The following is a 71,811-nucleotide window of genomic DNA, read 5'->3' as shown; positions in this document are numbered from 1 at the left end:
ACTACTGACCTAGAATTCACTTCAGAGAAGAAAGCAGATCACCCTACTGTGGCAGTTACAAACCTCTGGAAGACATTTCACTACAAGTAAGTTGATTTCAATATTTCTGTGAAACTGCTAAACTGTGCAATGATGACTACACAGAATTTTAATAACTTTATTTGTGAAAAAATTCAGAGGAAACTTATTCTGAAAAATCCTCATAAGCTTTCGGTTTTCTCTAAGTACTATCAAAATGGAAATAAACTAATTCCAGCGTCACACTCTAACAATTATTTTTATGATTATTATTATTATCATTGCAGTTGTTGTTATCACTTGCCCAAATATAATGATAGCACTACAGTTCAAAAAATTGCAATTAAGTACAAGGTGCAAGGTGCAAACATTACTCAAAGACTACCGAGTAACTTTCAAAAAAATCTTCTTCATCTATAAGGCTTAACTCCTTTACCCTTATCTACATCCCTTATCTGAAGTATGAATGCAGATCACACAATCTCTGCCTACTAAAAGTGAAAGTAGGAAAGTCAGTTGTTTGAAACGAAAGAGTAGCCTGAGTCAAATATCTCAGCATAGGACACTATCTTCATGTCTCCCATCCCTAAAAACACTGAGAAACCTTAACAGAACATGTGTTGAGGGGAGAAGTCAGTACTAACTGTCTTGGTGATACCATCTGGGAACGAAACTTGTATCATTCCACAAAACAAATTATATTTGTGAATGGGGCTTCCTGTTATGTTATTGCTTTATGATTTTACCTCCAAATAATTTTTCAACTATCCCAATAACAAAGATTTTAACCATAATCATGTCCACGCTTGGCCTCAAATGTAGATATTCAGCTAGCCATGATTCAAAACTGACATCTGTTAGTAGCACTGACCCTCCAGTCTTGTGCTGCAGGTTATAGGACTCAGTAATGACTGTATAGTCCATACTCTGCTTACATATAGTTGTCTGAGGAGTTCTTAATAAGAGATTATAAATGGAATAGCTGTTCTAGATTAGAACTAAAGATATCAGGTACAGTACTGAGATATGAATGTAAGTTAAAAACATTCTTTACTTATGTTATGTTTGAGATGCTTTTCTGCTAGCATTCTAAAGTAGTTATCTTTCAGTGTTCAAGTCTGGACCTCATCAAGTGAGCACAATTTCTATGCTATTCAGCATCAACAGATAAAGGAAGATCAACTGATGTCATTCATCTGAACTTGTGCAAAGCATTTAATGCTACCCCGCCAAGGCATCCTGATCACTAAATTGGAGAAAAATTGATTTGATGGGTGGACCACGTGCTGGATAAGGAATTGGCTGGATGGATTCACTCAGAGTTGTGATCAAGTGGAGTCTGGTGACAAGTGATGCTCCTCAGAGATCAGAGCCGGGACTGGTGTTATTTAAAATTTTGGTAGGCAGTGTGGACATTGGGACTGAGTGAACCCTCACCAGGTTTGCAGATGACAACAAGCTGAGTGATTCACTTCACATGCTGGAGGGAAGGGATGCTATCCGGCAAGACCTGGACAGACTTGACAGGGGGGCCCAAGACAATCTTATGAAGTTCAACAAGGTCAAAATCAAGATCCTGTGCCTGGGTTAAGGCAATCCCAAGCACAAATAAAGACTAGGCAGAGAATGGCTTGAGAGTGGTGCTGAGGAGAAGGATTTGGGAGTGTCCACTGATAAAAGAACCAGCTCAGCTGGCAATGTATGCTTGCAGCCCAGAAGGCCAACCATAGCCTGGGTTACATCAAGAGAAGCAGCAGCCAGCAGGTCAAAGGAAGTGATTCTGGCCCTCTACTCTGCTCTTGTGAGACCCCACCTAGAGTTCTGTGTCTGGTTTTGGGCCCCCCAACACAAGAAGGACATTAGCTGTTGGAGTGTGTCCAGAAGAGGGTCGTAAAAATGATCAGAGGGCTGGAGCACCTCTCCTACGAGGACAGGCTGAGAGTACTGGGGGGCTTCAATCTGGAGAAGATGCCATGGGGACCCTAAAGGGTGGGGAGGGATTTTTTATGAGGACATGTAACTACTCAATGAGAGGAAACGCCTTTGAACTGTAAGAGGGTAGATTCAGGTTAGATATTAGGAAGAAATTAGTTCCTGTGAGGGTGGTGAGACATTGGAATATGGTGCCCAGAGAGGTTGTGAATGCCTCCACCCTGCAGGTTTTCAAGGCCAGGCTGGATGGGGCTTTGAGCAACCTGGTGCAGAAGGAGTCCCCTGCCAGTGTCCTCTCCCTACCTGGGCGTTGGAACTATATGATCCTAAATTCCCTTCCAACACAAACCATTCAATGATTCTGTGATCAGTGATTCTTCTGGACCAGTATTTGCATCTCCTCTATTACTGTGCAAGGCTGAGAATCACAAATCCAAACAAATTCAAATTTTCTCCTGTTCTCATTTCAATACCTAAATAAACAAAAGCATATTTGTGATGAAAAATATTTTTTCCCTACATTTTTTTATGACGTTTACATTTTAAAATGGATGGAAGAGGAGCAAAGTAAGACAAATGCAATGATTACATATTTTCAACGTCAGCTTCATTACAGACTTTCTTAAAACTCTGATAGTTTTCACTGATGACTTTTACCAATTACAGCTCTCTGAAAAGCAAAAGGGAGCCCTCAAAGTGCGAGGAGCAATTGCCATATGACATGTAACATATACGTATATAGCATATATATATGTACATACTGTACATATATTTGAGAAAAAACATATCTGATACTTTTCATTCTTCAAACATGTTTTACTTTATGCCTACATCTGAGTGTTTTCCCCCCTCATATGTAATTGGCTACTGCACTGTGATTTCTCCACTCCATGTGCTGCCAGGCTGAATACAATCTCTAACTGCAAGGCAAGTTAACATAGCTCTGTTTAAGGAAGTTTTCAGCTTTTGCCTCTTTTTCCACCAATTTCCAGATGGGCTTTGTATTTCATGAACCAATGGGTCATGAGCAGTCCTCTAGCCCATAGAGCACTACTGCCTCGCAGTTCACACAGCAGTGGCTGTGGATCAAATCAACACTTTGAAAATCAGCACTCATTCCTTAAGTGCTAAGTAGAGCCTTTATGCAAACTGAATAACTCTAATGGTGAGGATATCCTCAATGACCTAACTCCTACTTGTGAATTGAAAATTAGGCCTGAGAAGACCAATTGCCAGATAATGTCTTTACACTGGAACTTGTGTACAAACTGAAAGGTTGAAGTGCACCCTTTCAGCACCAGGATTCAATCCCAGCACGGTCAGCCTCCTCTCACAGCTCAGGCCTGAGAAGGCCCTGGTGCTGCAGACTCTCAGCATTCTCAGCCTTCAACAGGCACATGTGGTGACTTGAGTGTCCCCTTCACCAACACATCCCAGGCAGTCAAGTCTGGCAAGGTCGGGTTCCCCACTGACAACAAGCAGCTCAATTCAAGCCAAGGAGATTTAAAGGGAAAAAAAAAAAAAAAAAAAAGAGTGAAAGAGTGACATGTCATCTCACACTGTGCTGTGGCCACTTTAGCTGAACTGTGAAGCACGGCTCTTTTGAACACAGAAAGTTTCCTTGATAACCCTGTTGGAGGATGATATGGGAGAACAAGTTATGTTGAAGAAATGCATCTTTTTTAAACCACTGGCACTTCATGTTTTGCTCCCATTTTAACCCTTGGTAACTGCTGCAGTTGAAATTGCCTTTGTGCAAATTATAAATTTATCTCAGATAAGATTTCGTGTATCTCCAGGGGAAAAGGGATCTAGGCTCATGCTTTCAGAGTGACTCATGGTCTGAGATGCCTTTGGTTTTTGTTACCACAAAAAGGCATGCGCTAAAAATCAGCACGTGCTGAGCACCCTTCTTCTGGAAACAGACACTAAGTATCTGACTTTGGGCTGCCATTTGGAAAAATCCTAACTTCAATAGTCATTTAAGCCAAAGTAACTGTAATTGATGTTGCTAAGGCAGCAAGACCACATCCATACTATCATTTTAGAAACTTGGTAATTTAGTGTAAACTACCAATTCTGCTTACAGGAGGTATTGAAGGATCACCCATCTTATGTACAGTTTTTCCTCTAGTCTGATGTGACTGTTTTGTGTGAGATAAGCCACTGCATATGCCACAGCAGCTCTGGCTTCCTGCACAGAACCCCTGAATGGGTTTGTAGCAGTTATTTTTACCCAGTGAGCTTTTGAATGTCTACATAGAGCAATCTGTTACTTTAAATCTGCTTACTAGAACTTCCCGATAGTCTCTAAACATTAACTATTCAATTTTTAGTAGCCATATTTTTTCATACATCTAATTAGCTGCAATTCAGATGCCAAGGGTCTGATCCATGACAGACATGCCAATGACAAAAGGAAGACACCAGAATGAAGAGTTCAGAGTATGAAAGGCAGCTTTTCTATGTCAGAACTGTAATAATGGTAGAAGAGCCAAGTACTGAATCATTATACAACTCAAATTCTCCTGGTATACTACCAGTAAATCTTCCATGTCAAGGGAAGTAAAACAGTAAAGTCAAATTGTCCTTCTACGTTCAGATTTTGGATTATCCTTCCTGCACTGAAAACTTCTTCGCATTGTTTGGTACTATAATGAAAAACAGTTATTTGAAGGAAAACAGTTGAATTCCAGATGCTGAAACTGAGATATTCATTTGCTGTTAACACTGCAAGGAAACTGTCTTGTCACTGCTCATCTGGAATCACAATATTTTCCTCAAATGAAAAAGAAAACCTAGAGATTTGGGCTGTATTTCAGTCAACATGTTCCAACTCCATTAGCAGCTAATTCACTGACTTTGGTCAAATCATTTAGTGTCACTGTTTTTCAGTTTCCTCTTTTTGTATGGAATAAAAGCAATGAGTTTAATAAAGTTTTTTACATTCTCTATGAACAAAATCAGTATTGCTTAACAGTTTTTATTCATCTCTCTTCTAACAGATTTACACTTTACTTTTCTAAGCTTAGTTGAAGTTCTCAATCTGTTAAAAAAGAGGGTAACAAAATTAGTTACAACTTAAACAGTCATTTTTGCTCTGAACACTTTTTAGGCCTGTTATCAGTGGAGGCACTTATATTGCCTTCATCGCGATTATATCTTAGCACTTAGCAGTCACTAATGGTTTTTATCCTCCCACTACCTCTCTGTGATAGGGGAGGATTGGTGTTATCTCCTTTACTCAGGTGGAGAAGTGAGGTCTAGGTTAAGAGAGAACAGAGAATCACATCACACATTTGTGCCTGAATCAAATGTGTCGCCGATGTGTGCCAAGACCATTTGTCTAGGAGGGCTCTTGAGCTTCTCAGAACAGCACAGATCACAAAGTCCAGGACAAAATATGTGACATCCAAGGACAAACTCCTTTTGGTCAAGGATAACATACTTCCAGATAAATTCAAGAACTGCTAGAAAATACTGGAAAACTTTCTAATCAAAACACCACTGCCACTAACGTAATGATAAAGACCTTCCTGACTTTTAGTCAGTAACACCAACTCTCGTGCTCTCTGCACCTGGGAATACAGCTACCATTCTCACTGAGTGTAGCTAAGGATGGCAGCTGGTGTCTCCATCCACAGTGCCACTGGCTAGCCAGTGCTGAGAGCGTTAACAACCACACCACTTCATTTAACATGTCCCAGTTTGTTCCCATGACTGCGTAGGCTGCTGAGAGTCCATGTCCCAGGCTAGCTGCAGTGAACAGTTCACACACACAGAATCACAGAATCACAGAATTACCCGGGTTGGAAGGGACCTCAAGGATCATGTAGTTCCAACCCCCCTGCCTAGCAGGGCCACCAAACATACACCTTTACTAGATCAGGTTGCCCAGGGCCCCGTCCAACCTGGCCTTGAACACCTCCAAGGACGGGGCATCCACAACCTCACTGGGCAGCCTGTTCCAGGACCTAACCACTCTTCTAGTAAAGAACTTCCCCCTAACATCCAACCTAAATCTTCCCTCCTTCAACTTAAAACCATTTCCCCTAGTCCTGCTATTATCAGCCCTTTCGAAGAGTTTACTCCCTTCCTGAAGGGAACTTACTCCCAGGAAGGGAGTAAACTCTTCGAAAGGGCTGATAATAGCAGGTGAGAGACAGTTACTTTAGAGAATTAGGCAAGGATGTTTGGATAGTTATTTTGTTTGTGCTCCACCTAGGTTGTGGAGCAAGAAATTGGTGGCACTTTGTAAACACTCTTTCCAGTTCTGCTAATCTCTGTCCATGCTGTTTGAAGCGCATAATTTAGCACTGCTGTTCTCCTTCTCTAATGGATCCAAACCCTACTGACACCATTCAGCTGGCTTCACTGGACTCTGCATCAAGTTGATCAGTTGTCTTCTAACAAACTTTATTATCCTTAAGGTTACCATTTAAATGTGTTTGACCTCTATATAAGATAACATGTTTTAATGGGCAAACATTAAAATATTTATTTATTTATTTATTTAAGTTATACTGAGACGTAAATCATGTCTGAATCTCAGTGTGTATGGATTTGCATAGCATTTAACTTTGGAATGCAGGTAGGACATAAGCAGATGTTACACTGACAGTTTCAGATTTTAAAGACGGAATTACTCGAGTATGTCTTCAAAGGACAAATAAGAAGTCAACTGGGAAGTCTGCATCTAGTCTTGTACCCATGTCTTAATTGCAGACTCACATGTCAGCTTTGCTGGCATAAATTTAATGAATGAAAGGTCATTCAGACTCAAGAAAACCTTTTTGTTTCAAAGTTAAAACTATTTGCTTACACACCACAACATTGCAGGACATATGTTTATTTTGAAACAACCAGCTATAAAAATATTTTCAACTAAAACTAGGAATGTCTAGAGATTATGTGTGCCCGGTTTAAAAGATTTTTTTTTCCTTTTTTAAAAGAAGCACAAAATGTCTGCCAAGCTTAAAAATGACATGGATCATGTTTCTATGTCTGTTAGGTGGTGCTTACTGGACAGTCTGGCTCTTGTCATTAATTCTTCAACTACTTTGCTGCAGTTGAATTACTTTACAGTTAGGAGTTGGGATCGGTGGGAGGGATTCTTTGTCCCAGTTGCATTTAAAATTACATCTAATCTTATCAAGGAGCTTGTCATTGTTTCTGGCTGCCATAGCAGGTACAGTACTGCCTTTGTTAAAGTCTGTTGCTTTACCAAATAAAGGCAAGAACTGCTTGCTTTTGTCATACAGGAATACTTGCATAAGTAAAGCAAACAGGATTTGGCAATAAAATTGATTAAAAGGAATCTGAATGAAATATTCTTTTAGAATACATATATGTTGACTGAAAAAAAAAATGTTTAAAGAGACAGCTAAAATGAGTAGATATAGTTAAAATGGAGCTACTAAATCTAAAGCAAGTGGAAGGATAAGGAGTACAAAATGAAATCCAAGCAGCAAAGAGATAATAAAAATTTTGTATATCATGTATCAAAAACCACAAACTGGATTTTTTTATGTAAAATTGTCTTTGAAACTTTTGTATAGACAATAAAATATCTAGTTAGAGGCTTAACAGGGGTTTTCTCCAAATTCTAAAAACTTCATGCATTCTCAGTAAAAATTATGAGTAGAGCTAAATTGGGAAAGTTGGTAACCCTTAATTGAATGAATATTTTCCTGCCTACCAAATATCCTCTGCACTTGAAATGAAATGTAAACAGACAAATATAATATATAGATGTTTCTTGCACTGCTTAACAAGGAGATGATATTGAATCTGTATTCACTGGATGTTCAATCTTCAATGGCTAGTTCTTCAGCTGCCATTATTTATTTTCCCCAGCTGGAACTGCAACATGCTTAATAAGAAAGTAAGCATTCAGAATAGTATTAATGCTAACATTTTAAAAACTTGCCCTGACCAGTACTAAGCAAATTATTAACATTGTAATACTTATACTGAAAGAAATGATATTAATAACATCCCACCAGTCAATAAAGATTCCAAGTCAAATCAGACATAAATAATTGCTATTAAGATTTAATACACTCTATTCGTGTCATTTTATAATTAAGACACAAAACATAACTTGTTCAAGCAGGCTCCATTTAAAGTCATGAAACAGACAGCGAATTAGCCAGAGTTGTTTACATACGTGCAGTTCTTCCCAGCAACAGTTCTCTTCCCAACAGTTATCAAGTACTTTAAAACAGCTCAGAATCCGATTCTAAATAAGTTTACAGAACTTAAGAGTTTAGTATGTTGAGTAGTTTTTCCCACAATTTTAATGTGTACAGTTCATCAGAATTTCATTATATGTTTCCTTAAAGGTCAAATTAAACACTGGAGTTCCTATTCAGGGTAGTTGATGTCTCTGCAAACAGTTTTATGACAGCTCTGCTCAATGTAACACTTACATTAATTTTATCAAACATTGCTGATAATTGATCAGTTATGAACAGATGGGTTTTCCTCACCCTTGAAGAACAAATCCGTACTTTTTTGTATTTATCTGAGTGAGGACTCTTGTTATCCTACACTCTCATTACAGATAGCGTGTACAACAATGTACCCAAAAAGGCATAAGCTTTCCTTGACCCTGAGGATATTAAAGTTGATCCTAAAACAAAGTTTTTCAATTAGAAGCATAAAATTCAGTGGAGTAATTCCAGGTCTCATTGACAAAGGGATTAGGATTAATGATGAATTAGGAGAGGAAACAGAGAAACTGTGTGTGATAGCAAACAAAATACCACAGGGAAAAATGGCAATGTATTTTTCTTATAAATAAATTATCAGTGAATGATACAGACAAGAAGCAATGAACACACTAAAATGTTTAAGTTAAATAATAATAAATTCAAAGAAAAAATTTCTATACAATATTACCAAAATAAATATCTGAGTAGAAGTTACAGAGTATTAGACTGTATATGGATAGTTAAAATTTCTGTAGCTACATGAAGCAGAAAAAGAAATAAAGAACAGAAAATATATGTAGTTGCTCTAATTTCATGTTATGAGCCAACCAATACCTTATGAATATGTGTTGAAGAGAAGTTGTCTCCAGTTATTCACAGGGGGTAATGTTTATATTTCTGTACAACTGAACTAGTTAATGTTGAGAAGCATATACAAGATGTATGGGTTCAATGTACTATGCCAACTGCAATAAAAACTGAAGTAAAGATATATAAGTCTATTTTGTTTTGTTTCATCTTTATCTCTGATTACTATACTTAGTTTTGCTACCAAGAAAAGTATATGAAAACAACTTTACTTTGCATATGTCTCAAGCAGAAAACAGAACAAAGCATGATGTTCTGTGAAAAATTTCCAGGACATTTTGAATCACTATCTAAAATTTTATCAGAGAAAAGTAATTTTCCAGCTGCAAATTATTCTTAAATATCACAGTGTATATATTTTCAAAAATAGAATTCTACAGGTAAATATAAATTGCATGTAATGTAGTAATTATATTCCATGTTAAATAGCAGGCTGTATACCACAACATTCTTAATACTTGTTGTTTTTCTTGTGTGTTTGTTCTCCAAAATAAACCTATAGTCGCTTGTACAATCCCATTTATTTTACTTTTGGAAACACTAAAATTAGCCAAGTTTAAAGTGTTCATATGGGGCAATCTATGAAAACTAACCTTTAAACTTCATGTCAAACAATGCTGGATCATTAAATCAACCTCACTGAACATCTGAAATCAGAGCACATTTATTTAGATAAATAGATGAGCATCTCTCTTGTGGCTTCCATTTTGAAATATTAACATGAGTTATTTTGCCTGAGTGTTTGTGTTATGTTCCAGTTCTGATTAGAATTCAGAAATCCTAAACTCTATCCTGTGGTATGACAGGCAATGCCTGGCGTGTACCAATGTATTCAATGAAAAAAAAAAAAAAATTTAACAGATTACTCTTGTTTCTGTTACTTCTGGCCAAAAGTTTTTCTGTGCCATATTGGTTTCTCACATCTTTGTTCAATTTAGAATGTTAGTAGTATTATATTGTAAGAAATGTGTTCGGAATACCATAAACTCAAAATTTCTACCATTTGTTTAGATGTTGAGCAGGTATCCTCAGATATCTGAGCACACCCAAATTATGGGCCCTGCGACACCTTGGACTTTCTGTACATCTCAGTTACTTCATTCTCATGTACCCGCTGTAGCTAACATGCACTACCAGGACTCACTGCCACTTACCAACTGGCAATTTATATCACCACATTTAAATTCAACTGTACTTTTAGCCCAAGGAGAAAATATTTGTCAGATAATTAATAGTAATCTATTAAGAACTGACCTTGCCTTAAACTTGTTTTATGTGAGAGGGAGGGAAGGGTAGTAGGGAAGGAAGCAGGAAGGCAGGTGGGAGGGAGGGAAGCAGAAAGGCAGGGGGGAGGGAGGGAAGGGGAAAGGCAGGGGGAAGGGAAGGGAAGGGAAGGGAAGGGAAGGGAAGGGAAGGGAAGGGAAGGGAAGGGAAGGGAAGGGAAGGGAAGGGAAGGGAAGGGAAGGGAAGGGAAGGGAAGGGAAGGGAAGGGAAGGGAAGGGAAGGGAAGGGAAGGGAAGGGAAGGGAAGGGAAGGGAAGGGAAGGGAAGGGAAGGGAAGGGAAGGGAAGGGAAGGGAAGGGGAAAGGAAAATATGGATTAACGTGTTGGTTTTGAGAAATAAATGTTTAAAGTATCTGTTGGTTATCTTTGACATATCCTTCTAATGTTTAATAATACTTTCCAAATACATATTCTTCCAAAAGATAAGAATTCCCTTAACATAAAATTGGTACTACAGTCTGTGGTTAACCAATGAAAAACCCTCAACAAAAGCTTACTGTGAAAAGAACATTAGCAATTACTTTTAATAATATCAACTGGATTAGTGCACTGAAAAGTCTTTTGGCTTACAGCCTTTTGCTTCCCTACCTGCAACCCACCATTATCATGAACAAATTCAAACAACATTAGTTTTTACTAAAGCGTAAGTGCTTTACATAAAATTAAAGCAATTTAGACTAAAACCCACTGTCATGAGCTTCAGTCCCACTTTTGTCTCCTTTTAACCAGCAAAGAAAGTGTCCGTGCTACCCAACATAACACAGAGACATCTGGTGGCTGATGGACAGGCTGCAAAGAGATGTTTCAGTTGGGCTGGAAGACTTTCTTCGAGACATTCTCCTATAACCCTCACTGCTATGTCCTGTTTATTTGCCTCTGCACTAGGACCTCCAGCCTTGTATCGTTTACCCAGGGTCAGTATTTTTCCTTTGGTCCCCATTTCACACAGTTATTGAAACACTGAATGGTTTGGGTTGGAAGAGATCTTAAAAACTGTACAATTCCTGTCATCCTACCATGGGAAGGTTCACCTTCCTCTAGACCAGGTTTTCTAATGACCAGCAGGAGAATTGTCTGTGGTTGTTCCCAGTTTCTGACAAATTTCATCGATTAGAAAATGAGACAACTAGCACCCAGCAGGCTCGGATTGAAGTCATCACAGTTTAGTACACAACCACTTATCTTTCACTCATAAAAGTCCTCTTAAAATATGTTTAGCAGATCTTTCATGATTAATTTCCATATGATCCCTCATCTCTGGAGTGGGTGCATATGTATTAAACCAATACCTTTGAGCATGGAATGTAAGTAAGTAGGAACGGGACAGAACAGGCCAGATATCAAGGAAAATAATTACAACCTATCTGTCCCTTTGAAAATACCCCAAAACTAACCTTTATTAATCACAATTTAATCCATGGATTCAGACAAAAAAAGTTATATTAGCCATAAAAATAGTCATGTTTAAAGAGGAAACAACAGAGACTTTGAGGTAGCAAAATTACTTTTCTATAACTTACAGAATGTAATTATCTTTTTTGTTATAATATAAAACAATACTATTGGTTCTTCTTGTGAATTCAAACTTGTGAATTAAATCTTGTGAATTAATACTGTCTCATGGTATCAGGCTGAGGATAGTAAATAGGAGATCAATTAATAAGGTTGAACTAAAATATGACTTTATTACCACTCCTAAATTCACCATACAAATGTTAGCAATGTCTTCCCTACCAAGAAGTTTTGTATGGGTTCTAGCCAAACTTCACCCAGAACTACGAAAAATGTAGTTTTTCATAGTACTGTTCTGCAGAAGACAGTGAAACTCTAGCATTTTCAGAAAGTGATTCCTGAATCCTAAGCAAACCCTGGGAAATGGAGAGGTAATTTCAGACAGCTGCCAGACCACAGCACTAATAAAGACAGGTGTTCACATACTGCACTGAACAGAAATGGAACCACTCTGCCCCTTCATTATTATTTTTCAAGTTTGAAACCTTGATTTGATGAACCAGGGTTTCATCAGAAGGTACTCATCAATTTGATGAGTGCTGAACGTCAGATCCTTCTGGCTCACTCAAGGAAACATGCCTAACAAAATCATTACTCCCATTCAGTCTTGCCTCAGAATAATCTTAATGAAAGCATAAAAATGCTGTAATAATGCTACTAATAATAATCTTGCTTTTCAAATAATTTATTATTTCTTCCTGGTTTTCCCAACACTGGTTTTGAAACCTTTAAGCCATTTCCTGTGCATTAGCCACTTCTCATTACTTGTGTTACTTGCATGGCCACTACAGGCTGTTCAGAGTGATGAAGCAGGGTCTGCCTCCTCCATTTCATCCATCTATTTCCCAGCCATTTCTAACCACTGTAGGCAGATGTCAGGAAGTGGCTGTAGGTGTGGAATGTATGCAACCTTTCACAATGACCCATCAGCAGTATGTTGTGTCTGTGTAGAAGTATAAGGCTGAAAACACAAACATTTCATGACAAAGAATTTAATTTTAAGAAACAAAGCCTGCAAGTCAGAAGCTGTCCCTATGTAATCCATATATTCATGCACAACAACTGTTCACTGCTTCCAGTGTTTCTTAATTTACCAATGACTGAATCACTGACAGTGATTCCTTTGTGCTGGGTACACTGTCACCTTACATAGAGCTCAAGCATTTGAGGCTCCCAAAAACGTGTAACAGAAAACACAGAGAATTTGTGCCAAATTTTTATTTCAGTCTTTATTCAATAAGCCGGTTTAACTTATCTTTATGGGACTGTCTAGATGAAATATATATATATATATGTATATTTTCAGATAGAAGTATTTTGAGGAAATGGAAAATGTAGTTCTTACTGTGTGATCATCTGTAACAACAGAGGATTATTCTTGAAGTCATTACAGTTCTGTCCCACTGATGGTTCTTTTTATGCAAGCAACTATTAGGAAACTGAAGCAGATTTCTTTTGCTTTTTTTCTTTCATTTTTCAATGATTAGATCTGATCACCTGGTTCTTCAGTCCTATAGATAGCTTTCTGTTACTATAATTGTATTTACTTAGGGAGGTCTCCTGAATCTCTCAAAATATCAATGTTTTTTGTTGTTGTTGTTGTTGTGTTTTGTTTTGTTTTGGTGGTGGTGGTGGTTTTCTGTGGCTTTCCTTTCAATTTTTATGCAGAAGATGGTGAGGCACTGACACATTCAGATCACAGTAACTGTAGATTCCTCATCCCTGAGGGCATTCAAGGTTAGGTTGAATGGGGCCCTAGACAACCTGATCCTGTGAATGGAAATAGTAATAGTAATAGCAATAGCAATAGCAATAGCAATAGTAATAGTAATAGTAATAGTAATAGTAATAGTAATAGTAATAGTAATAGTAATAGTAATAGACTCGTGCGGGTTGGAAGGGACCTTAGAGATCATCGAGTCCAACTCCCAGGATTCGAGCCTCTGTGCTGCAGAGCGGCACTTCTACCACTTGCACGACAGAGGGGATTCAAACCCCGGGCCCTGGTGTTGCAAGGCAGCACTTGCACCACCGGGGCACACTAGATTAGAACTAAATGATCTTTAAGGTCTCTACCAACATAAACTATTTTACAATTCTATGATTTTGAAATAGAGTAATTCATATCAATTCACAGTAAACAAGTAGTTTGATATCATAATCATTACACTTCCTTCAAATACAAAACTAAAAAAAAAATTAAAAAAAATAAGGTGGTATCGCATTTAATAAAATAAAAAATAAGGGTCTAGCCTCTGTCCACTCACAAGCCCAAGTGAAAAAGTTATCTTTCCTGAGTCTCTACATAGAATCATTAAATCACAGAATATTTTGAGGAAGAAGAGACCTTTAAAGGTCATCTAATCCAACCCCCTTGCAGTGAACAGAGACATCTACAGCTCAATCAGGTTGCTCAGAGCCTGATCCAGCCTCACCTTGAATGTCTTCAAGGACGGGGCATCCATCACCTCTATGGGCAACCAGCTCTGCTGCCTCGTCACCCTTATTGTGAAAAAAAAAAACTCTTTCCTTATGTTCAACCTAAATCTCCCCTCTTTTAGTCTGAAACCATTTCTCCTTCTCCCATTGCAACAATCCCTGCCAAAGAGTCTGACTCCTTCCTTTTCATAGTCCCCTTTAAATAATGAAAGCTCACTCTCGGGTCTCCTTCAAGCCTTCTCCAGGCTGAACAGCCCCAGCTCTCTCAGCCTGTCTTCATAAGACAGGTGTTCATGTGGCCCTCCTCAGGACACATTCCAACAGATGTACATTTTTCCTGTAATGAGGACTCCAAATTTGGACATAGTACTCCAGGAGAGGCCTCACCAGTGCAGAGTAGATGGACAGGATCACTTCCCCCGCTGTCATGGCCTTGCTTCTTTTGATGCAGCCCAGGACACTTATTGGGTTGCAAGGACACATTTTTGGTTCATATTTTAGGTTCCAACACTTTTTTAAATTAAAGACTGTAAGTTCCTGTTGCACTTTAAGCATAAAATTAATCATGAACTTTCATTCTATTAAAGCTTACATAGTTGCTTCCTACTCCCACTGCGAATCATGAAAGTAACATCACAAGAAGAAGAGGTGCTACTACAAGCTACAGTAGGCTTCAGCGTTAGTGAGAAACTCATCCAGGCAGCTCTCAGTGGTCTTTCAAATTACTATTGATATCACAGAACACAGCATAATATTCTAGGATTTTTCCGTTCATTTGTGAACCAAACACCTTTGTAGGCACTAGAGTAAGTGCTTAAGACACATGCTGCAGCTGAAAACATCGTATACAGAGGGTACTCCAAAAATAATATCTCCACTATACCTGCTAAGGGCTGCATCTTGAACATTTTCTTTGATGAGAAGTTCACGTGTCACCACTCCACAGAGTGCTGTCACCACTCCATGCCATTTGACTCCAGCTCATAGTGGCGTCACAGTGTCTCTTCTCTGGTAATAATGCAACCCAGGAAATTGTCACCTTCAGCCACTTAATGGTTCAGTAGGTCCCAGCAAACTTGCATATGGTGTTCTTTCTGTACCTGTGAGTATTCATGAGACCCACCTGGCACAAACTTTGTGATATTCCAGTGTTGTCACTATCATTTCCTACACAGCACCGTACACAATTCCCTGGCCATAATATTCCTATTTGCATGGATGAGCTTATCAAGACACACTTTGTTTTGTGGTGCAATGGCTGTGCTTGGCTGACAAGAGTGTGGTTTGTCTTTCACGTTACTACACCACCCACTTCTTCACTGTGCTCACATCCATCTTTGGTCTTCATGGACATTCATCAAGCACTGATGAATGTCAGAGGGTACCATTTTTTCTGCGCGGTGGAAGACAGTGCCACACCTTTGCTTCATAGGCAGTTCCATGTCAGATGTCATTGTGTCAGACTGCCCCTCTGCTGCCATTTGTCACATGGCAACAAAATGTGATGGAATACTGGTGGGAGGGTGCATTGTCAGGGCTACTGCCATACTACTAGCATCTGCCTCTGACAGTGTGGGCCAACATGCTTCTGTGAGTTGCCCAGTTTACATGCACAGATGCCATATGGTTTGAAGCCTTTTTTACTGTAGAAACAGATCATCCTTAGCTGAGCAATTATCACTCATATAAAGGTTCCTGAGTCTGAAATAATGGCTCAGAGCTTTACCTTTTACTAGAGAAATTCTTTTACTAAGAAGGGAAAGGAAGGGAAGGGAAGGGAAGGGAAGGGAAGGGAAGGGAAGGGAAGGGAAGGGAAGGGAAGGGAAGGGAAGGGAAGGGAAGGGAAGGGAAGGGAAGGGAAGGGAAGGGAAGGGAAGGGAAGGGAAGGGAAGGGAAGGGAAGGGAAGGGAAGGGAAGGGAAGGGAAGGGAAGGGAAGGGAAGGGAAAAGGAAAGGATTAAAATATCAGAAAAATGTAACTTTATGTCTGAATCCATCCAGTTCACTCAGTCTGTAGCTCTTTCCTTGAATCCCGCTTTCATGGCCTGTCCTGGAGACCCAGTATATTTTGCTATTGCTCCAAAAGGTTTATATGTCCTTCTCCTGTCAAACAACTGGAGTTGAATACATCACAAAATCAAGCACAGTTCAGTGTTATCACACAACGGACATGCCTCTAGCCACAGGCAAGAGCCAGTGTGTCCACAAAGAGAGCATAGTCCAGGCAAAATATTGCTCTTGTATTATAAGAAGCGGGTAGTTATTTCCCCATGTGGGTACTTAAGCATGGCAGCTGTAGAGTCTTGGATTTCTGCCATAATCAAGAAATAATCAATCACTGAATGAAGAATCTGATAGTTTCTTCAAAATGAAACCAACATTTCCCCATTTCAAAACTCAGACATCATGAGACAGTAATAGCCAGTTTATTTCACCTGCTGCACTGATAATTTATACATAATACAGCTGTTAATTTGCTGATCTGAAACATCAGGACTGCTGATACCATGCATGTTCCTCTTTGTTTCCTTTGGTTATTTTGTGTTTCATCATCTCTGAAGATTTTTTTTTCAATTCCATGTTTCATAATGGGAAGAAAGTGATCTGAAGAGCTACAATGATTTCCATTTAAACTATTCTCTTTTTATCTGCACTACAAAAACTAACTTCCCTTTGCTAACATTTGCTTAGACATTTTTGAAATCATAAGAAAGGAAATTATGGGAGTAAGAATACAAAAATGGAGCAAAATCCTCTTTTTACCATAAAGTGTGCATTGAAAATGAGTGAGTTTCCTACTGTTCAGAACATACATGTGAACAGTAGGAGACAATGAATGCTCTAAGCACTGTCTCCTGCCTGCCTACACAGTACAGCAATCAGAAGCAAGAAGCAAGAAGCAAGAAGGCTGTTTGCCTTTTCAAAAAAAAAAAAAAAAAAAAAGACTTTTGAGAGCCTGTAGCAGGGTCCTTTATTTTCATTCCTCCTATAATGCTTCATAAACTCATTGGACTTAAAAAAGTTAAATATTGCTACCTTTTCCTCTGTTCCTTCTGGTTTTTCCTGGAATATATAAGGTTTAATGATGCCATTAGTTGCACAAAATGTGCAAAGACTTTTGTAATTCTCATTGCATTTCTAAATATAAAGACTTAGTTTTTTCTCTTTTTTGGTGAGGGGGCAGATTTGTTTTTTTTTTTTTCTTAGCCACCTGGTATTTGCCAATGTGATTTTTGTGGAGAACAAGGGTCAAAGAGGAAGAGAACAAAGTATGTATGGTAGGTATACAGAAGATAATACTGATACAATTGGCTCACAACAAAACAAGTAGAGTTTCTGTGTGTGCTGGCATTACTCAAGAACTGAGATAGGCAAAATATCAAGTTCCAGAGTGCATTAATCTGAAGTGCAATCCACAATACAATTAATGTTTAACCTAATTCAAATGTTTTGCAGTATTGCCAGCTACAAACCTTCAGACTGAATGAGATTAAGCATCTCAGATCCTGAGCTTACTACAAAAAAATCACCAATTATATTTAGTGAATGCAGCTAATTTCTTCATGTTCATCTTCTGATTCCCAAACTATTAAGCAGCTTCCTTATCACAACTGTGTTTGTTTTTCTACATCCATAAGTGCTAGAAACTGAAGGCCTTTATGATTATTTGTTCAACTGATCAACTGATTGAAAAACAAATAAATGTTAATGCTCTAGAGAAATTATCTAATGCAATTAGAGTTTTAAGAAAATACTTGAATCTCTTGAAAGATGTGTTATGATTAAGAGATTTATGAAAGTCCACCTTCAAAGTTCCTAAAACTTCATTTAAGTGCCACATTTTATTGTCCAAAAGTGATAGCAGTTTAGACTGATAAAATATTAAAATATGGCAGGTTATCCTTTGAAAATCAAATGATGATAAACACAGTGATCTTCAAGACAAAGTGAGAATATTCTACAAAGATTCTGAAAAGAGCTTCAATGGCATAACATATTAGGATGAACCTAATATGATAAGCCCCTCAAGTTTAAGGGCTTGGATCATTTAGAAACCCTCTGTCTACGCCAACCATGAGGACCTGTTCTTCAAACTGACCCACTGAAGCCTTGAGTGAAATTCAGTCATAGGCAAACAGCACAAGACATATCTAGCCTTGGTTTTATACAGAGCTGAAATACAACTTGATAAGTAAATAAATAATTTAAATTTTTAAAAGGAGAAAAAGAAAGAGGAGGAGGAGAAGGAGGAGGAAGAGAAGGAAGAACAAAACCATACTTGAATTTAAAAAAAAAAAAAAACAAAAAAAAAACACCACCTTTTGCAATTCATAAATGAAACAAATAACCTTGGCATATCTTTTCTAAAACTCTTGGTAAATTAACTTTTCTCGCAAATATGTTTGTTTTTCTTTAATTCATCTTAAACTTGGGAAGAAAAATAATACAAGAAAAGTATAGCCAAAGTTCATTACTTCTCCACTCTCACCTGGTTCAGATATGAATTCAACAGGATTTAGCAAAGGAATAAAGGGTCAAAAGTTCTCCTCTGAGCATAACGGGCTTGGTGGGTCACAGCAGGTAAGGACAATTTTTGTAGCAAATGGAAGAAAAACAGGTAAAATAACTGGCATCATGTCCAACCACATCTGATACACCAGCAAACTGATTATTGTAAAAAGTATCAAGTGAGAAAACAAGTGAAAGGAAGGCAGGATAAGAACTGAGTTCCTGCCTCTGAATGTGTAAGTTCTGTTTTTTACCACACACTCACACCATTTTTTGCCTTCTTAAACATAATCATGATATCTATTCAGTGTTTCTCTCAACCCTAATTATGAGCTCACTGTCACAGTAAAAGAAGCAATTCCAGTTATCAGGTCATACATACTTTGTTCTTAATAATGAATTATCTGCTCTAAACTGTTTGCATGTAAAAATAGATATTTGAAACTACTGTTTTAGTAGTTTTAGTAAAGGGTGGTTTGTTTGACAGAAGTATATTTATATGTGTATAAACATACATATATATATTTTTAAAAAATTTTTTTAAAAAATCCCAGAAAATACATATTTTTTTTCTTGGCAGGGACTTTTTCAACTCATTAGCTTACATATATTTTCAAGACTTCAGAGCTGTCTTCTACCTTAAGAAATAATGCAAAAGTGAGGACAAGGGGGAATAATTTTAAACTGAGACAGGGAAGGTTTAGGTTAGATATTAGGAGGAAGTTTTTACACAGAGGGTGGTGACACACTGTAACAGGTTGCCAAAGGAGGCTGTGGATGCTCCATCCCTGGAGGCATTCAGGGCCAGGCTGGATATGGCTCTGGGAAGCCTGGTCTTGTGGCTGGCGACCCTGCACATAGCAGGGGGTTTGAAACTAGATGATCATTGTGGACCTTTTCAACCCAGACCATTCTATGATATTAATTGTTCGCTTAGTTTTCAGTTTTCTTCTTACACTTGCATTTTCACAGAAGATTATGATACATAATTTTGTGGGAGCTTTATTTTCAAAGATCATTACAGAACTGGAGAATATGACTTGAGGAAATGTTGATCTAACTGAATTTGCTAAACACAGAGAACAGAAGGTTCAAGGGGACCCAATGAAAATCCAATAAGAGTGGTTATAAAGATGGAGATACCATCTTCACAAAAATTCATGCTGACAGGACAAGATACAATGGGAATAAATCAAATTGAGATAAATTCTCCCTGGATATAAGAAAAATATTCCTCACTGGGGGAAAAATTAAACATTAGAGTAGGCTTCCCAAAGAAGTGGCACAAGTTCCATAGCTGGAGGTACTGAAGACTTAACTTAATGGGGCTATGGAAAAACAAATGTAAAGCTATGTTTTCAAACAAAATTTGGAGTAGTTGTTTTCATGATATCTCTTCCCACTTTTCAACGACTTCTGAATGATTCAGTTTTAGTTTTGCTTTGAATGTTGTTTATTACATAAAATTACTCTTACATTCTTAGAAAAAATAAAAATAAAAAGCATTTGAAGTACATGAGAAAGAATATGTGTGTGATGTATAGGTGTTCATTCCTTCTGTTAAATTTGCAAGAGCATGAAAGGGATATGTGAAAGAAAAATGAGAATGTGGTCTTTATCTGACTCAACTGTTCATGTAATTTCCACAGGAGTGACATATAATAAGGCTTTGAATTTAAGCTACACAGCCTTTGGGCTCCCCCCCTCCAGTTAATCAGGCTGCAACTCGCGTCACATTACACTTATAAAAGAGTGGGATTACATTCCTCTAATGGGACAGAATTAAGCCAAAGGAGGTGGAACAGCTTTCAAAGGAGTAACTTCAACACAGGGGGCCAAATTCTACTCTCAATTACACACATGTGACTGTCACAGTGATTTCAATGGGGATACTCAGGTGTAACGAAGGGCAGAGTGCCTTTGTCACATGCAGCAGATGTGAAAAATCCAAGCATAGACTAACAGTGAGCACCTCTTTTTTTAACAGCTATTTTGTGGACGGAAAGCAAAGGAGATTTAAACAGAAGCACAATCTGCTGCACTTTATTCAGAAGTAAACTTCCCTTTCTACTGCATTTGTTTTCACCTTCATGCAATTTTTACAAAATGCAGCAAATTTACAGCAAGAAACTTTTAAAAATGAAGGCGAGATTCTGGCAGGTGTGATTCTCTTCTCAAAGAACTTAGAATTCCTCTGCTATTTGAAACATTTGTCTCACTTTCATCACCACAGCATCAGCAGTGTTAGTCTTCATTGAGGGTGATTTTATGCCCTTCTATTTTAACTCCTGCAGTTTAAAGGTCATTTTTATTTGTCTTAGATGACTGTTTTCCTTCTTATCCCTATGTATCTGTTTTTTATAAAAGTTTGAATCATAATAAAACAGTAATGAAGATTTAAAATACAAGAAAGGCTCTGATTCTGTTTTACTTCAAGTAAAGGAGATTTTAATATGATTGCATTTTGGCTAGATCAGATAGATTTTGCAGCAAATTTTATCCATGTCTGTTAAAGTTTGTAAGTTCAAAAATATTAGTCCCCACCAGCAATTTTCCACAGTAAGATACATTAACATAGAAAGGAAGGGGAAAATATCAATAGAAAGACAAAGAGGTGACTTCAACATTTCTGTCCAATCTATTTACTGCCTAAGATCAGCTATCTGATCCGACACACCAGCACATACAGAGTCTCATGACACTATCCTTGTTATGTGACTAGATTAGCAATGGTGATGTGATGTGGACAGTACAGTACAGCTGCCTATCATCCTAAGTGCAGAGCTTTGTTTGTATACCCAGACTCAGAGAATGTTCTTCCACTTCACTCATAGGTACATATAGCCAGCCATGACATTGGAATAAACAGGGAAAGGGAAAGGGGAAAGCAAAGATAATGTACACTACAGAAATTATTCCCATTGTTTTGTGGGGTTTTTTTGTTTGTTTGGTTTGGTTTTTTTTCCCTTTTTCTTAGCTTCCTGTAGTTCTTCAGTCAACTGATTTCACAAGTGTTTCAAGAACTGACTGCCTCTACACCCTCACCATAGTGCTATAGCTTGGAAAAGTGAGAAAGGAATCCAAAGCCAGAATTAAAAATACGTCAGTCGCACATCTTTGGGATATTTGAGTAAGCTACACTCAAGCCATACTCGGAACATATTCTTTAAAAAGTTGAAACTGAGAAAAAAAATGTCTCAGATAATACTGTCTCAGTAATTTCTATGAGCCTCCAGAGACAAGTTCCATATCTCACTGTGCTTTACCCTGTGAAAATTGTATATTTTATCAAAACTGCCTAGGAGAGAAATCAGGGGAGGGCACTTAAAATTAGGACATTATGAGATGAGAAGTTTCTTTGTTGCCTAACAAATATTTAAAGTTAAAAATGCTACAGAATAGATTTATCTTGGAGTGAAGCATTGCCTTTTAAGGGGACAAGCTGGGATGTAGAAGATATGTAGTGCAGGCTGACTTACATCATTAAGTGTAAGATTTGTGATTTCTCCAAGAAGATATTGCTCTTTGCTGTATTTTGCCAAAAATAAGAGTGGCCATGCAAATATCTAGGAAAAACAGAAGATCTAAGTTGTCTCCCTGTGAAGCTGTGGAATATCTTACTAGTATTTGTTGAAGTCATCTGAATCTGCTTCTCAAGTAATATATGGAGAAAGTATTATACACATTCTATGTAGCATATGATGAATTCAGGTTCTGGGTTTTGGGCAAAAATAACAAATACAATCAGTAACAGCAGAAAATTAGTACTGAGTGATCTATTCACCTGATAAGAAAAATAGCATTGAAATATATAAGAGAAAAATTAACTGATCATCTCACTAGATGAACAAAGTGATATATTCACAATGATGTAGTCAACAAAAAACAGAGAAAAACCATTCAGAAAGTAATTTCATAAATAATGTTTGAACAGTACTCATCTTAACCCTGCTTCACATAGCTGTCACTAAAATTTACCATACCTGACTGACCTTTACCATTATGATTAACGGTAATAAAAAATTCTACTGATGTTTTATAACCTTGTCAAAATAAAAAAAATAAAAAAAAAAACAGGGCAAGTGAGTGAATAAAAATTTGCGATTCTGACTTAGAGTCATAAATATTACTGATTAATAAAGTGTGATCCCTGTGATATACCTTTAACTATTCTTTATACAGTTTTATTTGCTTGTGGCTTGTTTGTGCATGGATGGAATTATTTGTATTGTGCCATAGATAGGCACAGACACTCTCAGACTCTTTTGGGAAAATTCTGAATAGCCTCAAATCTCAGTAATGCTCATAATTAAAATCATCAATGCCTGTTTTTAGACTGAGCAAAAATAAAATTACAAATATTTTGCTTTTACTTTTCTTGAAATTTTTAATACTTTAATATATCCTGACATTTTCCACGATTTTTTTTTAAGAAGTGAGTAATTTCATCCAAAAATATCACTCAAGAAAACTGCTCAAGACTTTTTTTTGTTTGGATGGCACTGTACTATTCTTCTCAGCAGAGAATAAGAAAAAGCATAAACTGATGAAGGTATTCACTTCACTCAATAACTAAAATGTTGAGCAATGTAGAAGGGAAGAATTTAAGGAGAAAGCATTTCTGTCATTTGTTCATATTTTGAGACAAATTCATACTTTCCCTTGAGTGCTGACCTCCAGTAAGTACTTAGGTGGCTCCTGTTACTTACTGGAACTTCACAGTAAGGGGTAGATATTAGTCGGTAGATTAATTTTCATATTACAAGTGAATTCAAAGGTAGCAAGTGTGGAATAAGTTACCAGCACTATATTTCAGTCAGTTCAAGTAGAATGTTTTGCTGTCATGTTGGCTTAGAAGGTCTTATAAAACTAAGAATTCACAAAAGATCAGTAAAGGAAATGGTATCATAGATTAACCATTATATGACAAAAATCTAATGACAGTATTGAAATTGTTCATTTTGGAGACATTACATTTTCTTCAGATATCTATAAAACAAGTAACAGAGACTTAGAATCACAAACTCCTTTTTCAGGATAATAAGGAAAAGCTTGGGGGAATTGTATTAAAAAGTAACATACATTGGGAACAATCAAGGAAGTTGTCTGTTGAAGAGACATTTTATTAAGTAAAACATTGTACATGTAGCCTGCTGAATTTTTCATAATCCCTGTCCTCTACTGTTCAATCTTGCTAAAAACAAAAAAACAAAAAACAAACAAACAAACAAACAAAAACTTATTTAAGAAAGTTGACCAGTAGTTAAAAAGTCATAAAGAGTATAATGCAAATGGTGAGCCAGGTTACTTGGAGAAATATTGATGAAGAACTGGTATAGGAACAGGTGACAGGAGGAATTCTGTTCCTTACCCTAAGTTCACAACCTTCTCTCATTTTCTCAGTATCAGAAAGGAAGGCATTGCTCCTCTACACAGCCTCCCCAAATAGAGTGAGAATGCAACAACTTACATTATGAAACAATACTGAGATGAGGAAAAAAGTGCCACATGTCTGAAAAGAGTCTGGGATGGCTCATAGTTACAGTGGCCTGTTGTAAAACTTTTACTAGTTGCATTCTAAACATCGTAATTTAATATATTTTCTTTTTTCTCCAGTTGCTTCATTGAAATTTTCTCTTGTCCTAGCGTTGTACTGCTCCAGTGCATAAGAGCATGCTGTTGTAGTTGTTGTGGAAAAATTCCTGATGAAATGTAGCATTATGCATATCATGATAGAGAAGACACAGATCCTGGGATTCATTCTTCACTGAACTGCTTCTGATCTAGTCATTTACTTGTCTTAGAAGAATCAAGTTATTTTATTTTGGTGACAAAACACTTCTAGTTGCAGTCATATCAGCTTAAACCAATTCAGTTCATACCTAAGTTCATATATTTGGCAAAATCCTGAATGATAAGGAGGAGGCGTTGCCCTTATCAGGGTATTTGAAATATGGTTTCCTTAGGAATGACCTTCACTGAGGGTACATTCTGTGCATACAAAGAGCAGAGTCATTAATAAATTATATACAATGTAGGACTTGAAAAATACATAGAAGGTAGACAAAGCTTTGTAGTTTAAAAGAGCTGCATAGAACTGTTAATATATTATGTGACATGAATGAAAAGTTACCTACTATACAAGAAGTGTTTTTATAAAATCCATTATCATTTGATTGGAAATCAAAATCAGAGAGATAATTCAACAAAATAACATTGCCTCCTGTTTTTTATGAGCTGCTAGAAATAGAATAGATTTTTTGAGAGTTATTTATATTTTCGTGGAAGGGAAGGTTATAGCAATTTTTAGTGTTATTCTCTATTTGGAGAGTTCAGACTAAAAATCCAGAGAAATTCAAATAAATATTATACATTTTTAGTATGCATTTGAGGAAATATTTGAGTGAGGCTACTGTTGTTATAATTTTTTGGCATTATCATCCATTTGAAAGCACTTAGACGTTTTACCACACTGAAATATTAAAATTTAATTTCAAACTGAATCTTTAATCCCTAACTTTTGGGTGGCTTACTAATAACAAATAATGAGAAATTATGTGGGCTAAAAAGAAAATCTTTTAAGGGGAACATGCAAGAAAGGTCAAGAACCTCTACCTCCCCTGAGGAGTGTTATGTTAAGTTCCATCAATTCTGTACATGTGAATGAAAACTTTATTTTAATACAGATACAAGAGTCTATAAAAACCAGTCACTCATCCTGATAGTGAACTTGGTAAACTGAATTTCTGTTCAATGTGGTAAGAAAATAATGACTTTTGACCATGTTAATAATCCAGAGTAACACAGTTATAATTGATCCTTCTGGGGATGAAGATTTGTCTGCATGAACTGATTTTATTCCTTTTGGAATCTTTTCACATCTTGGCATCCATAGCACCATGTGACAGTGAATGCACACTGTTATTAATTTTATGTTGGCTGAAGAAATGCTTCCTTATATCTGCATTTTTGCCTGCCCGATATACTGATGTAGCTCAAGAGACAAACAGACTTGTTCTTTATCTTCCCTATGTGATAATGAGTACATCATTTTATGGTAGAAGAGATCTCATTGTCTCCTATAAAAATAATTTAGTAACTGTTGCCTTAATTGAGGTAAATGTAGTTTCCCTCTGTGAATATTCTGGATCTTTACAACAGATCTTTCAAGATGTACCATTTCTTTTATAAATAACACTGTAGAACAGGACTTTTCTTTCTGAATTAAAAATAAAAAAGTAAAAGTAAAATGATTTTGTTACTAAATCTTCAGCATACATAAATGTAGGCATAGAAAGGTACTCTGCTTTCACAGGTATTTCCAACAAGAAACAACATTAAGTCCTATTTTCATTTCTCAAATGGACTTCAAAGCAGCATACCTGCTTACATTTTTCCACCTCTTCCTAAGGAACATTCAAGGGTCCCATTTCCAGTGAAGTGTTGTTTAAGATCAGGTATATAACTGATTATCCATAGTGGAATAACAATGGTTGTGACTCAGTGCTCTATCACTTTTATTAATAAGTATAGCTTATGTTGGGTCTCATTGCCCACACAGAAGACGACAGAGTGCTGAAGATGTATGAAGTGTAAGGGTAACTGGTCATGTCAGTATGTGACTGCTCTTTTTCAGTGATTTTCTTGTTTCCCTACCTGTTATCAGACTCGGAAGATAAAGGATTTATTACACTATTGCTGCTGCATGGAGCTGAAGCGTGATTGATGCCTGCTCCAGACAGTGGTAGAAAAATGCTGCTTTTGAGGTAATCCAACTTCAAGTTTGCTTAATGAAATAAAAGTTTCCATGGATGTTTGTTTTACACTGCAGTCTTACAGATATGACCAAATCAGACTTAGACAGATAACAGATACATTCAGGTCAAATTTTGATTTATGCCAAACAAGCTGTATTCAAACCAATGGAACTGTTCAGTATAAAAATGCAAGAAGTACATAACAACCCACATCTGGTAGATGCCCAAACATAGAGAAAGTAGGATATATGTTTTTTATATTTGAAATATAAACTGTGTTCATACTTTATTTTATTATGTTTGTCCACATTGTCAGAGACAGATGCTAGTAGTATGGCAGTAGCCCTGGCAATGAACCCTCCCACCAGTATTCCATCACATTTTGTTGCCATGTGACAAATGGCAGCAGAGGGGCAGTCTGACACAATGACATCTGACATGGAACTGCCTATGAAGCAAAGGTGTGGCACTGTCTTCCACCGTGCAGAAAAAATGGTACCCTCTGACATTCATCAGTGCTTGATGAATGTCTGTGAAGACCAAAGATGGATGTGAGCACAGTGAAGAAGTGGGTGGTGTAGTAACATGAAAGACAAACCACACTCTTGTCAGCCAAGCACAGCCATCACACCACAAAACAAAGAGTGTCTTGATAAGCTCATCCATGCAAATAGGAATATTACGACCAGGGAACTGTGTACAGAGCTGAATATTGGCTTCACTGTGTAGGAAATGATAGTGACAACACTGGAATATCACAAAGTTTGTGCCAGGTGGGTCTCATGAATGCTCACAGGTACAGAAACACCATATGCAAGTTTTCTGGGACCTACTGAGCCATTAAGTGGCTGAAGGTGACAATTTCCTGGGTTGCATTATTACCAGAGAAGAGACACTGACAGTGCTATGAGCTGGAGCCAAATGGCATGGAGTGGTGGCAGCACTCCTTGGAGTGGTGACGTGAACTTCTCATCAAAGAAAATGTTCAAGATGCAGCCCTTAGCAGGTAAAGTGGTGTGTACTGTCTTTGGGGATAGGAAAACAGTGGTCCTTATGTATTTCCTGGAAGATGGTTAAACCACCAACTCTGACTGTTGCTTCATGATGCTGACTAAGCTGAAGGCTTGCAATTCCAGAACAGGACAGACAATAAGACATCCTATCTCTTGCAGTATGATAATGGCAAGACAGTTCAAAGACAGTGGTACACATTGCTAGTCTTGGCTGGACTGTCCTACCAGGTGTCGTACAGTCTAGATTTGTCACCTTGTAGCTAATAGTGTCTGAAATGAATGGTGTTGAGAAAGAGTGTTTTGCAGCTAAGAATTTGCTCTATCAGTGTCATGATGTTTGTAATTATTGTAGTTTCCATGGAAACAAATAGGAGATATTACTTTTGGAGCAAGTTACAGACGTCATTTTCATCTGCACATTAGAGCAAATCTTAGTCTAATACATCATGACAAAGAATTAGAAGTGTCAGAACACTGACAAAAGATAGAAATAAGAAATGTATATGATTTATATATAATTATATGTAAGCTTAAGTAAGAATCATGTTCAAATGAGAAGTTAGATGAAAGAAGATAAGGCTACACATTTACTGGATGTTTAAAACCGGGAAAAATATAGTCACAGTAGCTTTGCAGCTTTGAGAGGTAGAATGGGTGGGGTTGGGTTTTCAGTAATCCTTAAGAAATTACACAATACTTCACAGTCTAATATTTTGCTCTATGATTCTATAACATGTAGAATCTCCAAATCTCAGACAGACAGGCTTTCTGTGTGAAAATCAAAAAATCCCCAGTCTTTTCTTTACAAATTTGAATCTAGCTAGGGGCAAACAGAAAGAATGTTTTGGTGATTAAGTGTAGGATGAATTCTTTGTCTCTGGGGAAAGTTAGCTTGGTCTTTAGAAATATGGTATTTTTAAACATCTGGAGTGAGACCTTCAGTCCATGTCCTAGCCTTAGTGTTATGAGCGCAGTATGAAGGACAAAAAGCTGTTCATTTAGATCTATGTCACATCTACATGGACTCGCACTTTGTGCAGTTGCACCAGGACAGAGTAGTGTACCTAACAAAAGTAGAATGAGAACAGAAAGTGCACCATTCTTTATTTACTTTTTAAATTATTTTAGATGGCACTGAACTACTTGCAGATAAATATATGATCAGAATGAATTGAGCTTCTGATGGTCCTTAAAAACTCAGTATTCTAGGCAGAGGAGAGGAGGACAGGGGAGGGGAGGGGAGGGGAGGGGAGGGGAGGGGAGGGGAGGGGAGGGGAGGGGAGGGGAGGGGAGGGGAGGGGAGGGGAGGGGAGGGGAGGGGAGGGGAGGGGAGGGAAGGGAAGGGAAGGGAAGGGAAGGGAAGGGAAGGGAAGGGAAGGGAAGGGAAGGGAAGGGAAGGGAAGGGAAGGGAAGGGAAGGGAAGGGAAGGGAAGGGAAGGGAAGGGAAGGGAAGGGAAGGGAAGGGAAGGGAAGGGAAGGGAAGGGAAGGGAAGGGAAGGGAAGGGAAGGGAAGGGAAGGGAAGGGAAGGGAAGGGAAGGGAAGGGAAGGGAAGGGAAGGGAAGGGAAGGGAAGGGAAGGGAAGGGAAGGGAAGGGAAGGGAAGGGAAGGGAAGGGAAGGGAAGGGAAGGGAAGGGAAGGGAAGGGAAGGGAAGGGAAGGGAAGGGAAGGGAAGGGAAGGGAAGGGAAGGGAAGGGAAGGAAAGGAAAGGAAAGGAAAGGAAAGGAAAGGAAAGGAAAGGAAAGGAAAGGAAAGGAAAGGAAAGGAAAGGAAAGGAAAGGAAAGGAAAGGAAAGGAAAGGAAAGGAAAGGAAAGGAAAGGAAAGGAAAGGAAAGGAAAGGAAAGGAAAGGGGAAAAAAGAAGAGTTGCTTCTCTTTTGTCCCTCATTTTTGTTTCTTTAATTTTGAGTTAATATTGGTGAAAATAAAGCATTTATTTCCACGTGGAACTGAAACTTTGTATTGGCCAATCACTTCCCACTGTCACTTTCCATCAAACTTTAAAACATCCAAGAAACTGATTTTATCATAAATCTTAATAAGATTCATTTGCAGTCTGCCACAGCTTTCCATTGCCGAGAGATTTCTTCTGATATTCATGAAGACTGCTTCATTACAAATTGCAATTGTAACCACTATTACACCTACAGTGTGCTTTTTGACAAGGCTCCTTATAAATAAGCACTTCTGGTTTTTGACTCACTCAGTAAAACTGAATAAAGCAAGGATTAACAAACTTAATCTGAAGAGGCAAGAGTACCCTGGAGCTCTCGATTTGGCCAATTGCTTGCACAGGAACTATTCTGTTATTCACACATGACATGGAGCTGTTGCATAGCAACTTTAACAGTTTAATTAATTCTCAATAAAATAGTTGTATCTCTGACATAAACAAAATGGGGAGGAAGTAGGGGTGAAATCTAACTAGTTCCAGAAGAGGAGACCACATCTAGTACTCTAGGAAGAAATTTATTAGTTATCCTCAGTCAGAAGAGGAAAAAAAAAAAAAAAAAAAAAGAAAAGAAAAGAAAAGAAAAGAAAAGAAAAGAAAAGAAAAGAAAAGAAAAGAAAAGAAAAGAAAAGAAAAGAAAAGAAAAGAAAAGAAAAGAAAAGAAAAGAAAAGAAAAGAAATTATTACTGATACAAATATAATATATAACAAAACCATACTGAGAAAAAAATCTTCTCTAACTTATAAAATTACTCCCCAGAGGTGGGTTCAAAACCTTACCCATCCCCATCTTTCTCAAATTCATGTGTCTTCTCCTGCAACTTCCTCTTTCCAAGCTATCCAAAGAACTTAGTCACTTCCTCTAGGTCAACATATTCTGTCTATGTTGGTAATGGGAAAGGTCAGAGAAACCAAGAAACTTTCTGACAAAAGGTTCATTTCCTTTTATATATTATGGCTGTTCCTGTCTAGCATCAATTGGCACAGGTTGCAGCTACAGACTGCAGACAGATTCACACACAGGAGATATGCATGCTACACAAGTCTGGGAAGTCTGCTGCTGTGTTCTCAGTAAGATATATTACTTAACAACTATAAGCAGTAGTCTGATTGAGCTCAGACTAACCTGCCTCTTATACCAAAGCTACTTTTGAAAGCTGAGTGCTAGACATGTGTGTCCAAACTTTTGGGTTGCCTGGGCTGCACTGAGTGAAGAGAAATTGTCTCGGACCACATATGCATAGGCTGCTCTGAAACTAATGCCTCCTATTTATTTCCAAGGAAAGCACAACAAACACAAAGACACAATAACACTATTTGAATGAGCAAATTCTCAGCTACAAAACACTACTTTTCAGTATAGTCACCACCACCATTAGCTGTGCATTTTCACTAGAGATGAACAAGTCCCTTCATGCTACACTAGTAAAAATTTGTACCAATGGATATGACCCACTGTTACACTCACCACTGCTGAAACGCACCACCCACCCCTTCATTCTGCTCATGCCCACTGTTTGTCTCCATAAACATTCAGCAAGCGCTGATGAATGTTAGTGGGTGCCACTACTTCTTCACAGAGTAATTCAGTGCCTCACCTTCACTTCATATGCACTTCCATGTCAAGATGCCATTTTGTTAGACTGCCTCTGTGTTGCCACCTGTCACACAGCAACAGAATAAAAAAGAATATTTTAGTTTCCACTGCCATAACACCAGCCTCCACCTCTGATGCCAAGGGCTGACATCATAAAATAGAAGGCATTTCTTTCATAAAATACACATTATCATTAACATACAGGTAAGAATATACAGAATTGATGGGAACATGACCAGAGCCACTCTGCAGTGAAGAGCCTCTGCCTCCATAGCATTGGCAGAGGGCAAGCTGCACTGCCAGCCATGTGGGACTGCATGTGTCTTGAAGGCTGCAGATTGGACACTCCTGTACTAGAGCATGGGCCACTTGAGCAAGGTATTCAGATGAAACAATAATGCATCTAGAAAGAAAATCATAGGATCACAGTAACACAGAATCATAGAGTTGTAGAATGTCTAGTGTTAGAGAGGACCGTTATAGACCACCTAGTACCTCTCATCCTATCAAGAGTAGGGTTGCTACCCAGGTCATACCCAGCTGAAGGCACATCTTTTTAAAATACTTTATAATTCTCTAAATAGTGGAAGGCCACAATGAGGTATCCTCAGAGCCTACTCTTCTCCAAACCAAACAAGCTTAGCTACTTCAGCCTATCCTTGCTGTAAAGGTGCTCCAGACCTTTGGCCATCTTTGTGACCTCCTCTGGACCCACTCCAACAGCTCCACATCTTTCTCACTTAGCAGGACCCAGGTCTGGATGCAGTACTGCAGGTGGAGCCCCACGGAGGCAGGGAAGAGGGAGACAATCCTCTCCTTCTCTCTCCTAGACACCCTTTGTTTGTTGCAGGCCAGGACACTGTTGGCCTTCTGGGCTGGAGTGCTGTGGATAAACCTTTGTTTTGGCCAGCAGAGTTGGAATCATCTCATTGCAGTGAAAGCAAACGCTTCCAGCTAGACAGTGGGCAGATCCCCTAGGAAGGAGGGCAGGCACAGGCACTTGCCCTGTCTGGTGGCGGCAGTCTCCAGACCGTAGTATATGCCATATGAAGGCTACACTGTGACCAGCAAGCTCTCAGCTGTTTTTCAGTCTCACTCCCACACTGAACAAGGCATTTGACAGCAGTGAGCACATGAAATGAAGCAGAGATCAAGGATCCCCACTTTCCCTTATGTGACTTTCTCCTTGTTGCCCTGACACTGTCAGAAAGATGGAAACTGGCCAGATGAAAACTCCTAGCTTTTCTCCAGTAGATGTGCTGGGCCCCTTCAGGTGGGTATTGTCATAGAATCATAAAAGCATGGAATCACAGAATCACAGAAAAATAGTTTGCATTGGAATGGACCTTTAGGACCATCTTGTTCCAACCCCCTGCTATAGACAAAGACACCTCCCATTACACCAGGCTACTCAAAGGCCCGTCCAATTTGGCCCTGAATGCCTCCAGGCGGGGACATCCACAGCAACCTGTTCCACTGTCTGACCATCCTCACAGTAAAGAATTTCTCCCTGATGTCTAATCTAAATCTACCCTCTTCCAGTTTAAAAACACTTCCTCTCATCCTTTCACTACCTGCCCTTATAAACAGTCACTCTCCAGCTTTCCTGAAGGCTGCCTTCAGGTACTGGAGGGCCACTATAAGGTCTCCTTGGAGTCACGTCTTCTTCAGGCAGAGAAGTCCTAGATCTCTCAGCCAGTCCTCACAGGGGAGGTGCTCCAGCCCTCTGATCATCTCTGTCCCCTGTACCTGCTTCATCACACTGTAAACATAAGGGTAATCTTCCAAAAAAGAATGGAGGCCTTGCTGCATGAGGCCTGTGAACAATTAAAGTACCTAGGTCTGAAACTGGGATCCTGAAAACTTTGTCCAGTTCATGATCAGTCCCAGAAGCATGTGACCCTGCAGAGGTATCAGTTTTCACCTCTGGAATTCCTCAAACACCCGCATCTTTGCCTGGGCCTAGGTCCAGATCTGCCTGCTCCTAACAGGTCATACACTTCAGATAAAGACCTTCCTCCAAGTGATTTCAGATGTACTTTTCACGAGTTTGTGCCATTAGATTCTCATTTCCTTTCTCCAGCCTTTCCAGTGCTTCACTGGACAGGATGAAAACACCTCACTCCAGTCACCAGCCTCTTACATATAAGCTCATCTCTCAACAACCTACAGCTCAAATATTACAGACCTCCCTTGGTTGTGGCCGGGATACATGCTTGCCTCTCTTCAGACACTAAAGGAATTTAAAACCAGACCTCTCACACACAAAGTAAATGCTGTAGCCACTGACCACTCACAGAGCAGGGGAAACTACTTCCCCAGGTACCTTCCGAAAGATAAAAATAATACGCTCCATCTCTCAAAAACACAAACAAAGGAAAAAACATCCACTATAGAATATAATGCCTGCTATTAAGAATATGACTTCTGGTAGCACTGAGGTCTACGTCCTGAAGAAGGGTAGCATCTGCTATATGTCCCTGTGTTCAATAAGAAGCAGCTGTTTTTCAGTGAATACCACTCAGAAGCACTTAGCTCTCCCCATCAACTCTCTACAGCATGAGATGCTTCTCTGAAGCCTGCATTCCATTACAGAGCCAGATGTCCAAAATTAGCCATGATGGCTTGTACCCTGCCCCACCAAAACTCATCCCCTAAAGCAGGCATGCTTTCCTGTGTCCTAGGCCTCAGCTATGGTATGAGTATTTCTGCAGATCTAACACAGACGGTGCCATATACTGGGTCTCACCTCTCAGTATTTTGGACAGGGATCACAGAATGCTTGCACAAGCCCCATGCTGGCTGAGAAGACAGAGATGACCAGGCAAAGCCACATACTGGCCACAGCATCCTGTCCATCACTGGGTGCAAGGAAGATGGTGCTGAAGGAGGGCCAGGGAAAGTGAGAACTCAAGGCAAGAAATCATTCAGGGCTTTTCCACTCCTGGAGGCTTTCAGGTCATAGCCTTCATGATGCAGGGGAGGAAGAACAGTCACGCATTAAGGCCACCCAATTCCTGAGAGCAGGCACGTTTCAGCCCTGCCTCACCCCACTGGCCTGCTGCCACCCCAACCCCCCTGCTCTGGAGGGGCTTTCACAGAGAGGAAAAAAGCCTGTGCTGAAACATAAGCCTGAGTCTCCCTGCAAGCTCTGCAGACCAATTGCCAATACTTTGCTTTTAGCAAAACATGAGGAAGTTCATCAGAGAAGCCTGATCTCTATCCATCATCGAGAGATCGAATCTCCTCATGGTCAGTGCCTCTTCCTGTACAGATGTGAGACTGAAGCAGATCCATGCTTAGGGAACTATTCTCCTACTATTCTTTTCAAGATTTCTGCTTGGAGTGTAGTACTTGTTTAACCATTTCAGATGAGCCCAGAGCAAAGCAATCTACCCTTCTCCAGCAAAAACATTGCTGCCCCTCTCGAGGAGTGAGCTGAAAAAGCACAAGACTAAGCTGGGCAATGAAGCCACAGCTGCAGCTCAAGAGAACGTTATCAGGGTGTCACAGGCTCTGTGTCATGTCAAAGGTAGATAATCCTCCTCCATCCTTCCTTTCACTCTTGCACATTGCCCTCACAATTACATTTACCATGCCACTGCCCCTGGGAATTTCACTGACCTAAATTTTGCATGGGAACACTAAATATTTGTTCCTTTTAGGCCCCACATTCAGAAAAGCATGAAAGCATGTACCTCCACCTGACTCCACTCCGTTTTATCACAACATGTAAATTATTCCTTACAATTAAAAAAAATAAAAATAAAAAATATTTTTAAAATTAAAAAAAAAAAAAATTAAAGAAAAGGAAAAAAAAAAAAAAAGTGATCTGAAGGACAACTCAGTTTCACACCACCTGACTGAAAAACATGATTAAGAATTGGATGAAATAGTTTGTAGTTTCTAACTGATTGTTAACTGGCTAAATGTTTTGCCATTTATTTGTGTTGTTTTTTTTTTTTTTTATTAATCCACGTGTACTGTATTTGGTCCAGCAATATATTCAAATGTATACCAAAATTAAAAATATTTTCAGAAACATATAAATTTCTTTTACTAAATAGTTGAAGGAAACTAAACCTCGAAAGAATTAACATGTTGGTTTCCTAACTGTAAGAGCTAGACAAACTTTTGATCTTGCATTACAGGACTTTCATCTCAATGTTTTTTCCTTCCAGACTTGAAGCTTGCAGCATAAAACTTGTACTACTAATTGTAATGCTGCTGCTGCTTGTCATGCAATTTCATTCTTAATTCCCACTTTTTCTTTGAGGCACTTACTGAATGAAGAGACAAAATTCTCCTATGAGAGTTAACAACATTTTTGCCATAGAAACAGGAATAGAAATATCAAAGGATTTGAATTTTTTGTAGTTGTTGTTGTTATTAAACATATAAAAGGTTTTATATGAGGCTTTATATGGACAGTTATTAGAGTGTAGTAATATTACTGTGGTCTTTACTTATTTTTATTGACTAGGTTGATTACAGCAGGGCTCTAAGAACCTGAGAGAAGCCTGACCCTTTGTATTGGACACTGTGCAATAATGAAACAGTTGTACGCACCCCCAAACATGTGCCTGAATTTCAGAAACTAATGTCTATTTATAATCAAAATATTCACAAAGAAAATGAGAAACTTAACAATAATTTTGATGCATGGAGTGCTATCTGCCTTTCTCAGTTCTCAGTGCTTTTTTTTTCTTGTAATGATGCTTTAATAAGTTAAATTAAAACTGCAAATTTGTTTCCATTAAGTAGTTACTTATGAAGAGCCTATGAACTGCAGAGCTGACATCCCAGATGGTGGCATTTCGCTTCCAGGGCTACTTTAATGACCAATCCAATCCTCCTGCTCTGAAGTACCTCATAACAATATTCTTACCACAAAAAAATATGGCATGATGTACATCATTTCAATAATACAAATGGTCTTGGTTTTGCCTCTACATAAATAATAGAGATAGCTGACTTTGAAAAGAGATGAACACGACTGAAATGAGAACATGCTACTCTCTGAAAGACCACTGGGGATTTATTAAAAAAATAAAATAAAGACAGGGCATAAAACAGCAATCCAGCATTACCAGAATGATAGACACAGATGCCTTGAAGTCTAATTCAATATTGAAAAGCAGTGAACAACAAAAACAGAGATTTAAAAACCCAGCATTTAATAAAATCTATGAAGACATATCTGTCTTGAACATATTGTCTTGCACAAACACTGGACTTGGGTTTTGTTTTGTTTGTTTTCCTCCCCAGTTATGCTAATCATTAAGACAATAAGATTTGTAATGAATAATGGGCTAATATACTTACTTTAAAGTGACACAATTATTTGAGGTCTCTGGCCACTAAGTTTTGTTTGTTCTGAATTCATTAACAAAACTAGTTTTTGGAGACAAATTACATTACTTGAATGGCTAAGAAATCTCTGGTCCTTCAAGAGCTACAATCATGGAAATCTTGCTACAGAGAATAATAATAATAATATGATTATGAATATGAATAATGTACATATATTGATTTACTACAAATTCATCTTCACTAAACAAGACCCTGCATCTTTAGCACATCTGAAATCCCACTGACTGAGGCTGGTGTTAAACCTGAGGTCATTCAGTTCTAAATTCCAGCCATGCTAATGGGGACAAATTCTGTAAATTTTCAGCTTGCTTCATATTATGAAGATAAAATGCACATAAATTAGGTCTGCAGAATGGTGTGGGGCTAATTCTGTTTTTTCTAAGATTGCTCTTCTGTAAAATGTGCAAGTAATTTGTATGTAGTTTCCTCCCCTAAAAATTACAAGACATGAAATTTCTCTTTAGAGTCTACAGGTAAGCCAGGTAGTGGTCTTACTTTAAAGTACTCTGTACATACAGATGTGCTATTGACTGATATTTCTAATTACCAAGCAAAAGGTTTTCGGTGGTGCACTGAAAGCTTGTACTATTGTTGGGTTTTTTAGTACAATAAAAGAAAACTATGCAGCCATTTAAGATCAATCATTAATAAAACGATGTAAATTACTAAACTGATAAATTCATGTTGGGTACCTACAAAATAGTACCACTGATTTTATACTCACATGTCAAGGGATCTTTGCCACTAACTTCGGAGAACACTGGGCTCAGCCCTTCAGTGATACGCATTCCTGCTTCATGAGATGTTAGCAGCAAATCTTCCACTACCTTCACAAAAGGCTCTCTGTAACCTTTACAGTTTGCCCCTGCAATTCCTGAATCACCAGAGTTGTAATAATTGCTTCAAGTTACTCACAGTAAGCGCTGTAAGGGCTGGGACCTCAGCTTGCATCTTCAACCTGGGGTAAAAGATGTTTGCGTTCTTAATACTGCTGTATTTTTAGAGTGTTATATATACTGTAAGATCTCCTATATATCATCATATCTTCATTTTAAAAAAAAATAATAATAATTTATGGGCTGCAGTTAAAACTTTCATAAACTTTTCAAGTTAATTCCCACCATATTTTACTTTATCATGCACAGTGACATGTCAGTATTATCTCTATATACCTGCTAAGTTTAACACATTTCAAACAACACTTTGTATTTGTGACAGATAAAAATAAACACTAAGTTTTACCCATGAGAAAGAAAGAAAAAAAAAAAAGAGAGAGAGAGAGAGAGAGAAAGAAAGAGAAAGAGAGAGAGAGGTACCAGGATCATGGTTAAGATTCCTTTGCTAGGAAAATGATGTTCTCTTTGTCCCAAATTCACTGAGTTATTGGAAGTTTAAAATGCTTTAATTGTATTTGATGGAAAATTATTACAAAAGCTTTGCCATATAATTTGCTCCGTGCACCGGACATTTACAATTGATAAATCTAGAAAACAGCACTTATCCACAAACCACAAACCTTCTAAATTGCAGAGAGAAAGAGTCCTACCCAGTGGCAAATTTCATAATTCCACATTAGCAGACTCAATTACAATATCTCCTGCAAATAGCATATCAGTACATCATAGTTACAGTAATCAGCTTGCTTTCTTCCAAAATGGAGTATCATGGCCCTGAACTTCACTATACTGAGAAACAGCATGGGTTTTGGAGAGGAATCACATTCATTTGCTGCAAATTGTCTTGTGTTATGGTAGAGAAACACCAGAGATGGTAGATGGGCTCAAGCAATGCTCAGAAACTTGGAAATGTACCAGGCACCAACCCAATATGATACAATATTTGGAGGCACTAAGAAAACAAATGAATAAATAGGAAAAGGAATATCCAACCAAAAGATGCACCTTTCTCCCTACTTTCCAAAATACTGCTTGCTAGTGAGCTAAATGCTTTTATTGATCTGAACTCCATTTAACATGCTTTATTACTCAGAGTATCCACAAACCCAGCACAAAGGAACTAATATAGAGGGCAATTTTCTAACTCGAAAGAAGGTCTTATATCTAAACAGACTTCCTCTCTCTTGATTGATTTGCTTCGATCAGACTCCAATGTTGGTGAACACTGGTGAGTTTGGATAGCTGCCGGTTCTTTTGTGTTTGTTTGTTTTTCCATTGTCTGCAAAACTCCAATTGGAAAGAAATAATAATAATGTCTCACACAAGGGGAAATGGGGAAGGGAAAAAAATAAATGGAAAGGAAAGGAAAGGAAAGGAAAGGAAAGGAAAGGAAAGGAAAGGAAAGGAAAGGAAAGGAAAGGAAAGGAAAGGAAAGGAAAGGAAAGGAGAAAGGGAAAAGAGAGTGAAGAAAAGAGAAGGAAAGAAGGGAGAGATAGAAAGAGAGGATAAAAAGGCAGAGCAAAAGAAAGAGTGAGAGAGTGAAAGAAAGAGAGCAAAGAGGAGAGAGAAAGAGCAAAGGAAGAGAGAAAGAAAGAAATTAAATAACATTACTTAGAAACTCATCGGGACTTGAGTGTCCACTGTCTCATCCTGTTGTGGAGGTAGCCTTTCTGAGTCGGGGGGCGACAGGGCGAGCAGCAGGTCTATGTTATATTAAGCAGCCCGCGGGACATGGGTTACCCCGGCCCGGCAGCCGAGGGCAGGGGCGAGACAGAGAGCGGGAACAACAAAGCGGGCTATAAAGCCTCCAGGTGGTTGGTGTATTTGTTGTCCTGTCTACGAGGTGCAGTGGCTACCCGGCCCCCGCAGATCCCAGTGCTGCTGTGGACATTAAGAAAAGTCTCTTTCGGCTGATTCCAAAACCAGATAAGGAGCCGCCGAGCCACCAGCTCTGTCTAGACTCCGGACCTCACAAGTCAAACGGGTTGTTTGGATTAGCCTTGGAGATCTACCGACCCGAACAACCCTCCCAAAGAAAAGCCACAGTAACACCCTATTTTCCTCTTCCCATTGCCGCCTTAAGATAGGAGTAGAGCTCTGCTTTCCTCCGTGTCACTTATTTCTGGAAAACTTCTCCGCCCTTTCTCTCTCTCACAAGCATACCTTGTCTTACTTTGTGTAACAGGAGAAAAACAAACAAACAAACAAAAACAAATTTAAAAAAAAAAAAAAAAAAAAAAAAAAAAAAAAAAGAGCACGCACTTTAGCAAAAATCCTGTTTTGCAACCTTTTTCCTTCTTTCTCTCCACATCTCGTCCCCCGACGCAGCCGAAGCAATCCGGCAATCCGGGGCAGCAGGTAACCCAGCCCCGTTGCTGGGACCAGGCCGGGTGCGGTGATGCCGCGCGGCACTCCCGCCTCCTCTGCTTTACCTCCCCGGCACCCTGAGCGCCTGGTGTGGTGAGCCGCAAGAAATGAAAATCAGTACTAAGAAACAGCAGTTCGAAGCAAAAGCCGCCTTTCCCGCCTCGAATGCTGCTAAGAGCGTCGCACGGACCTTGCCCCAACCTTCGGCACCGACAGGAGCCTTGGGGAAAAGCACCGATTAGTTTTGCACCCCTTTCCCCGGCTAAGGACAGCAGATACGATACCATACAGAAAGCTCAGTCACACAGCATGGCCTCCCCCGCCCCCCCGGAGCCTGTCTCCCCGCCGCCTCCTCAGGAGCTGCCTTCTCCGCCTGCACTTCACAAGTCCCGGGAGGTGAGGAGTGATCCTTCAGCAAGGCCGGCACGCTGGGAGCTGTTAAGTTTATGTTTGTGGCGCCTGAGCTCAAACAGTCATTCAGTGGCTTGCTCTGTTATCAAGAAAACAACAATCAGCAACAATCAGTAAACAGGATCTCTTCCCAGCCCCTTTATTAACTACTTATAGCTCTGCTGAAGCGCCCAAGGCGGCACCTCGCACCGTAAAACGCTGCCGGCGCTCCGGGCGAGCAGACGGGAGAGCACTATCCGTGCCCGTGAAACCCGCGCAGTGCCGGTACACCGGACCCCGGGCTGCAGCAGGAGGCGGTGGTGCCGGCGAGCCCTCCCTGAGCCGGTTTTTCCCTCCCCAGGGCCTGCTTTTGAGTGACCCAGCGTGGATTTATCAATATCTATTTACACATATGTATGTATATGAAAGCAAGCACTTACCGCTGAGATGTTCGACTGATCTCAGCGCTGGAATTCACACCTCCGACTTCAGTGTCTCACTCCTGCTTTGGCCGGAGGACGCTGAATGCTGATTAACCTGTCATAAATATTGAAATTAAAAGAGTTTGACTACTGTCCTCAGTGTGTTTTTAAAATGCAGAGAAATAAAAGCAGATTTTAGCAGACCTTTTTTGCCTTTATTGAGAGGGGCTGCAGCAAGAAGAAATCGGTGGAGTTAGCCTCTCCTTGTCAGAAAGATGCTTTCTTTCTCTTGCACAAACACTGCTGTTCGAGCTCAGGAAGGGTGTTCTCCCATACTGGTCTCCTAGAAGGCACGACTCAGAAGTTCTACAGCGGATAAAACTCAGAAGTGTTTGGAGGGAGGGAGAGTAAGCTACCAACATACAAAGAGGAAAAAGCGAACCAAAGTCCATCAAAGCACACATGGAACGCAGAAGAAATAGTCTTAAAATGAGACGAGAGCTGCTCCACTAAACCTCTGGGGAGCGACTTTGTAGTGCCACAGGGCCGCGCAGAGGGACACCTCAAAGCAGGGACACGCGCCCCGCAACGCGGAGCCTCCGTAGCCCCCGTGCGAGGGTCGGGGGTACAGCACTCCTTGAGGTGAGGACGGGAGCCCCGAGCGGGGCTTCCACCCACCGCACACCTGGAGCCAGGGCGCGGCCGCAATTCCCCGGGCCCACCCGGCCGTGTGCACTTCGAGAAGCAGGACGCTTTCGGCAGCCGAACCCAAAGCCTCCCGGGGGGAATCTTATCTCTGCCGCAGCCTCGGCCCCCGCGCAAGCAGCGACTGGAGCTGAACCGAAGTGCGGCCCTCGGGCGACAGACCTTCAGTGTCCCATAGCTTTGCTCAGGGGTCTCAGCAACGCTCCCGCACAGCTTGCTCGCCCAAGGAACCCTCGCGGAGCAGTTGTGCTTCTCACCTACGCATCAGTTGGCAGAAGAATGCCAAGGCCCCAGTTTTGCCCCAACTGCAGAAAAAACTGCAGACCCCTGCACCCCTATTTGAAGACCTAGTACCCATATCTCCCCCAGTCAGTAAAAGCTACTCAGACAGTTTACACACTGGACCACCATGCAGAAATTGCACCCTTTCTCCCTCCCACCCCTCAAGGTCTCGTAGCAAGCTTCTAATTCTGCATGAAAACACAAGGGTTACTGATCACACAGTTTAAGGTAGATTTCATATTTATTTAAATATTTATCAAGTACTCAAAAATGTATTACACTTGAGCATACAAAATGAATCCAGTTTCTAATCAGGATGATTGAAATCCTTGTGTTAGGCTTTTAACCTCTATTATTATTATTATTATTATTATTATTATTGTTTTCTTTCTACTGTCGAAATGGTTTGTCTCTATAGCTGAGCTTGCTCAGGGAGAGCTGAAATGGGGAGGAGGGAAGAAAAAGGTTATGTTTAGAAAACATCAGGTTTTGGAGTAACTACCATGCAAACCAACTTGTCCTTGTCAGCCTAAAAATCTCTGTATATTCCAGTTGTTAAGGATTTTTTAGGGCGAGTCGTCTCACGCTGGCCAGGAGCACTAGGGAACACTTGGATTCGAGCAAAAACAACCCTTTCCAATGTCTTGTTATTTTTTTTTCCTTCTTCTTTTTCACATTTCCCCAAGAACTCGCCCATGTTTTTAGCCTTCACCACCCTCTCCCCCACAAATTAAAAAAGGAAGAAAAGAGGGAGTGAAGAGAGGGAAGTCGACAGAGAAGAAGGAACACCGATCGTGCAATTTCATAGCAATATCCCCGAATCCTATTTCTTCTGCAGCATTTTTTTCAAGCGTTTTGACAGCAGACACTGATAAATAATGGTCATACTTGACGTGTTAAGCAAAAAGCGTCCCTTTTATCAGGAGCTTATACTTAAAATACAGGTCACTTCAACAATCTCAACGACGAGGCTTTGGTATACAGCACTAATTTTTTAATATTTTTTAAAAAATAATGGAACTCAGCAAAAAGCCTGAGCTCTCAGTTCTTTCGATGTCTTAAAGTTATGTCAGACCATGCCTAGAGTAATAACACTTTTAAGGGCAAGGGATAAGGGGGAGGGAAGGGAACAAGAGAGCTTCTAATGTTATCGATTGAAAGCTAAGGCATCCAACTAGCCCTGATACAGTTGTTGAAACGGAAATTTACAAGCCGGTCGTTAATATTTGCAATAAAATATCACACTCCTTGTTTTCACTAACGACCTGCTTTGCATGCAATATTTTATGTCAGGTATTTTAGCTGCTAATTTGTAAATATTTAAAAGAGGGAACTTTGTTCATTATTTATTATTATTATTATTATTATTATTACTATTATTATTTTCTCTATTCCAAACGCTTATTTAGTGAAATAGTCCTGAAGATATAATAATTCTACATATGGCGCTTTTATTTCACATAATATTTAAGGAAAAAAAGACAAAAACCACATAGAATAAGACATATAATTCAAAGACCACGGTACAATCTTTTTTTTTTTTTTTTTCCTTTTTTCTTTTTTTTTTTTTTACTTCAGCAAACAAAAAAAAAATAGAGTCAAATGACATGAAAAGTGGCAAGTCTTCCAATAATAAATAATAAATTACTTTATAATTTTGCAATGCAAGAGCAAACAAAAAGGGTGGTGTTTTTTTCCTTTTCCTTTTTACTTTTTTTTTTTACTTTTTTTTTTTTTTTTTTTCCTCTTTATTGAGAGAAAGAGAGAGATAGAGAGAGAGAGAAAGAAAGAGAGAGAAAACAGTCGTTCTAACCGATGACTATACACATCTTTGGGGGAGGGGAAGGTTCTTGGACAGACACATTTCAAACACAATCCCGAGACGCTTTGTGGCAAAATAGAGGTATACCTTGTTGCAATGCTTTTATAAATGGTTTTTAAAGAGTAATTCAAAAACCTATTTCTTAATTACTTCAGACTTGATAGAGGGTGGATCTCAACCAAACACAAACCAAAACCCCGCTACAGTACATGCTATAAGAGACCCAGGAAACAACCCCTTGTTAAGAGTCAACTAAAAACAACATCGCAAACCAACGCAGCTCCACCTTCCTGCAATGAATCTTTCAACAGCGTGGGGCTAAATCGTCTCTTTCTTGATGATGGAAAACCTACCGGAGCTCCTTTTGGCAAGGCAATGACCAATATAGAAACAGCACCATTCGGGTTAGGAGAAAGTCCCTCTATCTTGGTTTCTCTCTAAGATGTGCAGTCAAATGTAAATTTTTTTTTTTTTTTTTTAAAGATTCATGAGTACATATCCCCTATATTTTGAAAATGTCTTTTCGATCCTCCTCAAGATCATTGAGTAGCGTGGTGGTTTTTTGTTTGTTTTAGCATTTATTCTAGTAAGATCCCATGATTGTCTTCACAGTGTTGCTACCATATTACCTTCTCTTTTCAAACATGACTCCGTTTGTTTCATGGAGCGGTTCCTTACCAGGTTCATTACAGGGCTGTTAAATACTTTTCCCACCTAAATTTCGGAGTCCAAACATGATCACTTTCCCACTCTCTCCAACAGGGCTGAGGGTAAGGGCAGAAACAACAACATCAGAACTCTGGATGAATTTTCCTCATGCCTCAATAGGACTGGCTACCATGCTGTTGGGCGTGTCTGGGAGCTGAGAGGACATTGATGCCACTTCACTTCCAGTAGAATTGGAACCAGGTCCTCCTTCTGAAAAATTAACCTGCCAAAAAAAAGAAAAAAGAAAAGAAAAGAAAAGAAAAGAAAAGAAAAGAAAAGAAAAGAAAAGAAAAGAAAAGAAAAGAAAAGAAAAGAAAAGAAAAGAAAAGAAAAGAAAAGAAAAGAAAAGAAAAGAAGAAGAAAAGAAAAAGAAAAAGAAAAAGAAAAAGAAAAAGGAAATGAAAGGAAAGGAAAGGAAAGGAAAGGAAAGGAAAGGAAAGGAAAGGAAAGGAAAGGAAAGGAAAGGAAAGGAAAGGAAAAGAAGGAAAAAAAGAAGAAGAAATAAGAAAAATAATATATATATATTTACAATTGTAACAATCAAACAAAAGTAGCTGACAAATGCAAATAAAAAGGCAAGAAAAAAAGAACAGGTATGCATCTCAATGGCCTGATACATCTCCACAGGAGACTGTCTTGCTCTTTGTGGATTTATTTTCCCCACTGACTTCATAAGACTCAGGTTGAGAATCAAATCATCAGGTTTTAAAAAGGAAAGTTTAAGAAGACTGAAAAATGAAATCCACAAGTAAACAAACAAACAAACTTATTTGCCAGGCCTTCTTCCATGTCTTGCAAGAGTGGCAATCCCAACAGGATGTTCTAGTCAATTATTTAAGAGTGCATGTGCTTTTTGACACAAAACTGTAAGGTTACTCTTTTCCCTCCTTGTGCACATACTAAAATAAACCTGAAAGAAGCAGCCAAGAGCAGAAGGCATTTGAAATAAGCCATTCTCTTTCATTCTCGATTGGGAGTGGTGGTATCTCTTTTTAACAAGAGTCCTCTTGATAAAAAAGGTCACACTTCTCCATCCTAATGTGCCCCTCAGCTCCTGTTGGTTTAGAGGCAGTGTTGCGAAAAGGCCTGAAGTAAAGGGCAGAGCTTTGCTAAGCCAAACGCATTTCTTTGGCACCTATTTAGCTGGCTGATCCTGCGATCAAGGCCCTTTCCAGATTACAGACTTGCCTTGAGTGGTCGATGTGTTCCATCCACTATCTTTTATTTTAATTATTTTCAGTATCAGACATCATGCACTTCATGCATCAATATTCATCTGCCTATCTAACAGTGTGTCTTTCTATATATGTGTATATACTAGGGCTATCCATCTCCCCCCCGCCCCCCCCCTTTTTTTTTTTCTTTAAGACCTATTCCTTACAAAAACTCACTGTATTAAAGGTTTTTAACACTTCCAGTTCTGTAAGGCAACCAAAAGAGACTAATTTTTCTTGTGCCTGTTTGACAGCTTGATTAAATCAGGAAAACCGGTGGTTATTTGAGGTAAGATGATGCAAACAGCTTCACTGCAGTGCTGCAGTTCCTGAGTAAGTATGTTGTGCCAGGAGGGCATACAGAAAACAGCCTGACACTGGGGGAAAAATAAAATTAAAAAAAAAAAATAAAAAGAAAGATTTTTCAAAACAGTATGATGCTAAACAGAAAATTTCCACAAACATCTGTTCTTAGGGCTACAAACTGTTACCCTCCATTGCTCATGATGAAAAAGATTCTCAACAGATGAAAAAAGGATCCATATAATAATATTTCATCTTTAAGTATTGTTTTGAATCACTGAAGAAGCATACACAACGTACCTTATTATTTTAAAGATCTGGTTATAACACACTTAGGCCAGGAAATTGAGTTAAGGTTGAACTTCTGTCCTTAATTCACCTTCTTGGGCCTAAGTATTGCAGTTGATATGGTCCCATTTGAGCTGCCAAATGACGTAGGCATAAGGAAGTGAGTTAAGAACAGAAATTTATTCTAAAATGTCTGTTTTCTTTTGGCTTAAGGCTTTTCATTATATTGTTTGAATTCTGCAAGAGAATACGCATTGACTATTTCATTTGCAAAGTACAACACATAGTACATACCATAGGCATGTTTAATTGTATGTGAATATGTGAACAGAGAAATAAAAAGTCACATCTAAACTTGCATGCTTAAAGGAAAGAGCTGATGCTTGAATTAAATTGTGTTTGTGGAACAAAGCAAAAACTCCATCTGAGGTTGCAGCCGTATATTTTAAACCTATATTATGAACTCAGAATTGGCCAAAATGAGGGAAGGGATTGGGGGGAGTAAAATTTGAAAACTGTTTTCACAATTTCCCTTTACTGGCCCAGGGGTACAGTTTCTCTGGTTAGACATGCTTTCAGTTTTCAGTGATGTCCAAGCCAAATCAGCCTCAGACCTGGGCTGGGTCTTATCCAGTGTGCACTCATTTGGACAAGATCTTTACACTGCAGTACTTTCTGTACTAATCCCAGCAATATCAGTTCAAATTGCCACATTTACAGAGTGCCAAAATGCCCACCTCGTAATCTCAGAGAAGCACTGCTGGCCTGAACTGTTCATCTCTGGGGCAGCAGCCCCCCTGCAGAGAATGTTCAGTGAATCCCCCACTGCTGGGGCTGAGAACAGACACTTACTAGTTGCTGAAAAGCAGGTTGATCTATGTCACTCTGCAATGCGAAGTCACTCAGTACTTTCCAGGGTGGCTGGTAACTCTGCACCTCCACCGGGTTCGCCTGTAAACCACCATCATGTCTCTCTGGACTAGCAGCCACCATCGGAGTTCCTGTCATCCCTTGGATATTCTGTAAATAGCCCAGCAAAAGATGTTAATGAGCTTGGTTAACTTTATTGTATATAAGCACTGAGTCAATAAACTGCTTTCTATCTTATCTATACAGTCACTTGTATTTGCTTTGTTAATCTGCTGTGAATGTCTTACTTCATTCTACTTTAGGTCAGTCTATTTCTACCTGCTGCATTTATCACAGTGGAAGTTTACTTTCTTTTCCTTTAATCCTCGTATTCCTCTCAAGGCATAGCCCTCCTCCCCCGCTCCCCCAAGCCTTCTCAAACACAAGCACTCAGTGTCTTGGCTGCCAGTGCATCGGCACAAGAAACAGTTAATCATGCTTTCTTTCTACTTTGCATCCAGGCTGGTTTTGTTCTCCATGACCTTAACTGGTTTAGTATATCCCCTGAACCATAAACCTGAAGAGAGGTAGGTAGTACCATGTTCTTTCAAAAATAAAACAAAACAAAATGATTAAAAATAATGGTAAAAGAGGAAACCGCAGCCCTCCCTTTATGTCCTGTGGTGCAGACACTGTACAAAATAACTCCAAACCTCAACGAATAGATTGTTCAGGCGAGTTAATAACATCATGTTTTATTGCATTCCAACATGGTAAAATGAAACTCCTTAAATTCCACTTAACTAGGCAGCCTTATGAATTAATACTTATTCTCAGGTCAGTCAATATACAGAGGGAGAATAACAGACTCTTCTTCAAGTGGACTAACAGCAGTGGGGACATGGGAAAAAAAGAAAAAAAAAATCTTAAAATGGAGACAGTTTGCTATTGAATTCAGCTCTTTCCACTTGTTTGTTTGCAGCGCACATGCATATACCCACATACAAGGACTCTATTTCTATACAAGGACTATATATATGTTAAACAACCTGGAAATATGACAGTACTTCCAAAAACTTTGCATTTGTCTTTTTTCTACAGGAAATGTACTGGCAAACAAAGACACATTAAGTATATAAGGTTATAAAAAAAATACATCAAATTTCCCCTTTACTCCTGTGCAAAACCTCTGAGGAGGGTGAGTATGTTATTTTCCCTCAAGGAGTCCTTTGCATTTGCAGTATAAATATTACACAAGACAAGGCTTTTTACATCCCGTAAGCTCTGCAGGTCACAATTCACACTGCAGAGAAGTTAATCTAATCTACTGCAAATCCTTAGCCTCACAAAAGGACATGTTCACTTGAGAAGCCTATATCGGCTTCTCTCTGCTGTCTGTTTTAACTGCACTGACAGCAAAACAAGCAGATAATATTTAGGTGGTACCACTTTGCTTTAAGGGAGCTCCCATAAAGTCAAAAGAGCCCAGCTGGCCACAGAGATGGCCAGGATGGCCTTAGCCTACAGATTTCTTGCTGGGATGTAAGACAGTGCACAGTCAGAGGTTGAAGCCACTTACAGTTTTGTCATTGGGTTGCTGCTGCTGAAGTTGCTTCATCATAATGCTCCTTTTTTTGTCCTTGCATCGCTTGTTTTGAAACCAAACCCTGATGACCCTCGGACTGAGGCCAGTCATTTCTACCAGTTGCTCTTTCATGAGGGCGTCAGGTCTGGGGTTGGCAGCATAGCAGGTCCTCAAGGTGTGAAGCTGTTTTTCATTGAGGACAGTTCGGACTCGGGTGGTCTTCTCAGGCTGCTTGTGGACATGAGGCCGCAGAGCTGGCTGTCTGGCAGAGATAGGTTCTGCTGTAAGGGAAGGGGAAGGGAGGAACAGGATCCCCATGAGTAGGAAGCAGGGAGTCTGCAGAGGCTATGAATCTAAGCCAGTGAGGCAAGAGGGGGTGGGTGGGAAGAAAGGGGGGTGATGAACCTCTTTCAAAGGCCATTCAGGCAGTTAGCTCTACCCGAGCTCATGCAGCCTCCTCTGCTTTATGCGCTGGTGGAATGACAGGACTGACATCTCTGACTCCACAGATAATTAATTTGAAACCCTCCCTCTCCTCTCCCCTCCCCCCCCTCCGTTTCCCCCCCCCCCCCCCCCCCCCCTAGAAAACAAAACAAAACAAAACCCTTAACGACAGAAGCTTGAATCTGCATGAGGGGAAGGTGAGCTCTCAAAGGTGCACGTGTGTGTGTGTGTGTGTGCACTAGGAAAAGAGGGGGAGGGTTTTATGTATTTATGTCCTGACAAATCACTAAAACAGGTTTTTGGCCTGAAAATTAATAAATTAATCATGATTCAGGTCTGCGTCTTATGTGCTGAATCTAGCTCAGCTTAGTCAGAGGCCTTGATAACATACAATAGCTCCCGTCTGTTCAGTGCTTCCAGATCCAAAGCAAAACAAACCAAATGCACTACACCATGACCGTGGATGGAAAACTCATGAGAGCTCCGCACTGGGAGGTCTGTCTTAGAAAGAGGATGCATTTGGTGAATTTATGTAAACTTTTAATGAATAATTCTTAAAACCATGAATGCTTCTCCAATTTAAGGGGAGCAATCCAAGCATCTTGTAGAAACCATCGAGAAATGAAAACCAGTGTACAAAGTACAAAAGAGTACTTTTCACTTATGTGATTCAGCTATTCTTTTGTGCATTGGATAACTGTAGCTATCTATATGTAATTTGACCCAGCCAAGGGAAAAATAAAAACTTTTTTTCTAAAAGCATGGCTTACTAGTATTCAAAATGCTTGCTTTTGTACAGTCAGCTTTCAGTTTCTCTGATTATAATGATAAATCATCAAATTCTAATAAAGATTATACGGTGTTAGCAGTGTTTTACTTGCAGACACAAGTGTACATACAACTTCTCTTACATCCTGCAATGGGCACCTACAGATATTCTTTTTCTCCCTTGATACTGATACGTCACTTGGAGGAAAAAAAAAAAAAAAAATAGTGGGGGAAAAAGTGGGAAACGAGCCCGTTTAAACAGAGCTGTGTTTGCAAATAACCTTTGGTGTTACAGTTACTTGACAAGCAACATCGCCAGCCAACCCTCTTTTATCCAGCCTCCTTTGCCTCAAAGAGACGTGCCTTTTCTTCAGCTAAGAGGCCCTGAGTGTCTGGTGCACATGTCGAGAACTAGAGGTGCAAGTTGTAAGGTGGGTCGACAATGCTGAGTTTAAAGATGAAATTCTCATCAAATCACATAAAACTTTTCAAGACGGCAGAGTCACTTCAAAAGGCAATTACTGGAGATTAGCTTGTTGACAGTTTTAAATTACAGCCTAAGCGCTCGCCTGTAGTTATGAAGTCTATCTCCTTTCGGCCCCCGCATCCACCAGTGCTTAAAGCAGCTTTTCCCCGTGCTCCGCAGGACGGGCTGGAGCTGGGTCTGTGCCGTAGACCAGCTCCCTGCTCGGGCTACCCCGCTTCCTGCTCAGATCAGGCTCCCAAGCCTGCGGTGGACTAGGGGGGCTCCCGCAGGAGGGCCACCCCCCGAGCAGGTGCGGGCAGCCGGACCAGAGGCACTCCGCGAGTGCGCAGGCCGGGGCCGCGGGTTCCCCGCGGGGCGCCGTGCGCGGGCGGTACCTGCCATCTGCAGCGGCCGGGCCGGGTGCAAGGGGCTGAGGGGGTCCCCAGCTCCCAGGCTGGCCCGCTCCACCACGTCGTGGTCCGCCCGGCAGAAGAGGCCGTCTTCCCGCAGCGCGAATTCATCGCCGGGGATGAGCTGACGGCTGCAGGCCACGCAGCGGAAACACTCGATGTGGTACACCTTGGCGCGGGCGCGCATCACGAAGTCATTCTTGCTGAAGCCGATGCTGCACTTGGCGCACTTGATGCCGTATAACCTGAGCAGGGCCCAGCCCAGAGAGAAAGAGAAGGGAGGGAAGGATGGTGAGCATAAGGAGGGGGAAGGGAGGGTTGTCAAGGGGAATGGGGGAAAAGGGAAGGGGGAAAAAAAAAAGAGAGAGAGAGTTTTTCATTCGCACTCGTGTGCTGCCCCGTAGCCTCTCGCAGCCGCTCCACAAGCGGCACAAAAGTTAAACAAGCTTTGAGATAGAGAAGCCAGCAAAGGAAAAGGAATAAAAACGGATTCGGGGATTCGGCTGCTGATGATGCACGGTTCCCCCAGTTGTAAACGGCGGCGGGGAGCCAAACACGGAGATAGATAAGTAGAGGGGGCGGGGGGGAAAAAAGAGAAAGGAAGGGCGGTGGGGGTGGGAAGAAGGGGAGAAGCAAAAATTCAACCCCTCTCCTTCCCGAGGAGGTGCCGCCCCCTCCTTCTGTCCCTCTGCCCGGGCTGCATGCGGCGAGGGAGCGTCCCTGCCCTCTTCCCCCAGCACGGAGCGGGGACCTGACCTCGCCTGGCCCGCAGCTGAACCGCCTGCCCGCGTACCCGGAGAACAGCGGGGGCTGTCTGAGCTGACATACCCGCTTCGCACACGCAAACGTGACCGCCTTGCCGAATGGTGTGGTTTTTTTGTTTTTTTTTTTGGTTGGTTGGTTGGTGTTTTTTGTTGTTGCCTCTTTCTTTTTTGCGAAGAACCCACTCAACGACTTCTGCCGCTCAACGAGTGGCCGCGCTCGCTCTAGCTCAGCCTCCGGGACGCGGCTCTGCCAGCGACAGAGGCTCTTCCCCTTATCCTCTCTCACCAGGTTAACTTCATACAACAGATCTAGGCATATTCACTCCCCCTTTTGTACACACGCACACTCGCACGTGTAGCAGTGCAACCTTTTTCCGCAGGACCCCTCCTAGAAGGTATTACCAGTGTTTCTGGCTCTGTAGCCAGTCTCACAAACGTCTCCTTCCCCTCCTCTGCTTTCTTCCACCTTGAACCTGCTCTCGAACCTTCCAGCACGAGTGGAAGGGCAACTTTGCGCCGCAGCCCCCGCAACAGCTACTGGGTCTCCGGGGTTACAGGCTGGAGGAGGTGGCTGTTCCTCGCCTCGCGGGGAGGAGAGGAGCACCGTTCATCCATCAGTAGATGGGCAAAAGAATATGTTCCAGCGCGGCGTCTATAGGTGCAGACTCTCGGCTGCCACCCAGTACTCCTTTGCCAGCCTCTTCGGCATTAAGTGAAATTAGCATCTTCCCGCAAACGCATGAAGACATGCAAACTGCACACAAACAAATGTGGGTGTAACCCATGGAAATGTAAAAGATGCTCTTAAAACTGACCTAAATTCATCCACACTCATTTCCTCACCAGAGCGTTTCATTAGCAATAGCCTGTGATGTAAATTTATGGGTACGTGTTTAGTTGCAACGTCTGTAGATGCGTACTCGGCTTGTATGCAGAGCTTTGAATTTCCGAATTAGAATTTTTTGAGAAGAACAAAACCCCAACAACCAAACTGCTAAACTACAAAAGAGCAGAGCGTTCACAAAATGTATCGCATTCGTAAGTACAGAAGCTGGGGGGGGGGGGGGGGGGGGGGGGGCTGCCCACATCTTGGCAATTATAGATTGACTCGTGGTCTAATTCAAAGTCGAATTACACGTAATGGACAATTTACTTTTAAAATTTTAGGAAACGAAAAGTATTGCCCCCAAAAAATAAGAGTAGCAATTTTTTGTTTGTTAGTTTGCTCATTTTAGCCTGCTGACTTAGTTCTTGCAGGAGGTAAACTGGTGTTTCTCAGCTCCAAACGTTTTCCTTTAATTTGAAAGTAGCGACAGGACGACATTTAACAGAAGGTTTCCAAAGTAAAAAATAATAAATATTATCATTACTACTAAAAATGAATTGAATTGTTTTTCATCCTGGTAAAACTTGGAGAATAATCTCATGGCACAGCTTGTACGAACGATCTGATTACAAATCGTGTCCTGGACTGAGTCATTTTATTTCAGTCAGGAGTTAACGAGAAACTAGAAGAGATATCTTGAGAAGGTAGGTAATAGTTGTTCTCAAAACTTTCCATAAGGTCCGTGCCTCAGTGTCATTCAAAGTTCTGGGTTTTCAAACCCGGTAGAATACACTGAAACAGATCAACATGACCCAGGAGCACAAATAATAAACACACTCGAAATTCCTGCTTTGGTTTCTCTATAGTGTCAGGATTGGCAACTCTCACATTTTATCAGTTACCAGATTTTAATGTGAGGAAGGAAGCGGTTCCATTATCTAAATATACCCAATTGTTCGTGAACAGATGATGGGCAATTTGATCTGCTCTGTCTAATTCATCAGTACAGATAAGATAAGAAAGGAAAGGCAGTCAGATATCACCAAAGGGGTTAATATTTAAAAAGATTAAATGTCAGTTATTTTAGCAAAGAAACCTTTCTGTTTAGGTTTTGAGCTCCTCAGGAAAAAATATCTTTCACTCTGAAGGAAACTTCAGCATTGTTTTTGTTTTCTCTTTTGGGCTACATTTTTTTTTCCCCTCCCAAATAGGCCAGGTTTAATCTTATTTTTGCCTTTGTATTTATTTTCACGGCATAAATACTTGAATCGGTTTTCCTATGAATGCCACTATACCTTTACAAAAGCACATATACGCGTTTCTCAGGTTGTGTTAAAAAGCGACCAGCCCATAACATCGACCCTACTGAAAACATTCTCCATCACCCACGGTTTCCCACCTTCTTACAATCACAGAATACATTGCTAAAGTCCTCAGAAGGATCCGATAGAGTCGCTAGCTGCTTCCGAGTGTGGTCTTGTTTGTTCAGAGATTTGCATTTGAATTTGTAGAATAAAAAACTTGACTACTCGAACTTTTCCCCTCGCCTGTCTGCCTTTTCGGGAGTCAGTTAAAAATACACCAATTGCATTTTCACCTTGTTTATCACTGTTTTTCCTCACCCTGCGTGTCAGATTTACAAAGTTAAGAAAAAAAATAAATCTCACCAATGAATTAAACAACGTAAATGGCGTACCTGATATAATCTCTTTTACAGTAGGTTTTGCCATCCCTAACAAAGCACGTACAGGTCTCGTCCAAATACTGATTACACTCTGCACACTTCAAACACGCTGCATGCCATTCCAAATCCGGAGAAACCCTCAGAATATACTGATCGTGAATTTGATTGCCGCAACCAACACATAGGGAAATCAGGCGTTTTTCTGAAATGAAAATAAATACATGATTGACTAACCGTTTACTCTCCTACAGAGATAAACACACTTTTAGTGTCGTTCCCTTATAGGGCGTACTCGAAGTGTTGCTTTTTTTTTTTTTTTTTTTTTTTTTTTTTTAAGAGTATTACACTTTTGGATGGTAATTGAAGCGTGCCATCAAAACCTCACCTCTTTTAGAAAGAAGGCGGAACATACGTTACAGTGCAGACGTGAAGGGTGAAAGTCCCCACGTCGAAACCCTACATAAAATCAAAACTCCCTCGTGGTTTTGTTTTAATTTTATTGTACTCTAGTTCTGATTCCTATCCTTACGAGGAGAGCACCTACACATTAGATTTAATTTTTTAAAGAGACTCTGATTGGAAACATCAAACGTGTGGCTGGTGCGCTTCCCATTCAGCCCTTTGCATAGAAGAGGGGAGTCGAGGCTACCAGCAAGAACAAGCATCATTACAGTTGTCACTTGCTCTCTTTTGCAAGTCTAATGCTAATTCCCCCAGACAGAACGGGTGCTGGATAGTCAGACAGCCCCACCGCAGCCTAGCACGAAGAGAATCTTAAGCTACCTGGTAGGAGAGCCCATTAAAATCTCTCCTGCTCCCCAAACTTTAAAAGAGAACAGGACCCTAGGCTATTAGCATACAAGGCTACGAGGCTAAAACACAGTAAGCATGCAGGCATGGCAACAAAGGCACCTTCTCTACCATTCAGATGAAGTTAAGCTCTCTAGCAGCTCGCCTGTCTGAGACGATTACAATAGACAGCACATTTATTCCAACAACGGTAAAAATTCCGCCTTACTTTTTGGTGGGTCTCCCATGTCTCCCATATCTGTAAGAGGGTGTAATGTCCACAGTGAAATGGTGTACGGTTTCGTTTTAAAACCCCAAAGTAGGTTTTGAGAGCTGTCGCTAAAAATAAAATAAAATAAAATAAATAATAAAAAAGTAGAAGTAAAAAAAAAAAAAAAAAAGAGACTCGAAATTAGGGGAGGAAATAAATAAATAAATAAATAAAGGCAAAACAAAACACCACCAGCGTGGGAGACGCTGTCAGGGCTGCGGAGCGAGAAGGGGGCGCGGTGCGATGAGACGCGGCGCTGGGGTCCAGCTGCGCAGCAGGGTCCTGCCGCGGGGTCCTGCCGCGCGGTGCTGCGGGGCGCGGTGCGGTGCGGTGCGGCGGCGCGGCGGTGCTGGACTGGGCGCTGTCGGCTCGGGCACTCGCCTCGCCCTTATCTCTTACTCAAACTTCTCTGCTCCAACTCAGCCCGCTCGCCATTGGCCTGACGTCATGCTCGGGGACGTCACGCCCGCGCGGAGCCCATTGGTTGCGGGCGGCGCGGCGCAGCTGTTCTGATTATCATATTTCAGGGTCTGGCGGCGCGGCGGCCCCGGCTCGGGCTCTCGGAGGCAACTTTTCCTCGCTCCTCATTTGTATTTCCTCTTATACTTTCTTCTTGTCGTTCTCCTCCATCCCTGCCGCTTATCTTCAGTCACACCTTTCATTTTCCTTCCCGGCCCCGATCGGGCTCCTCCACCCCTTCCCCCTCTCGGGCTTGTCGAGCCATATTCACAATCTTTATATACATATGTGCAATGCACACATATAAACGCGCGCGCGCGTGTGTATATATATATATATATATTCTGGGGGCGGAGGTGGTGTTAATCCCGCTATTTCCTACCGAGCGTTTATCATTCCCATTAGGGAGCCCCGCTCGGGCTCCCGCAGGCGACGCTGCCTCTCCGGGGCGGGCACGGCCCCACCACGAGATGGGATTGTTTACGTTTCCCCCCATCCTTCTTCTCTTTTAAAATCGTGGATAAAAGCTTTATGTATTTCTGTTAAACACGAGATCGAAGGAGGTACAAATATTTACCTTAAATTGTCCCTCAACACTCCCTCTGTTCTATTTATGTTTTCCAATCCCTTTTAGATCCCTTTCCTTTCTTTCTTACTCTTTTTTTTTTTCTTTTTCTTTTCTTTTCCTTATCTGTAAATAGAAATTCATCCCGTATTTTGAAGGTTTCGTAGCTTGACCAGGAATGAAGATTCGCACAGAATAGAGAAGAACTTCTGCCTTTCGCTGTGGAGAATCCCTTGAAATTCTTGTTTAAAGAAAGAAAGGAAAAAAGAGAGAGGGAGAGAGAGAAAGAGAGACAGGGATAAGACTGGAACTCCGCCGGTTTTGCAGCTCGGGGCACCTGGAGGCAGTGTGAGATTCGGTTCGCGCTGTGCGCGGTGCGGTGCGGTACCCGCGCCCCCGGCTGCGTAGAGGCGCCAGCAGCACGCCTAGGAGGCACCGGCCCCCGCGGGGCTACAGGCTCCAGCAGGAGTTATCTGAACGCTTACCCAGCCCGGCAAAACGCAACTTTCCCGTGGGCAAGGATTTCTTTGTGTGTGTTTCGCAGACGGCAGGCTCTGCTCAGCCTGCCCGCTGCGTTTGCTTTGGTCTGTGCGCCGAGCTGCACCCGCTCCGCAGTGGGCACTCTGAATCTACCGTCTCTCATCTTAAACGTCTCCCTTGAGTTTATTCAGAACCAATTTTTGTGTTCTGTTCCTTATGGGCTGCTACACCACCCTCACCAACGTAGCGTATAAGTGCCCTCCAATCACTATCCATCAGGAAAATATATTTATTTCAAAGTCTTTTTTTTTTTTTTTTTTTTAAATAATTATTTCAAATGTGACCGACGAGACTAGAGTTTGGATGAAGGAAAGACATATTCAAGCGCAATGCTTCCCCGCAGGGAAATCTGGCTAAACTGAAGTAGCAAAGAAAAAGTTCTGAAACTTGCATTTTCTGATGAGACAGCTGCTAAACAACAGAGATCCTCGGAGTCCTAACTCAGTTAGCAAGATGTTTTCCTTTGCAAAGCCCAGGGAGCAAAAACACCCTCCAGCTTTATTTCAAACCTAACGTTGCCACTTGTGGAGATAACTATGCTGACTTGAAATGATCTCGAGATAGTGTCAGGAGGTAAAGATATGGTTGCAAACATACGCACACTTACTTTACATATTCAACGTTTAAATAAACAGAGGGAAACGCAAGTCTACTAGACGGTGGCTTCTCCTTCCAAGAACCTGGCGAAATGCATGTGTGTGTGTTACTGTGCATGTACGTACATATATATAAAAGGCTATCTACAGATGTAGTTTATAATTCTGCTTTTTAGCTGAGTAAACTTAAAAGTAATTATCAAGAACCACTGCTGATGCTGGTATCTCTGGACCTCCGGGCACGTGTTTGAGGTAAACCTTCAGTGATGGGCATTTTAATCCGCACAGACCCCAGGGTAACCCCCGCACCGCTCTCCTGGCCTGACGGACCTCCGTCTTACTCCTCTTCACCTCCCCCATTTCCCCGTGCCCAGAGTCCCGCAGGGCCTGGAGAGCACCCCGCAGCTCTGCGATGCCACAGCCTCACCGGGCCTCAGTGCGCGCTCGGCCGCCCGCGGGAGGCGAGATGCAGTGAGCATGAAGCGGGGGCCTTCGGCAGTGCGCAGCCCCTCCACGGGACGGTTTCCTACCGCCCCTTCCCCAGCCTAGAGCTCTGTCCGCGCCAGGGCGCGCAGGCTGCGCGCAGGCGGGCGTCGCAGCGGGTACCGCGGCGACCTCTGCTGGCCGCGGGGCGAGCGGGCTCTGCCGCGCGCGGTGTGCGCGTTTCTGACCTTTTGTGCCTCGCCGCCCGGTGTTCTGCAAACATCTCCCCACCTCTGCTAGGGGTACGCCGACCTCCTGGCCCGGGTGACACCGCAGGCTTGCGAGATGGCAAAGGATCCACAGTCACAAAAAATAAACTGGCGTCCCTGAGGTTGTGACAACCATCTGTGGTTACTGAAAAAGACCGAAACAGAGATGGTATTTTTCCATCCACTGTCCTATGCAGTTTTCCTTCTTGGACGTGTTCATTTCTATTTAAAAAATTGGCCTTATTAAAAATATATCCCCTTCCTACCTCTGAGAGAACTCCTTTTTTTTTATTGTCCAGCGTCTTTCTCTCTCTCTCTCTCTTTTTCTTTCTTTTCTTTTTTTCTTTTTTTTTTTTTTTTTTTTTTTTTTTTTTTCAGTAAATTGGTCCGCTTTTAAACCTCTTAACGCCCATCCCTCTAACTTTCGGGATTTTTAAACTATTACTTCTAGGACGACTGATTGTATTTTAAGCTTGATCTTTGCAAATGATGTGCAATAAGCAAGAAACCTGTCTCCGCCCCAACAAACCAGGATTGGGAAGAAAAGGAGGGCTTTGATCAAGGTTTTTTTCCCCCTCCTGTGCTACTGATTTGCTTACTGTGTATTCGATTCGCGTTCCCAGGAAGGCGAAGCTCTATATTTAGCCAGCATCAGAGTCGGGTTTAAGGGAGTGGAATAATGAGTGGAACTGCCAGTTTCAATGAATAAGGTACTGAGAGAAAAACCCCGCTGAAGGATTTCTCTTTTATGGTATCAATATACACGTGAATGGGAAGACATAAAACGGGATTTGTATGTATTTGAAACACTTCCGAAATTATATGTTAATTTTACTTTTTCTTTTCCTGCCTTTATATATACATATATAAAAATATATATAAATATACTTTTGCGAAGGGGTCTTGGAAAGCCTGCTAAAAGTCAGTGGCTCTACCTTAGCAATCAATAGCTTTCACCACGCCGAGAGGATCAAGTGAGATTATATGCATTCGACGGAAAAACAAAAACAAAACCACTCCAAACTCCAAATCGTCGGCGGCGAATCACCTTTCCCATCCTATAAAATATAGCCATCATTACGGTCCTGAGTTGGCTTAGTGGTGAAAATAGGGACGGCTCCGGATGGGGCGGGAAGGGGGGGTGGGGGGGGAGGAGAAAAGAGGGAAAAACACAGCTTTAGGAAGCGAATGCAGAAGAAGTGGTGTTTCTCTGAGGGCAGGCAGCGCTAGGGGCAGGGTGAGGTAATCTTGCCGAGGAGGGGTGGGGGCCGCCGGGGTCCCAGTCCGGGTTCGGAGCCTGGGGTCCAGCAGCGAGAAGCAGCGAGGTCCGAGCACGCGGAGAGGCTCCAGCTGAGCTTTGCGCTATTATTTCTGTCCCAGCCACACCGTGATGGCTCCGTGCAGCCTTGCCACTCGGGCATGAGGAAAGGCTCCTCCAGTCTAAAACTTTATTGGTGCGCTTTGGGCCGGAAAAATGTTTTCCAAAAGGGTTTGGGTGCCCCGAGGCTCCAGCTTCCCCTCTGTGCGTTGCCGGACGTGGCGAGGACACTATTTGTGCCTGTGAAGACAGGGTTTTTGCACGGGGCTGGAACGGGAAGCAGCACAGCGGAGAAATCAATCACGAACTGTATGAGCTGCTCCGGGCGTGGGCTTTGACTCGCCTAGAGGTGTGCGATCTTAAATCTTCAAGTCTTAGCTACTGCTGCATGGGTGGGAGAAGAGTACTGAAAGAGCACTAAATCCATCAAAGCAGAAGAAAACCTGTCAGTGGGCTTCTGCGCGTCCAGGAAGTCTTTGCGATTTTAATAATGTAATTTGGGTTATTAAATCGTGTTACCAAAATGCCAGCCTCTCTCTCCCAGAGCCTTCCCGCAGAGCACCAGCCCCAGCGTACTCACAGTGCCTAGCGGCACCGGCCACTCTTTCCTGAGGGCTGAAAGGGGAGCACAGGCTGGGAAGCGGCGGGGGGAAACAAGCCCCAGAGGCTATCGTGGGAGGAAAATCTCCATAGATGCCACGAAAGTGGCAGAGATCGGAAGGAGAGGTACGGCACAGGGCGGTTGTCCTCGGACAAGCTCCGCCTGCCCTCAGCTCCGGCCGGAGACGGGGGACGGGGCAAATGGGGGATATTTATTGCTTTAAACTTTCCCCTTTGTTATCTTCTCCGTGTCAGGAAGTGTTCGAGGACAGGAAATTCAGCAGCAATTTTGTCTCTGGGGTGAGCAAGAATCTCTTGGTAGCAAGGTTGCTCAGGGACCGCTTTTCAGCACAGGCTCCAGCAAGGTCCCGTCGGGAGGTCGGGCCCGGAGAAGGCTGGAGGAGGGGAGCGAGCCGGGCCCGGGCCCGCGGCCATCGGCCAACGTCTGGGCTCAGCCTGCAGAGCGAGGTTGTACGCGGGCGCTGGGAAAACCTCATCCCCACGAGTATGTTTGTTGAGGAGTGTGTGTGAGGGGCACACCTTACCCTAAAAGCGCTCGTTTCCACTGGAAATTTCCCTCTCCAAAATAGCCTCGAGCAGAGAGTCCCGGCTTAGTGCTGCTACAACAATGGTTGCATTTTCAAATTGCAGGAAAATAACACGGACCCCACTGGTCTGGAGTGTGGCTTTGGAGGGAAAACAACAACAGCAACAACAACACAACAACAAACACTTTAAATATTTAATAACAACATCATCATCAATAACAATAACAGCAACACCAGCGGCAGCTAGGCGGGAGTTGGGGCCGGTGCTGCCGGGAAGATCAGGACGACCGCAAAGGAGTTGCCTGCTCCTCGACTATCTCTCCTGGCCCGGGGACACTGGGTTGACCCTGCGAGCCGGTCTCCATTGCGCGGTGTAGGGGCCGTGGAGCCTGGATGCGCGGCAGAGAGCGCAGGTTCCGCGCGGCTCGGCGGGGCGCCCGGGCCGGGTCCAGGACGCAGAGCCCAGGGCAAAGGGAGAACTGCAAGCCCTGCGAGCGGCACTAGCCGCCGTACAAAGGGCTCCTCCTAGCTAAGCGAAGGCGCCTTCCATCAGAAGCAATTAGGGGTTCGTTATTGCCACCCTGCTCACTGCGACGTTTTTAATACCTTGGGAACTTCGGATAACGCTGTGTGGAAGGCGCTGGCCGCTTTTCCGGACCCTCGCAACATGGTTTCAAGGGGTGGAAAAAAACCAAACAAACAAGAAACAATAACAAAACCCAAACTCAAACAAAAACATTAGCAAATATGTGAAGGAATATAGCAAGAAGTTTGGTGCTTGGTAATAGATTAATCGTCTGAACAGCAGTGATGTGCTCTAGACTTTGCAGAGGGTATATCACCCAGATATGGTCATTATAACTCGTATTTATTGCTTCTCCTAAAAAGCACAATAAAATTGTCAACCATAACCTAAAAAAAAAAAAAAAAAAAAGTAAAAATAATATCCCATTATCAATATATTTGCATATACTTTTAAAACAAACACATAGAGTTATCTCGATACAGATTACATAGGTCACATTAATCAGCCAAAGAGAATATATTTGTGTAAATGCAGAACAGTGTCCCATTAAATTAGCTTATATCTTCTTGCCTAGACTTTAAAAACAACTCTTGCAAAATTAATGACCAGGGAAACAGAAGGGAGACCCAAAAAGGAGAAGTCTATACAGGGAAGAGTTAGAAGTTCTTACCTCGGTGTACATAAATACTGCACCTTCAGTGTGCTCCCATATATGTCTCTGCAGATCCTGCAACGCACGCAGCTTATTACAGTTGTTCTGCTGAGAGACTGTTTTACTACAACAGAAAAGAAAAATATCAAAACAAAACCATAACATTTGCGTAGTGTCATCTGTGCAAGGTTCAAAATTGCAGACACAAACTCGTTAAAGCGGCTACATAGAAAACAGGAGAATTCTGAGTGAAAGTAGTGCAATCGGCACGTTAGAGAGATGAATTAAAGATGGACCGTGACCCTTTGTACAATCATTTCTCATGCATGAAAGCAAAAGAGAAAGAGGGGATTTTTATGTACTGTCCACTGTTCAGTGGTCTCTGTTTTGAACAAGGGCAAATAAAAGCCATCAATAAATCATAAATCATACATTAAGAGCAAGCACACAAAACATACTCATGGCGTAGTATTTTTTTCCAGCTAGCGGGACGTGTGCCATCCATTACTTATGAAGATGAAAGGTATATCATACAATACAATGATATTGGATTGTGTATGTATATAGATAGAAAGACAACCAGAGTATTAATGCAACAGATACTGCCAATACATGTGTTACACATTTGTAACATTGTACAGTGATTATTAAAGGTCCTCGTGGCTTCCTTTGTATTGCTCAGAATTCTGCATTCAGCCACAGCTCAAAGAAATTGCATTCTGAGTAAGAGCTTGAGCTGCCTTGTCATGTTTGTTCTCTTTTTCTATAGGATATGTACTTCAGGTTATTTGCATCCATTTATTGTGACTTTTCCACTTTTCCAGTAGCTCCTGTTGCACGTAGCTACTGTTTTCCCGTATAAACAAACATGTTCAGGGTGAACTCAGCATCTGAAAACTCTGCAAGGGTGTATGTTTTAACAGTTTCAATACCACATATTTATCTTGCAGATTAGAATCAATTTTTTGCCTGTATACATAGTATATCTGAACAGGAGATTAGAAGAAATTTGGTGTCTTTATGATGGTTTCACCGTTTGCCTGTACACTGTCTGCACAAAGTGCAGATTCACAAATCTGCTTACTTTTGTGACAGGTTGGAAAGAAAAGAAAATATCTTTGGAGAGAGACCAGCAAATGTATTCTAGCCCCAGGACTATATTTGATATCATGTACTCGGGGCAAAGCTATAAACACAGTCAGTAAAGAGGCTGTATCATTCACAGTGCTGTCAGGAGTGCCAAACTGAAAGGGGAAGGCCTTAGAAAGAGGCTAGATACGGTCTGATCGGAAAACTGTATGCATTTGTGCCATGTGGTGAGACAAAAATTCTGTGCAAGGAGTGGCTACAGCACAGAGGATGAGGCTCATGGAAAAAATTAAAAAAGAAATTATATGGTGACAGGAGTTGGAGAAGCATAAGCAAAAATGTATGGAGGAATACATGAATCCACAGAGGGGAAGAGGTGAGAGAAATGTTTAAGAAATTGAATGCAGTGTCACAGAGAACTGAGGAAGGGGAAGAAAAGAAACAGATGTTGAAAAGAATATAAAACAAAGAGAGTGGCAGAATGTGAAATGAAGAGAGGGAAGATGAAGACAGAGAAGAAAAATAAAAGGAGAAGAGCTGCAGGATATTGGAGATGGTGTTTGTGTTTGATGCTGAAGCTGTGACAAACCAGAGGCTGCCACTGATGACGACAATTTGGCACCAGACTGCAGAAGTTTTCCAGTCTTTTTCACAAAATTGTCTTTTTGTTTAGACTACAATCAGTCTGAAAACATTTGACAAAAGAAAGGCATGTTTATCCTCATTGAAGCATTTTAATTGTTTCATTGTTTGCCACTCTTGGTTTTGCATAACCTGTCTCCAAAAAAGGATTTTTTTCTGTTTATTATTATTTTTTAATAAAGCATTGCTGTTTCAAATGAGTCACCCCTCCCAAACCTCCCTCCCCCAGAGTCTTCCTCTCTGCAACTCCTGTAGGTCAAAGAGGAACCCTGCTTTGCACATGTGCAGAAACTAGCAGGCCTATAAAAACTTGATGTGAGTCAGCACTGCTCCATAAAAGGTCAACTACAGCTGAATCAAGCTACTTTTAAAAGGCATCTACCACAGAGAAGAAATATGAGACAGGCAGGAACAGTATAGAGAAGGATAGTTATTAATCAGAACAAAAAAGGTAGAAAGTATAGAACAGAAAAATCTGCCAAGCCTTAGCACTTTCTGCTTATATGTTCAACAACTCCTGAATACACTACACAGGCTGACTGGCCGAGGTCAGGATGATCTTAGCTATGCAAAATTAAGTGGCTCTCATCTGTGGCTCATGGGAGATGGAGAGACCCTATCAGTCTTTTTAAACATGAAATTACTTCTTGTCTTAATTTAGAAATGGATCTGTTGTCTGATGTTAGAAACTCTAACACTGCAAGTACATACTGCTGTGAACCATCTTCCACCTTTGTGATGAGATAAGAATGTTTCTATGATTTGTGTACCTTTAGTCATACTTGGGTTTCCAAAGATAATTGACGTTGGACTTCTTTGTTTTAAAGCTTTTGCTTCTTTATCTAGTCTGCCACACAAATATTATTGTCAATACTGAAAATATTGGATAGGAATAAGAAATCTTAATTGAAAGAATTATGGCAAGAGGTCAGGGCAGATAAACAGAACAGTCCTCCCACCCCCTCATTACTCTGTGGAAATGTCTCTTGGTAGAGAATCAATGACAGCACCAGTTACAGCACCAGTGACTCAAAAGCTGAGCAAGTACCTAACAAGCTGAGATAAACACAAACTACCTGTTTAGAAGCTTAATTTAGAAACTTTAAAATTATTTTCAAATTTAATTTTACACTTAAATTGTAATTTATATTTTAAAATGATAATGATGCTCTTCTGTTAATTTTGAGGGTCTCAAAGTCTCAACCCAGTCAATATCTTAAGGACACATCCTGAAAAATGGGATCTTTGGGTATGGGTATACATATGGGTATGTATCAATGAGGATCTGAATCAGAGTTTCAGCCAAACAAAATGACGAGGCAGGCAATAATCATTATACCTATTTTACAAATACACTCAACTGTTTTTTGAAGTGAAAAAGGATGAAATTCTACTGCCAAGAATCACCCAGAGGCTTGTAAGTGATACATAATGCAAAAGCCTGGCATATTTCTCATCCTTAAGAATCTAAGTAATACTGTCTTTACAACTTTATGTTGTGGAAAACAAATATATGCGTAACAAAGGCAGATGTGTTTGCAGTATTATACTGAGACATCAGCTTTAGTACTTAAGCATTTAGAAACCCAAATAATTTTTAATACATTCTAAGCTTATCCAACAGCAAATCTTAAATATACTCCTGCTTACTGGCAAACAATTATAAAGCAAAAGAAAAAAAAAAATCAACAAAACCAACACAACACAACTCACATTTTGGACAGCACTTTCTCCCATATGTGCTTACTGTACACTTCAGTGACTACACTCTTATTTATTAGGCAAGCAGATTCCTTTTGGAATGAAGATCTCTGTTTATACAGCGCTTAAGCGTATGGCCTATTTTTAAGGACTTGAGTCAGTCCACCATCAGAAAAGACCTCACACACAGGTCTAAAGGTAGGCACATAAATCGTGTGTCTTCCCAAGCCTCATTATGGCATTTCTCACATACCATCATCATCACAAAAGGCCAATTTTTGTTGTTTTGGGTGAAATTTTCTTATACTTCCAAGAATTCTTCTAGCAGGACAAGGAGAAACATTGGCAGTGTAAAAAAGTAGTACCATCTTATTATCCCAGAGTTCTTTGGGAAAGAACTTTCCAGTGAAAGCAGATTGCAACTGCTATAACATGTGGTAATGGATAATTCCAGAAAAAATCCCTTAGTTCTCCAAGGGATTCCTAACTCACCTGGCATGCATAATTGTATCTCCAGTTGCCCTCCAAAATGCAATTATGACTAGGGACAGCAGTATTTGGCCCTTTATTCTGAGTACCCCTTGATTTAACTGATGAAAAACACATTCTCTTGAGATTTCCAACTACTACTATTCTCAAAGTCCTTTGAGACTATGTACTATCTTGATACTAGGGAAGGTCAAGAGCATCACTTACCCTTAAATCCTAAATGTACAGTGATTTAACCTAGGTATAACTTCAACAGTTTTCTGAGTCTCTCCTGATCTAGATTAGAGGGTTCAAAGATAAAAAAATACTTATGTATATTAAACAGTGAATTCAAGAAAACAAATTTGACAAGAGTTTTCTGATACTTAGCACTTGGACTTTTTTATAAGACTTCATGCCTTTCCTTCCTTTGGAAGAAGTGCTTTGTTTTGTACAGTTTGGATGCACCTGAACACATGCTGTATCTGCATTCTTCTATAAATTCCAGAGCTAAAAAAGGAACTCAGCCATGTACTTCAGGTGAGCTGCTCTTTTGTTAGGGAAGTAGCAGGCCAACAGTTTCATGGTTTTTATCCTAAGTCAAGAAAATATTGGGCTTTTTCTTCTTTTTTTTTTCTTTTTTATTAACATGGTTGAGCTTAGTTTTCTATCATTTTTTTTCTATGGTTTACTCCTATTCAGTATAGTTCAGTTGAAGAAAAATGCATAAATGAATGTACATCAACACAATTTGATGAATGATGCTATCTGGAACAGTCAAATATGACTGTCCAGAGCTGAAGAAATGTAGATATTGAGGCCTAAGAATACCAGTCCTTACATCATGATATTGATGCCAGTCAAGCTGCCATTTTCTTCATGTCAGAGAAATTTATGTATGTGAAGGTGTGTGTGTTTTTAAACTTTTTATTCCATGATTCACACTATGGACAGTATATTCCCCCTTTTCAGACAGAAACAGTATGGAACATGTCACAATCATTAGAATCCTTTTCATCAGAAGCCGGAAACATATTCCTAATCTACATTCGGCTGCAGAAACAAAATTTATATGAGCTTCATAAAATTGTATCCAAGACAAACCCAACTTGTTCAAACCAATTAACGAAAGTGCTCTTATGGAAAAGAACATGAACATTGGAAATTACTTGCAGACAGTCAAAATGCAGTTGGAATGGTATTGTTAGGCTTAAATATATATTAAAAATTATGTATAATTTTATGAATCCCTTAATGCCTTCACATTCAAGATCTAATGGCACAGCAACAGTGAAAAAGAAGTGAGGAGGGGCAAGTAGTTAAGCAGATATAAGAGAAGTCATACAAACCTCAAGACTGTCACAGCAAGGGTATCTTGTGGGTAGTTAGTGGAAATAGAATCACATGTAATTGGGAGTAGAAGTGTTAGAGTAGCAGATACAGTTTAACAGCAAAAATCTAAACAAGAAGTCCAGTTAAATTTTACTTCCTTTATTTTAAGTTTCTTCTTTTCAAAAACTTTAATCAAATACACAATTAATCTACCAACATCAACAAAATCATTAGAAAACTTTCAACACAAAATGAGCATGCTTTTTTACACCCACTCTAAATATTTATCTTCTATGATAACCCCACTACTCTACATTATTTTTAAGAAAGTTTTGGATTGCTAAATAAACATCTTGAGGCAATTTATTTTCAGAAAATCAGAGGGACAAAATGTATATAGCACTTGTGAATAGAGCACACATAATCTCCCAACATAATCTACACTGATGCTACCATTTCAGCATCCTCCAGGCAACCATCAATAAATTACAACTTTGCAGCTAGATCTTTAACTGATTAATTGCAGGTTTTCATGAAGAAACTTTCTTTTTTGTTCTTCTTCTTCTTCTTCTTCTTCTTCTTCTTCTTCTTCTTCTTCTTCTTCTTTTAAATTTTTTTAAATTTTCTTTTCTCAAATGTCAGTAATAGAACTATTATGATCACAGACAAAAGTGTGCTGGTACAAACTTAAGCTTGCTAAACCAACTTAAAAACATGGTGAGGTTTTATTAGGAATGAAGTGCTGAATATTCAAGAAAACATACTCTATTCTGCTTAGACAATGCAAGAATGTGCAGACAAAATTTGAAAAGAACAAACTAATTGTTATGGCTATTAATTTGCCTGTCATCAGTTCAGTTAGTTTAAGGAAAAGTATGTAGGTCACACCAAAAGTAATGCCTCCTATTTATTTCCATGGAAACAGCAACAGATACAAAGCCCACAGTAAAACAGTTTGATAGAGTAAATTCTCAGCTACAAAACACTGCTTTTCCACATAGGCACCCGTATTAGCTATTAATTTTCACCGCAGATGAACAAGAGACATGCTGCACATGTAAAAATCTGTGCCAATAGAATGACCCACTGTTACTGTCACTACTGCTGAAAGGCATCACCCACTGACTAACTGCGCTTTCAACCACTCTTTGGTCTTTACAGACATTCAGCAACCATTACTGAATGTCAGTCAGATGCTGTTATGCCAAGCTGCACCACTACTATCATCTATTACACAGCAAGAAAATGTGAAGGAATATTGGTAGGAAGGTTCAACCTCTACTGCTGTACTACCAACATCTGAGTCTGATATCAGAGGGCAATATAATAAAATAGGAAGCATTATTTTTGAAGCAGACCTTGTACATTCAGTCTCTGATTTCTGTCACTGAGCTGTGGCAGAGGAGATATGAGATATGCTACAGGGCTGTGGTTTTGGGTCTTACTTTTAAAAACACTGGTACCAGGGACAGTCTTATAACTTAGCTCAAAATTGCTATTGACTAATAGTTACTGATTATGTTGCAAAGGCAAATGGAGCTCAGGTGAAAATATGCAGGTCATTGTCCTGATGAAGCCATGCCTAAATATAGACAATCAATCTTTATAACTTACTGAAATATGCATTTTTGTATCCATTTAAAAGTAGATATAAAAAGACTTCCCAAAAGCTGAGAAGATGACAGATGTGATTGTACATAGATGTTTGTGAAGAATCTCTATGCAGTTAACCTATTTAGAAGTAGCTTATGATGCTGAGATCTTCCTTCAGGTTTCTATATCCTGGAGTCATAAAATCTGATGTGAGAATGCATCATGTTTTTTTAGATAACTGCTGTTTTACATGTGCTGTACTGGTGTTCAGCTCCGCTCTGGACAGAGCATCTCTTCGGCAAGACTTTAGGGGCAGCAACTACTCAGTTTTCTGTGCATTTGGCTGAATAAAAAGCTTAACAGCTTCTGAACATCATTGTCATGACCAGACTCAGAGTGGCCCTCAGGGCATGCATCAGTATGTTCATGATGGATGCAGAAAGGTACCAAGGCAATATTAGTTACCTTCTTTAAAACCTGTGGTCTGTTTGCTTTGATCTTAACTAGAGATTCTAATAGCATTATAGTCCCCAGCGGGAATCAGGGCTTAGCATTGTTGCCACCATAAAAGCATAATAAAATTATGTCTTGTCTCAAATCTTTTAGAATACACAGTAGAAGTAAAGGAACAGGAGGAGAAAAAAAATAGCAGGAAAAAGGAAAAAAAAAAAAAAAGAAGAAAAAAAAGAAAAGAAAAAAAAGAAAAAAAAGAGTTTTTGAAGATTAAACATCTTGTATAAAAAGAACATGGAATGAAAGTCAGGTTTTCTCATTTTTCTGTATACTGCATGCTGAATATGCATGATTGCACCATGTGCAGGGGAGACTGGATCCAAGAAAACCAATGTAATTGCAGCAGTGATACAGCTTTCCCTTTCATGCTTTGACTTTTTTACAAGGAGAATCTTGGAACCTGGAATAGGTATGTCAGCTTGCAGGAGAGAGGCAAAGCAAATGACCCCAAGTGATGGTCACTACCACAGTGCTGTTTGTCTGCAGTTAGCGTGCTGGTCAAAGATAGCTCATGAGTGGAAAGTACCTGAATACTAACTAGATGTGGTGGACATTAGGGTGGACATGCTCCAATGCCTCATTCTTTGCATATTTAGATAAGTAGTTGCAAGAGTGTTGTACATTGACTCCCAGTAACATACTAGTAAGAACAACAGAGAATTAAAAGAAAACTTTAAAACTAAGTGGTTCCTTTTAGTTGTTCATGCATTTACTCTCAAATCTTTCTGAGGAAAAACAATTTGGCAGCGTCACATAGCATTATTTTTTTTCATTTTTAAAACTAAAGATCACAAATGAGTATTAACTAACTGACAACAAAATACTTTCAGTGTGACTTTTAAAACAAACAAGCATCTGTGCTATACACGTGTGGAGAATTTTCCTAAGTATCTGATTTACACTAATATAAATACTTGGAAACTGACAAATACACTGGTTAGAAAGATGAGAAATCTCCTTCATGAGTCTCTTTCTGTTCTCCACCAAGTTCTCAAATGCATTAGTAGTGTCAGCTGTGGATGGTGGTAGTATTACTCTTCAGCTCTCCTGTGCTGATGGAGGGACCAAACTAAAGGGCCTCTTTAGATGAAACATCATTATTTCTATTCCTTCTTTCTGAAGAGTGTCCTCGTATTTCTCTTCCATCATCATGTGTGCACTTTCATTTCATTTTCTTCCCCTATTACTTTTCTTTGCACTCTGCAATCTCTCATGGACTCTTCAGAGCATTCCCAAATGTCATTTTGCTTTCTTTCTTTCTCTACCTGTATTCTGTATAGAAATCTTACGTTTTACTTAGATTTAGTAGTCCAAACAGTGCAAGTGGCTCGTGAAGTAATAAATTTTTAGGAGAGTACTTCAGCTGCAGTAGGAATGAGCTGAGGAGCATCAGGTCTTTGCTGGAAGTTACCTCCCAATTGTTATTTATCTTGAATGCTTAATGTGATGTTTTCTTTAACAAAATGGTGTATGTCTAATATTTATGTTGTACAATTTTAGTATGGTTCTGCAATTCAAGCATCACCTAGTGTTTGGACTTATGTTTTTTATCTAGAGTTCTGCCACTTTTCCTTGAAATCTCCTGTTAGGTAAGTAAGTGAGGTAGATCAGGAGAAGACTCATTTATTTTTCATAACCTTCTGTAAAAATCACTTTTTTTTTTTTTTTTCCCTACAAAGTTGGACTGATACACTAACAAACATCTGGACCCTAAATGAAGGCAGTGTCATTAGATGATGGTCATATATAGATAGCATAACAAGGCACTCCTTACGTATTCACTCAGTTTTGATATTGATTTTGGCCAGTAACAATTAACCGCAACTGTTAAATGGGCTAGATTTTAACAAAATGTGAATCCTCTGTCTACAGCAAAAGATGAAAATCTCCATAGTACAAAAGCCAACATTCTTCTCTAAAACTGATTCCTGGAGTTAAAATCCAAGTGAAATATTGTGAGTATGTCAGTAAAATCCTAAGACCTGGCAATAAGGATCACCCAGAAATTCTGTACTGTAGCCAAAATCAGTGTTGCTTAATTAAATTTTATTCTCACTGCATCTCATTAGCAAAAGCTCACAACAGTGACTTTCCAATAGGTGCCTAAAGGTTGGAGTTTTTGGTGTATTATAAAAATCAGAAGAGTTGGACAGATGGAAGAGCGTGTCTCATGACTTCTGCAGGTAATTTTGGTCTCACTGGCATTTTCCATTTTGTTTCATTTTACAGAATTATAGAATCATAGAACCATAAAATGGCCTGAGTTGAAAAGGGTTTCAAGGACCATCTAGTTTCAACCCCCGTGCCACAGGCAGGGTCACCAACCACCAGACTGTCCAGAGCCACATCCAGACTGACCTTAAATGCCTCCAGGGATGGGGCATCCACAACCTCCTTGGGAAACTTGTTTCAGTGTGTCACCACCCCCTGAGTGAAAAGCTTCCTCCTAAGTACTCCTATTCTGTACTTAATACTACCTCATTTTAAGTCTAAGGTCACAGGCTTTCCAAAGAATAAATAAACATCCATGTCATATAAAAACTCATACCTTCAGAGTGCTGAAGTTTTTCTGAAAACATGGCTAGGTTAAAATGTCACATACGCACATTTATGTTACCATGCCATAGTCTACACCTAGGGCTAGGTTTCACAGAATCACAGAATCACAGAACTGTAGGGGTTGGAAGGGACCTCTAGAGATCATCGAGTACAGCCCCCCCTGCCAAAGCAGGCTCCCTACTCCATGTCGCACAGGTAGGTGTCCAGGCGGGTCTTGAATATCTCCAGAGAAGGAGACTCCACCACCTCCCTGGGCAGCCTGTTCCAGTGCTCCGTCACCCTCACTGTAAAGAAGTTCTTCCGCACATTCGTGCAGAACTTCCTATGCTTTAGTTTCATCCCATTACTGCTAGTCCTATCCCCACACACTACTGAAAAGAGACCAGCCTCACCACTATGGCTCCCACACCTCAGGTATTTATAAACCTGGATCAAGTCCCCTCTCAGCCTTCTTTTTTCAAGGCTAAACAGACCCAGTTCCCTAAGTCTTTCCTTGTAGGGGAGATGCTCCAGGCCCTTCACCATCTTAGTGGCCCTCCGCTGGACTCTTTCCAAGAGATCCCGGTCTTTTTTGTACTGTTTCATTGGTTCCTGCAGTGCCTTCCATTAAGTTTCTACAGTGCCATAGTCTTCCATGCAGATAGATGAATTACACAGCTGATAGATCTTAAGGAATGCATGAACTCTTCAGTGAGGTAGTGTT

At 40.4% G+C, this 71,811-nt stretch overlaps 2 protein-coding genes and 1 long non-coding RNA gene across 10 annotated transcripts; all 3 read right to left on the bottom strand.

The window, feature by feature from the left end:
• Nucleotides 1-30,989: 30,989 nt before the first annotated feature.
• Nucleotides 30,990-41,616, bottom strand: LOC146754082 (uncharacterized). Its single transcript, XM_085529508.1, has 4 exons — nt 40,556-41,616; nt 39,621-40,215; nt 37,378-37,420; nt 30,990-31,153 (listed from the first exon to the last, which is right to left on the bottom strand). The coding sequence occupies exons 2-4, from the start codon at nt 40,010-40,012 to the stop codon at nt 31,115-31,117; spliced, it is 474 nt and encodes a 157-aa protein (XP_085385634.1). The 5' UTR covers nt 40,013-40,215; nt 40,556-41,616; the 3' UTR covers nt 30,990-31,114.
• Nucleotides 41,617-41,746: 130 nt separating this feature from the next.
• Nucleotides 41,747-55,094, bottom strand: ISL1 (ISL LIM homeobox 1). 8 transcript variants are annotated; one of them, XR_014939578.1, is made up of 7 exons: nt 54,908-55,094; nt 54,674-54,783; nt 50,367-50,626; nt 48,288-48,574; nt 46,712-46,879; nt 45,872-45,993; nt 41,747-44,277 (listed from the first exon to the last, which is right to left on the bottom strand). XR_014939578.1 is itself a non-coding variant. In XM_015848694.3 (7 exons), exons 2-7 carry the CDS (start codon nt 54,699-54,701, stop codon nt 44,161-44,163), a joined length of 1,050 nt encoding a protein of 349 aa, XP_015704180.1. In that variant the 5' UTR covers nt 54,702-54,783; nt 54,908-55,094; the 3' UTR covers nt 41,747-44,160. The 8 variants fall into 8 exon arrangements, 5 of the variants coding, with proteins under 5 accessions (XP_015704180.1, XP_085385632.1, XP_032297271.1 ...); XR_014939576.1 differs by lacking the exon at nt 54,908-55,094 and adding an exon at nt 53,668-53,857 and having other exon boundaries at nt 46,708-46,879; XR_014939577.1 differs by lacking the exon at nt 54,908-55,094 and adding an exon at nt 53,668-53,857.
• Nucleotides 55,095-57,990: 2,896 nt separating this feature from the next.
• LOC146754081 (uncharacterized) lies at nt 57,991-61,885 on the bottom strand. The gene is made up of 3 exons (XR_014939579.1): nt 61,422-61,885; nt 61,230-61,335; nt 57,991-60,945 (listed from the first exon to the last, which is right to left on the bottom strand). It is a non-coding gene; the product is annotated as an uncharacterized LOC146754081 (long non-coding RNA).
• Nucleotides 61,886-71,811: the final 9,926 nt, after the last annotated feature.

Source organism: Coturnix japonica, chromosome Z (genome assembly GCF_054131305.1).
Source record: "Coturnix japonica strain WE chromosome Z, WE-NBRP24, whole genome shotgun sequence".
Taxonomy (NCBI): domain Eukaryota; kingdom Metazoa; phylum Chordata; class Aves; order Galliformes; family Phasianidae; genus Coturnix; species Coturnix japonica.
This window is presented reverse-complemented; position numbering and strand designations above follow the sequence as displayed.

Excerpts from the sequence above, each read along its gene's own strand:
- LOC146754082 (XM_085529508.1), bottom strand. The coding sequence starts at position 40,012 with ATGGTATCGTATCTGCTGTCCTTAGCCGGGGAAAGGGGTGCAAAACTA. Across the intron at positions 37,421-39,620 it reads AAAACAGGATTTTTGCTAAA|GTTGAAGATGCAAGCTGAGG; the intron begins GTGCGTGCTCTT and ends CTTTTACCCCAG. Across the intron at positions 31,154-37,377 it reads CAGCCCTTACAGCGCTTACT|GTGGCAACACAGAGGCAGTC; the intron begins GTGAGTAACTTG and ends GCTGTGTGACAG.
- ISL1 (XM_015848694.3), bottom strand. The coding sequence starts at position 54,701 with ATGGGAGACATGGGAGACCCACCAAAAA. Across the intron at positions 46,880-48,287 it reads AGCAACCCAATGACAAAACT|AATATCCAAGGGATGACAGG; the intron begins GTAAGTGGCTTC and ends GGCTATTTACAG. Across the intron at positions 44,278-46,711 it reads AACCTGCTTTTCAGCAACTA|GTTAATTTTTCAGAAGGAGG; the intron begins GTAAGTGTCTGT and ends TTTTTTTGGCAG.